Source organism: Ovis aries, chromosome 1 (genome assembly GCF_016772045.2).
Source record: "Ovis aries strain OAR_USU_Benz2616 breed Rambouillet chromosome 1, ARS-UI_Ramb_v3.0, whole genome shotgun sequence".
Lineage (NCBI taxonomy): Eukaryota > Metazoa > Chordata > Mammalia > Artiodactyla > Bovidae > Ovis > Ovis aries.
This window is the reverse complement of record NC_056054.1, coordinates 211,378,662-211,450,750: the sequence shown is the minus strand read 5'-3', so window position 1 is coordinate 211,450,750 and position 72,089 is coordinate 211,378,662.

Genomic DNA, 72,089 nt, shown 5'->3' with positions numbered 1-72,089 from the left:
GGTCATAGCAAACACCCTCTTCCAACAAAACAAGGGAAGACTACACATGGACATCACCAGATGGTCAATACCGAAATCAGATTGATTATATTCTTTGCAGCCAAAGATGGAGAAGCTCTATACAGTCAACAAAAATAAGACCAGGAGCTGACTGTGGCTCAGATCATGAACTCCTTATTTCCAAATTCAGACTGAAATTGAATAAAGTAGGGAAAACCGCTAGACCATTCAGGTATGACCTAAATCAAATCCCTTATGATTACACAGTGGAAGAGAGAAGTAGATTTAAGGGCCTAGATCAGATAGATAGAGTGCCAGATGAACTATGGAATGAGGTTCGTTTCATTGTACAGGAGACAGGGATCAAGACCATCTCCATGGAAAAGAAATACAAAAAAGCAAAATGGCTGTCTGGGGAGGCCTTACAAATAGCTGTGAAAAGAAGAGAGGTGAAAAGCAAAGGAGAAAAGGAAAGATATAAGCATCTGAATTCAGAGTTCCAAAGAATAGCAAGGAGAGATAAGAAAGCTGAAAGCTTTCTTCAGCGATCAATGCAAAGAAATAGAGGAAAAGAACAGAATGAGAAAGACTAGAGATCTCTTCAAGAAAATTAGAGATACCAAGGGAACATTTCATGCAAAGATGGGCTCGATAAAGGACAGAAATGGTATGGACCTAACAGAAGCAGAAGATATTAAGAACAGGTGGCAAGAATACATGGAAGAACTGTACAAAAAGATCTTCATGACCCCGATAATCACGACGGTGTGATCACTCATCTAGAGCCAGACATCCTGGAATGTGAAGTCAAATGGGCCTTAGAAAGCATCACTACGAACAAAGCTAGTGGAGGTGATGGAATTCCAGTTGAGCTATTTCAAATTCTGAAAGATGATGCTATGAAAATGCTGCGCTCAATATGCCAGCAAATTTGGAAAACTCAGCAGTGGCCACAGGACTGGAAAAGGTCAGTTTTCATTCTAATCCCAAAGAAAGGCAATGTCAAAGAATGCTCAAACTACCGCACAATTACATTCTTCTCACATGCTAGGAAAGTAGCGCTCAAAATTCTTGAAGCCAGGCTTCAGCAATACGTGAACCGTGAACTCCCTGATGTTCAAGCTGGTTTTAGGAAAGGCAGAGGAACCAGAGATCAAATTGCCAACATCCACTGGATCATGGATAAAGCAAGAGAGTTCCAGAAAAACATCTATTTCTGATTTATTTACTATGCCAAGGCTTTGACTGTGTGGATCAGAACAAACTGTGGAAAATTCTTAAAGAGCTGGGAATACCAGACCACCTGACCTACCTTTTGAGAAATCTGTATGGAGGTCAGGAAGCAACAGTTAGAACTAGACATGGAACAACAGACTGGTTCCAAATAGGAAAAGGAGTACATCAAGGCTGTATGTTGTCACCCTGCTTATTTAACTTCTATTCAGAGTACATCATGAGAAACGCTGGACTTGTGTTTCTTGGACTGGAAGAAACACAAGCTGGAATCAAGATTGCCAGGAGAAATATCAATAACCTCAGATATGCAGATGATAACACCCTTATGCCAGAAAGTGAAGAGGAACTCAAAAGCCTCTTGAAGAAAGTAAAAGTGGAAAGTGAAGAAGTTGGCTTAAATCTCTACATTCAGAAAACGAAGATCATGGCATCTGGGCCCATCACTTCATGGGAAATAGATGGGGAAACAGTAGAAACCGTGTCAGACTTTATTTTTTGAATGTCCAAAATCACTGCAGATGGTGATTCCAGCCATAAAATTAAAAGGTGCTTACTTCTTGGAAGAAAAGTTATGAATGACCAACCTAGATAATATATTCAGAAGCAGAGACATTACTTTGCCGACTAAGGACCATCTAGTCAAGGCTATGGTTTTTCCAGTGGTCATGTATGGATGTGAGAGTTGGACTGTGAAGAAGGCTGAGCACCGAAGAATTGATGCTTTTGAACTGTGGTGTTGGAGAAGACTCTTGAGAGTCCCTTGGACTGCAAGGAGTTCCAACCAATCCATTTTGGAGGAGATCAGCCCTGGGATTTCTTTGGAAGCAATGATGCTAAAGCTGAAACTCCAGTACTTTGGCCACCTTATGCAAAGAGTTGACTCTGATGCTGGGAGGGATGAGGGCAGGAGGAGAAGGGGATTACCGAGGATGAGATGGCTGGATGACATCACTGACTCAATGGACGTGAGTCTGAGTGAACTCCGGGAGATGGTGATGGACAGGGAGGCCTGGCGTGCTGCGATTCATGGGGTCGCAAAGAGTCGGACACGACTGAGTGACTGAACTGAACCGACTGAAGCTATGGTGGAGGTAATCAAGATAATGGTGACCTCCTTCAAAAGATCCCATGTATGCACTGCTACACTCAGTTCCCCTAACCCTGCAGCAGGCCACCACCAACCCTCACCTCTGCTGGAGACTCCTAGACATTCACCTAGAAAGTCTGGGTCAGACTCTTGTATGGCCATTGCTTCTTTCTCCTGGGTTCTGGTGTGCAAGGTCCTGTTTTTGCCCTCCAAGAGTCTATTTCCCAGTCCTGTGTAAGTTCTGGCAGCTCTCTCATGGGCATAATGGTGACCTCTACCAAGAGGGCTTATGCCATACCCAAGTCTGCTGCACCCAGAGCCCCTGTCCCTGTGGCAGTCCACTGCTGACCTGTGCCTCCTCAGGAGATGTTCAAATACAGTTCTGTCTCTGTGGGGTCCCTGGGTCCTGGTGTACACAATGTTTGTCTGAACCCTTTTAGTGGCTCTGGTAGGAATAGGGTTTGATTCTAAATGCAAATTCGCCCCTCCTACCATCTTGCTAGAGCTTCTCCTTTGCCCTTGGATGTGGGGTATCTCTTCATGGCCAGTCCAGCACCCACCATCTTACTTGGTCTTGGCAATGATTTTATGGATATGTCACCAGAAATACAGGCAACAAAAGCACTTTTAAGATAACTGCATTTTTCTGGATGAGGGTTAATTCCTGGAGCAATTAAACAGTTTCAACAAAATTTTATTAAAATAAAAATTTAAATCTAATAGAGGAGAATAAGCCATGCCAAACTGGAAAGTCCTCACTCATTTAAGGGTCAGAATTCACCTCTTTGCCTTCTAGTTCAGTTCAGTTCAGTTGCTCAGTCGTGTCCAGCTCTTGCGACTCCATGAACCACAGCATGCCAGGCCTCCCTGTCCATCACCAATTCCTGGAGTTTACCCAAACTCATGTCCATTGAGTCAGTGATGCAATTCAACCATCTCATCCTCTGTGGTCCCCTCTCCTCCTGCCCTCAATCTTTCCCAGAATCAGGGCCCTTTCAAATGAGTCAGCTTCTATGTCGTATACACATCTGACTGTCCTCTGAAGAGCTACACTAAATTAGGCTAAAGAGAAAAGCCACCGAAATTGATAAGTTGAGGATGTAAAACCTGCAAAATTCAAAGATACTGAGATCTGATTATTCTTTTTGGAAGGGATGACCTATCATAGTATAACAGAAAAATAAAAATGAAGAGCAGGAGCCTAAAGGACGAAATCACAGAAAGAAAGGGAAGAGAAAGGAATAGCAACTCAGGAAGCTGTATGGATGAGACACCAGGGGTGGGGGTGACTCTGTGAAACTTCCTTCACCAGGCTAGGCTAGGGACCTTATTCCTTATGCAGTAGGAGAGAGTAAAGCACTTCACAGCACATCAAATCTCTAGTCCCAGCTCTGTAGAGTATCAGTACTTTATAACTTCTTTTATTGGGCTGGTCAAAAGGTTTGTTCAGTTTTTTCTGTAAGATGTTAAGATAAAAAACCCAAATGAACTTCCTGGCCAACTCAATACGAAGAATGCTTAAGCATTGCCTGATGTACACTAGATAAGGTCTCATGAATAATAGAGAAAATAACATCCGGAAGAGGTATCACATTCTTCCCTCATCACTGATGGCCAACTGCTACCCTGTATGTCTACTGGAAGAAAAAGCACATACCAATCAATGACAAGCAAGATGGGGAAAAAGCAACAGTGGTGTCATTTGCCCCTTACCTAAAGGTTACATCAGATACCGTGTGTGATGACAAAGCCCTTGCTAAATGAAACTACTAGCTATATAGGAATTTAGTGTATGATAAACATGTTACTACAACCAATAAAGGAGAGTAAATTATCCATTTAACAAACTAAATCTTGTTGAAACAGGGGGAAAAAGATCTACCACACACCCAGTACATTCAAATATATTCCAAGTGCTTAAGAATTAAATATATGAAAGCCTATAAAAGAATAAAAAGTACTGCAGTTATATATACAGCTGGGGTATGGAAATTTCTTTATGAGGATGAAACTATAAGCAGATATAATAAATAAATGAGTTACATAGAGTTGGCTCGGAGAAGGAAATGGCAACCCACTCCAGTATTCTTGCCTGGAAAATCTCATGGACAGAGGAGGCTGCTGGGTTAGGGGTCAGAAGAGTCGAACATGACTTCGTGACTAAACCACCACAACAGAGTTGGCTACTTAAAATCTTAAGATGTTTCAAGTGAAATGTATCCAAGTAAGATGAAAAGGGACATGATAAAAAATGAATAGAGGACAGATCAACATCTATAATGAAAACAAGTCACAAGAATAGGGAAAATCATGAACAGGAAAATTAAATATATATATATATATATATATATATATATATTCATGCCAGTCACATATGAAAAGGGAAAAAGCAACACTGACAATAGTTACATAAATGCAAACTAAAGTAATAATGATATGTGGTTTGGCCTTTCAATTGGGCAAAATTTTCACTAAAGGCAAGAGCAAAGCAAATTGCAATAAGGTAATACTATGTGTTTTTAATGTTCTGTGCTGAAACACAACTATGAGTTGACAATGTTTGTCTATATTAGCCCTCACCACAACCCTCTGGACAAGTTAGGACAGTATTTCCAATTTTGTAAATAAGAAAATTTAAACTCAGAGACCTTGTAAGCTGTGTATCTTCAAATACCTAGGTAAGAACACAAGTTTATCATCCATAGATCCCACAGTCCCTGCTCTTTCTAAGATGCTACAGCGTATTCCTACAGGACATGAGCCATACTACTAAAGGCATTTGACTTAGGAAGTAACATGATAAAATCAATAATTAGGAACATTTTACTGAGCAGTATTATGCATAAGGGTTCATGTATATCATTTTAAAATCTGTTCATCAGTATTAAACAATTACATGACACCATTTTGCATGTTGGTTCTCACATTTGTAATCTCTGCTAAACCTGGGGCATAAAGGTAGCATTTACAGTGGTGGTGTCAATATTTATGCCTTTTTTCCTGCATGTCTGAATTTTTCAGTAGCAATGCTATCCCACAGTAACCACATCCCTTTCCATTTCACACTGCATGATGTAAACAGGAAACCTAGAATGATAGTAGCTGAGAAATTAGTATAGGCCAAATATAGTATGGATTTAAACTATCAGCCTCATGGGAGTAAAACTGTCCCTTCTCACTGTGCCCTAAGTAAGGATTTCTATTACCCATCAAAGGCTGAGACTGAGGTCAAACATGAGCAAGCAGGGAACTGGGAGAGCTTCAGAATAGCTTAACCCTAGAAACCTCTGGCTCCACATTATAAAAGGCACAACTGGTTTTATGTTTGTTTTTGCATTTGCTCTTCAATTTAAAAAAAATTTAAAAAACTCCAGATTGAGACAGCAAAGTAGTTTCTGGATAGTTTTGGAAATATACAATTGTAATACACTGTTTTCATGGTGCTACAATAATTTGGCTATGCTTGAAAATGTTAAGTATCGGGTTTGGACCCATTTATTCTTTTAATATTCAAAAAGATGGTATAGAATTTAAAATGCTGAGTAACATTAAAAACAAATCAATGTGTTATTCATGCATGGTGTGCAGGAGAATTTTTAGTAATTCTTACCTTTTCAGATCATTAATCTTAATCGTTATATTACACAGACTTTAAACCACCCTCAAAATGACTAACACAGCAGTTCTTATAGTTCTGAAAATTGGGTAGCAAACATATTCCAGAGACAAGTTTCAGAAGGCAAATGTGCCTCTAATTTAGACTTCTAGGTTCTTGACTAGTAACTCATGTGCCCCAGTGGTAAGGAATACACCTGCTAAAGCAGAAAACACAAGAGATGTGGGTTTGATGCTTAACATTTTAATAGAGCTTCAAAATTTTCCAAAAACTCATCTTATTCCTTCAGAATAAGGGGATGACAGAGGATTAGGTTGTTGGATGGCATCATTGACTCAATGGGTATGAGTCTGAGCAAATTCCAGGAGATAGCAAAGAATAGGGATGCCTGGCTTGTTTCAGTCAATGAGGTCGCAAAGAGTTGGACACAACTTAAGAACTCAACACCAGCAACAACATTCCTTCAGTAGAAGCAATTCCCAGTGAAGCTTTTATTCAGCAATAAGCTTTACATCAGGAAAAAACAAAAAGCTAATTCCCTGGATAAAAAAATACAGAACACTTTCTACAGTATGGTATAGACTTTTTTTTTTTTTTTTAGCATATCTGATTTCTCTAGGACTTCAGAGAGATCCATTTCATTGCTCCTTCTGAAGTTTACAGAATATTTTTCTGTACAAATCATACATCCATCTGGCAATATATAGTCATTTACAATTATACACTTCTTCAAGCTAACGTACTGATCACTGCTAACATTATCATAACATTTTAAGAAAAAGTTTTTAGGAAGGCAAAGAGTAATGAGAAGAGAAAGGTGGCCAGAAAGAAGGCGGTACTAGCATCTATTCTCAACATTTTCTTAGGTTTTATTGGGGTTTGTGTTTGTGTGTGTGTGTGTTTTTTTTTTTACCTCTTTCCTTTAGCATTCGCATGCCATGTACTCCACAAAAAATATTCATTTTGGCAGCTATGAGCAATTTTGGCCCACATCAATAGTTTTGGTCTTCAGAACAACTGTGTATGGGGTAGCTGAACAATGAGTGACCAATACAAACCTTTGTGGGCTTGACAATTAAAAAAAAAAGAAAGCACCTGAAATTCAAGGTCGCTCCAGCAATTGTACAAATACAACCAAAAACAACATGTGCAACTACCAATGACATGGGACCCTGTACAACCAATCTGCTTTCTCTGGCAACTCAATTAACTGTATGTCATTCTCTTAGAGTTAACTTATGGCCAACAGATTTATTCATAATGACAGTTGAAATGATATGACCATCTTTTATAAAATACAGCCTTTTTAACTACACGGATAAGACAGTGACACTTGGAGAACTCTTCATTTAAATTTATTTCCCAAATCCTCAATATGAAATAAGGAAAACAAACAAGTCCTGTCCCTATTCAAACAGCATTTCAAGAGGTATTCACAGGTGGAAGCTACTCAGTGAAGAACTATCGTTATTCAGTGAGAGTCAAGGAGAATTGTGACTAATGGAAATGTTCAAGTAATAATATACTTTCATTTTACTTTTAATTTCATTTTCTAATGCCTTTCAGAGCAGACTAGACCTCATCACAAGCTTTCCTTATGTTTTCTATTAAAGCTGCAACAATTATATCCTGGTAATCTTGGGGACAAAGGAAGGAATTAAATAGTTTTTTCACTAGTATATGCAAATGTTTTATTACACAAAGGCCAAACAACTGTGAATACCAATAAATAAATAAATGGATAGAAAAGTAAAGAAGCCATAAATGTAGATACAATAGTCATCTCTGCTGAATATTATTATGTACACAACGGTATTTTCAACAAGAGACCACAACTAATTGCTGGACATCATCCTGCTACTGAAATAGATGGGTCCTTGAAATACATTTTAAAAAATATGGTCTCAACCCAGTGTTGAGGTCTGGCTAGAGCTGGAGATCCTAGCTAATCTTGAACAACCGATTGAGTATACACTTCAATCACTTCTTTATCAAGTCTTCACACTCTAGACTACCATGTATATACGTGTTTTAAGGCACTAAAGCCAAGAATCAAACAAGTAAGGACAGTCCCTTCGCCCTAGAGCCCAGGAAATCATTCAAATTAGCCAACCTACCCTAATTCAAACTAAGAACCCAGGGAACCCAGCTAACTCCTTCTCACCTGCCATGCATAAGTTGATTCTGAAGCTACATTTGCTGTTGTGCTATCTCTGTCACAACTCCCTGTGTGGTCCTGCCTGACAACTTTCTCCTGGTTGGAGTGACAAGTAACAGAGTATTCTGCCTTTCCTTTATCCAAGTGTCAGTGCCTTTTGTCCTGTCATCAAAAACATCTTGAAATTTTATATAACAATCTGAAAGCACTAGAGTCCTAGTGACTCAGTTCAATTCAGTCTCTCAGTTATATCCAACTCTTTGCAACCCCATGGACCACAGCACGCCAGGCCTCCCTGTCTATCACCAACTCCCAAAGACTATTCAAACTCATGTCCATCGGGTTGGTGATGCCATCCACCCATCTCATCCTCTACTGTCCCCTTCTCTTCCTGCCCTCAATCTTTCCCAGCATCAGGGTCTTTACCAATGAATCCGTTCTTCACATCAGGTGGCCAAAGCATCGGAGTTTCAGCTTCAGCATCAGTCCTTCCAATAGCGACTAACTGTCCATTAATAGAGGAAATTCATTCTTAATCTGTGGAATTATTTAACTCTCATGCTTAAGCACAGATGAGCATACTTCCAGAAAAAAAAAAAAACAGTGTAGTGGATTCGCTTATTTTATTCCTCCTGCTATGCACAATTAAAAACAATATATGTAAAATAGACAATATATGTAAAATAAACACAGAAGACCCTGAAAGAGGAGTTGAAGAAAGCAGTGTGGTCAAGGACCGTGGAATCCAAGATACAAAGTTTCCATAGGTTTTGTTTTGTCTCCTACATCTCAGATTTAGAGCTGAAAAAACTGGTAACCCTAAAATGACAATAGATATAAACAGAAAAAAGCCTTATAATTAAAATTCTGCTTTCAAATAAATGCATACCAATACACATCACAGTCAAACTCTTGAAAACTAAAAATGAAAAGAGAAACTTAAAAAGAAGTGAGAGATTCTCTTTTCATTTTTAGTTTTCAAGAGTTTGACTGTGATGTGTATTAAGTGAGAGAGATGTGTAGAGCTGACTTTTGGACTCTGAGTGAGAGGGAGGGGGTGGGATGATTTGGGAGAATGGCATTGAAACATGTATACTATCATGTAAGAAACGAATCACCAGTCTATGTTTGATGCAGAGTACAGGATGCTTGGGGCTGGTGCATGGGGATGATCCGGAGGGATGATGTGGGGTGGGGGGTGGGAGGGGGTTCATGTTTGGGAGCTAATGTACACCCGTGGTGGATTCATGTCAATGTATGCCAAAAGCAATACAGTATTGTAAAGTAAAATAAAGTAAAAATAAAAATTTAAAATTAAAAAAAAAGAAGTGAGAGAGAAGTGTCGTCATATTTATAGGAGAAAACAATTCTAATTATAGCAGATTTCTCACCACAAACTACTGAGCTCAGAAGAAAGTGATATAAAATGTTTTCAGTACCAAAAGAAAAGAACTTTCAACCCAGCACCCTATATCCAATGAAAATATCCTTCAGGAATGAAGGAGAAATCAAGACAAGTTCAATTGAAGGAACATTAATAGTGTGTGTTCCCAGTATATCTATCCTAATAAATGACTAAAGCAAGTTCTATAGACAGAAAAGAAACTATAAAAGAAGAAGCCTTAAAACATAGGAGGGAAGAAAGGACATACAAAGCAAAACAGCAAGTGGATGCAATAGAGGATTCTTTTCATCTTGAGTGTTCTTAATGGTATTTGATGATCAGAGTAGCAATTGTAACATTGATGTGATTCTAGATGTAGAAAATTATGTCCTAAATAAGGAAAGTAAAAAGATATATAGGGAGATAAGATTTATATACTTTGCCCTATTTAGTAAAATTATATCAAGTAGATTTTGATAAAGTTACGCATACATATGCACTATGAAACCTATATCAACCATTGAAAAAAACTATAAATGAGCCTCAAAACACTAAAGATAAAAATGAAATCCTAAGAAATTGTTCAACTAAGCCACAGACAGATAGGATAAAGAAAACAAGTGAACAAAAAAATTGTAAGCAAACAGAAAATAAAACTAGTATGGCAAACTATAGGCTCAATATATCAATAATTACATTAAATGTAAATTGTTTAAATATACTAGATACAACACAGAAATTGTCAGAGTGGATTAATAAACATGAACTGGCCATCTGTTATCTATAGGAAACTCACTTCAAATATAACAATTTAGGTAGGTTAAAAAGATAGAAATAGATAACAACTCAAAGGTAGATGCAGTGAATATATTAATGTCTGACCATGTAAACTTCAGAACAAAGGGAAATGCTGGAGATAGCAAAGGATATTACATAACGATAAGATGGTCAGTCCACCAAGAAGACACAACAATCCTAAACGTATGTGCATCAAACAGGAAATTGGCAAAATATGAAGCATATATAGCACTGAAAGGAGAAATAGATGAATACACATTTATTACTGGAGATATTAACATTCTTCTCCTAAAATTAGTAGAACTAAACATAAAATCAGCAAGGGTATAAAACACCTTAAAAACACTATCAAGCAACAGTATCTGATTAACCCTTATAGAGCAGTCCACATGACTAGTGTAGAACACAAGTTTTATTCGTGTCCACAGAACATATACCAAAAACAAACCAAATCCTGCGCTATAAAACAAATCTCAAAAAAATTTTAAAGAATTGAAATCATAAAGTGTGTTCCTCAATCATGATGGAGTCAAATGATAAGAGAAACACAATTTAAAAAAACTTCCAAAAATTTAGAAACTAGACAATAAATTTCTAAAAATTTCAACACATAAATTTAAAGATTAATTGAACTAAGGTAATATAAAATATAGCATCATAACTTGAAAATTAACCACTTTGATTCAAAGATTAAGCACAGCTAAAGCAGTACTGAGAGAAAAAAATGATCGCACAAAACACACATTGGAAAAATAGAAAAGTCTCAAACCAATAATCTAAACTTCCACTTGCAGAATCAAGAAAACCAAAGTAAACCTAAAGCAGGTAGGAGAAAATAAACAATAGCAATTTTATTGCTATTGAAAAAAACTGAAAATCAAAATAAAAGATAATGAAAAGGAGTATATGTTGAACAAATCAATAACTGCCAAACTTCAAGCAAACTAACAGAGAAATGATGCAAGTATCAATTTCAGAAATAAAATAAGACCTCTATAAACTCCTAATAAAAAAAATGATGAAAAGAAAAAATATAACAGAATACTAACTTGATCTTAGTCAAAAGGTCGAGAAGTGATAATAGATAATTATTAACAAATCCACACAGATAAGTTTCATAATTTAGGTTAAATGGACAAATTTCTTAAAATAAAAACTACTAAAATATTTCCAGTATGAAATAATTTATATAGTCCTTTAACAAGAGGAAATTGAATTCATAATTCAAAAATTCCCAGAAAAAGTAATCTTCATGCTCAGGAGTTTTCAGTAGAGAATTCTACCAAATACTTAAAGAATTATCACTAATTCTATATAATCACTTTCAAAAAAACAGAAAGTAGAGAACTCCAATATCTCTGAGTATAAATGAAAAATTTCTTGACAAAATATTAATAAGAAGAATTCAGCAGCATATAAAAAGAATTCTACACTGTGACCAAGTGCAGTTTATTCCAAGGATGCAAAGCTAGTTCAGTATTCAAATCTAATCAGTGTAATCTGTCAAATTAATGAACTGGAGAAGAAAAATCACATAATCATATAAAACTATGAAGAAAAAGCAATGACAAATTTCATGTTATATGCATGTTATAGAGGAGAAATTCCTTAACTTAATAAAAAAAATATATATATATACCAAAAAAAAAAGCTAACATCATATCTAATACAGGAAAACTTAATGCTTTCTAAGACTAGGAACAATTCATGGATGTCTGCTCTCAACATTCTTACCCAAAATAAAACCTGAAGTTTAAGCTATCAAAATAAGCCAATAAAGCAAACAAGGACCTACACACGAGAAGGAAGGGATTAAAAATCTCCTTATTTTCTGATGCACAGTTGTCTATGTAAAATATTCTAAGGAATCCACAAGAACAATCAATCATTAACAAGTAAGTTGGGCAAGGTGGCATGTAAGATAAGGATGTAAGATGAACATTTAAAAACTCAGTTGTATTCTATATATTCCCAATGGTACGTACATAAAAAAACAAAAGCAAAAATGCAGTAAAATTTGTAATCAGTCAAAAAGAAATGAAATAGCATGTATGTCTAAGAAAACATGCACAAAATCTGTATACTGATCATTAGAAAATGCTAATGAAATTTTTTTAATTAAATAAATGGATAAATATGATGTTAACGAATCAGAAGATGCAACACAGTTAAGACATCAATTCTCACCAAATTGCTATACATGTCTAACACCTTTACTTTCAAAATCCCAGCAAGATTATTTGTAAATACAGAAAAGACTCTTCTAAAACATATGGAAATGTAAAAGAACAAAAATTGCTATAGTAATTTTGGAAAAGAATAAAGCAGTAGTAAATAGTCTACTTCATTTTGAGACATGATATAGATGTAATAATCAGGACCACTTTATACTGATATAGAGATACACTTATCAGTCAGTGTAATGTAGAAAACCTAAAAGTAGGTCCAAGGACAGAAAGAGTAAGGATCTAACTGAAGCAGCAGAGATTAAGAAGAGGTGGTAAGAATACAGAGAGGAACTGTACAAAAACAAGGTCTTAGTAACCCAGATAACCATGATGGTGTGGTCACTTATGTAGAGCCAGACATCCTGTAGTGTGAAGTCAAGTGGGTCTTAAGAAGCATCAATATGAACAAACTTAGTGGATGTGATGGAATTCTAGCTGAGCAATCTCAAATCCTAAAAGATAATGCTGGTTTAATATGCTGGCAAATTTGGAAAACTCAACAGTGGCCATAGGACTGGAAAAGGTCAGTTTTCATTACAATCCAAAAAAAGGCCATGCCATAGAATATTCAAATACTACACAATTGCACTCATTTCACATGCTAGCAAGATAATGGCTCAAAATCCTTCAAGCTATTCTTCAACAGTATGTGAACCAAGAACTTCCATACGTACAATTGGATTTAGAAAATGCAGAGGAACCAGAGATCAAATTGCCAACATCTGTTATATCAAAGAAGAAGCAAGAGAATTCCAGAAAATCATCTACTTCTGCTTCACTGACTACACTAAAGCATTTGACTGTGTGGATCACAACAAACTGTGGAAAATTCTTAAAGAGATGGAAATACCAGACCACCTTATCTGTCTACTCAGAAACCTGTATGCAGGTCAAGAAGCAACAGTTAGAACTGGACATGGAACAATGGATGGTTCAAAATGGGAAAGGAGTAAGTACGTCAAGGCTGTATATTGTCACCCTGATTATTCAACTTATATGCAGAGTATATCATGTGAAATCCCAGGCTGGATGAAGTACAAGCCTGAATAAAAGGTGTCAGGAAAAATATCAACAACCTCAGATACACAGATGACACCACCCTAATGGCAGGAAATGAAGACAAACTAAAGAGCCTCTTAATGAAGGAGAAAGCGGAGAGTGAAAAAGCTGGCTTAAAATTCAACATTCAAAAAATGAAGATCATGGCATCTGCTCCCATCACTTCATGGTAAATAGATGGGGAAAACATGGAAATTAGTGACAGATTTTATTTTCTTGAGCTCCAAAATCACTGTGGACAGTGACTGCAGCCACAAAATTAAAATACGTTTGGTTGTTGGAAGAATAGTTATGGGAAACCTAAACACTGTATTAAAAAGCAGAGATATCACTTTGCCAACAAAGCTCCATAGTGTCAAAACTGTGATTTTTCTAGTAGATGTGAGAGTCGGACCACAAGGAAGGTTGAGCGCTGAAAAACTGATGCCTTCAAACTGTGGTACTGGAGAAGACTCTTGTGATTCCCTTTGACAGCAAAAAGATCAAACCAGTCAGTTCTAAAGGACATCAACCTTGAATATTCATTGGAAGAACTGATGCTGAAGCTGAAACTCCAATACTTTGGCCACCTGATGTGAAGAGCCAACCCACTGCAAAAGACCCTGATGCTACAAATGTTTAAGGGCAAGAGAAGAAGGGGGTGACAGAGGATGAGATGGTTGGATGGCATCATTGTCTCAGTGGACATGACTTTGAGCAAACTCAGGGAGATAGTGAAGGACAGGGAAGCCTGGCCTGCTGTAGCTCTTGGGGTTGCAAAGAGTCAGACACAACTTAGTGACAGAACAACAACAATGACTCACATAAATATACCCAACAAATATTTGATTAGCATGCATGAGAAATTCAATGGAGAAAAACAGCTTTTTCAAATAATGGTACTGCTGCAATTGTACATTCATATGCCCATCCAAAGTTAAATTCAATCCAAGTCTCAAATCTATATAAAAATTAACTCAAAATGAATTGCAAACATAAATGTTGCTGCTGCTAAGTCAACTCAGTCATATCCGACTCTGTACAACCCTATAGAAAGAAGCCCATCAGGCTCCCCCATCCCTGGGATTCTCTAGGCAAGAACACTGGAGTGCGTTGCCATTTGCTTCTCCAAGGCATGAAAGTAAAAAGTAAAAGTGAAGTTTCCCAGTCGTGTCCGACTCTTAGTGACCATATAATTTTTAGGAAAAAATACATCAATAAAAGATAATCTTTGTGATCTAGGGCTAGGCAAAGAGCTCTTAGATCTGACATCAACACAATACATAAAAGGAAAAAATAATAAATCAGAATTCAGCAAAATTTTAAATTTTTCTTCTGTGAAAGACTGTTTAGAACAAGAAAAGAGAAACTTATAGTCTGGTGGAGAATATGTGCAAAGCACATAATCTTACAAAGGACTAAAATTTAGAATAATTGATAAACTCTCAAAACTCAGTAGTAAAACACACAATCCAGTTAGAAAAATTCAGTTAGAAATACATGCATATGTATTTCACCAAAGAGGATATACCAATGGTAACTTGTGTTTTGTTGCTTGTGCATAGTTACTCTGTCACGTTCGATTCTTCACAACCAATTTGACTGTAGCCCACCAGGCTCCTCTGACCATGGGATTTTTCAGATAAGAATACTGGAGTGAGTTTCCATTTTCTTCTTCAGGGGATCTTCCTGAGTCAGGGATCTAACCCACATCTCCTGTGTCTCCTGCACTCCAGGTGGGTTCTTTTCATGCTGAGCTATTGGGTAACCCCAATTAGAGAAATGCTAATTACATCCCAATGGGATATCACTACACACTTATTAAATGGCTAAAATAAAAAATACTGTCAATGCCAAATGCTGACATGGGTACATGGTGATTTGATCACATACATCTCTGTTGGGAATGTAAATTGGAAGAGTCAGTCTGGAAAACAGCAATTATTTAAAAAACTAAATATGCATCATCATACAACCATTGCATTCCTAGGCATTTATCCTAGAGAAATGGAAACTAACGGTGATACAAAAAGCCTGCACAGAAAATTTATAGAAGCTTTATTTGTAATAGTCTAAAAACTGAAAACAAGTCAGATGTCCTTCACTGGGTATTTGGTTAAACAAACTGTGGTACATTCATACTATGAAAAATTACTCAGCAATAAAAAAGGAATAAACTATTGATATAAACAATAACATGGCAAATTTCCAGGTGTTGTTGAACCCAAGTTTGTATGCCCAACTTACAATGAGGCCAAACTGAAGTGTTGCATTTTGGAACAGAGAAAAGCTTATTTCCAGGCAAGAAGAATGGATGGCTTCTCCTCAAAAAGCTCAAACTTCCTCATGGTTTGAAGGGAAGAGTTTCTGAAGACAAATTTGGAGGGCTGCAGGATGTGTGACTTTCTTCTGATTCATTGGTGGTGAGGCAACAAAGCAGTGATCCAAGAATCTTGTTCTCAGTCTGAAGTTACCATCTCCTGAATGGGTGGGGGCCTTAGTTTCTATAGAACTGAAAGATTTATTAATTACTATACCCCTTGATTATTTCTCTAGTGGAGGTGATAGAATTTCAGATGAGCTATTTCAAATCTTAAAAGATGATGTCTGTGGAAGTGCTGTACTCAACATGCCAGCAAATTTGGAAAACTCAGCAGCCCCAGAACTGGAAAAGACCAATTTTCATCTCAATCCCAGAGAAAGGCAACAAATCTTCAAACTACTGCACAATGGCACTCATTTTAATTCTCCAAGCTAGGTTTCAGCAGTATATGAACAGATAACTTCCAGATGTTTGAACTGGATTTAGAAAAGGCAGAAGAACCAGAGATCAAGTCGCCAACATTCGTTGGACCATAGAAAAAACAAGAGAATTCCAGAGAAATATCTACTTCTGCTTCACTGACTATGCAAAAGACTCTGTGTGCATCACAAAAAAACTGTGGAAAATCCTTCAAGAGATGAGAATACCAGACTACCTTACCTGACTCCTGAGAAATCTGTATGCAGGTCAAGAAGCAACAGTTAGAACCGGACATGGAACAACAGATTGGTTCCAAATTGGGAAAGGAGTACATCAAGGCTGTATATTGTCACCCGGTTTATTTAACTTATATGTGGAGTAAATCACGTGAAATGATGGGCTAGATGAAGCACAAGCTGGAATCAAGACTGCTGGGAAAAATAGCAATAACCTGATATGCAGATGAAACCACCATTATGGAAGAAAGCAAAGAAGAACTAAAGAACCTCTTGATGAAAGCGAAAGAGCAGAGTGAAAAAGTTGGCTTTAAACTCCGCATTCAAAAAATGAAGATCATGACATCTGGTCCCATCGCTTCATGGCAATAGATGGGAAAAAATGGAAAAAGTGACAGTGACAGACATTATTTTCTTGAGCTCCAAAGTCACTGCAGATGGTGACTGCAGCCATGAATAAAAGACACTGGCTCCTTGGAAGAAAAGCTATGACAAACTTAGAATATTAAAAAGCAGAAACATTACTTTACCAACAAAGGTCCATACAGTCAAAGCTATAGTTTTTCCAGTAGTCATGTATGGATGTGACAGTTGGACCATAAAGAGGGGTGAGCACTGAAGAATTAATGCTTTTGAACTGTGATGTTGGAAAAGACTCTTGAGAGTCCCTTGGACTGCAAGGAGATCAAAGCCAACCCTAAAGGAAATTAACCCTGAATATTCATTGGAAGAAGTCGCTCAGTCCCGTCTGACTCTTTGTGACTGGAGGGACTGTAGCCTACCAGGCTCCTCACTTCATGGAATTTTCCAGGCAAGAGTACTGGAATGGGTTGCCATTTCCTTCTCCAGGGCATCTTCCCAACCCAGGGATCGAACCCTGGTCTCCTGCATTGTAGGCAGATGCTTTACCATCTGAGCCACCAGGGAAGTGCAGGCGGAGGCAGCAGCCGGCTCACTAAGCATGGCCAAGAGCTACCCCATGTCAGAGGTCAGGGGCGATGGCCGGGAGGAGATACTCCACATCCAAGGCCAGGGTCGGCGGCCGGGAGAAGTCACCCAGCGTCCGAGCCCAGGGGTGTTGGCCGGGAGGAGCAACCCCATGTCCTAGGAGCGGTGGCTGTGGGGGCACAGGAGGGCCTAGGGGAGCCATCCCACATTGAAGGTCATGAAGGGTGGCAGGAGGAGATGCCCCTCATCCAAGGTAAGGAGCAGCGGCTGTGGTTTGCTGGAGCAGCCCTGAAGAGATACCCCACGCCCAAGGTAAGAGAAACCCAAGTAAGATGGTAGGTGTTGCAAGAGGGTATCAGAGGACAGACACACTGAAACCATACTCACAGAAATCTAGTCAATCTAATCACACTAGGACCACAGCCTTGTCTAACTCAATGAAACTAAGTCATGCCCGCAGGGCAACCCAGGACAGGGGGGTCATGGTGGAGAGGTCTGACAGAATGTGGTCCACTGGAGAAGGGAATGGCAAACCACTTCAGTATTCTTGCCTTGAGAACCCCATGAATAGTATGAAAATGCAAAATGATAGGATACTGAAAGAGCAACTCCCCAGGTCAGTAGGTACCCAATATGCTACTGGAGATCAGTAGAGAAATAACTCCGGAAAGAATGAAGGGATGGAGCCAAAGCAAAAACAATACCCAGCTGTGGATGTGACTGGTGATAGAAGCAAGGTCTGATGCTATAAAGAGCAATATTGCATAGGAACCTGGAATGTCAGGTCCATGAATCAAGGCAAATTGGAAGTGGTCAAACAGGAGACAGCAAGAGTGAACGTCGACGTTTTAGGAATCAGTGAACTAAAAATGGACTGGAATGGGTGAATTTAACTCAGATGACCATTATATCTACTACTGCAGGCAGGAATCCCTCAGAAGAAATGGAGTAGCCATCATGGTCAACAAAAGAGTCCGAAATGCAGTACTTGGATGCAATCTCAAAAACAAGAGAATGATCTCTGTTCATTTCCAAGGCAAACCATTCAATATCATAGTAATCCAAGTCTATGCCCGAACAAGTAACGCTGAAGAAGCTGAAATTGAACGGTTCTATGAAGACTTACAAGACCTTTTAGAACTAACACACAAAAAAGATGTCCTTTTCATTATAGGGGACTGGAATGCAAAAGTACGAAGTCAAGAAACACCTGGAGTAACAGGCAAATTTGGCCTTGGAATGTGGAATGAAGCAGGGCAAAGACTAATAAAGTTTTGCCAAGAAAATGCACTGGTCATAGCAAACACGCTCTTCCAACAACACAAGAGAAGACTCTACACATGGACATCACCAGATGGTCAACACCGAAATCAGATTAATTATATTATCTGCAGCAAAAGATGGAGAAGCTCTATACAGTCAACAAAACAAGACCAGGAGCTGACTGTGGCTCAGATCATGAACTCCTTATTGCCAAATTCAGACTGAAATTGAAGAAAGTAGGGAAAACCGCTAGACCATTCAGGTATGACCTAAATCAAATCCCTTATGATCATACAGTGGAAGTGAGAAATAGATTTAAGGGCCTAGATCAGATAGATAGAGTGCCGGATGAACTATGGAATGAGGTTTGTGACATTGTACAGGAGACAGGGATCAAGACCATCCCCATGGAAAAGAAATGCAAAAAAGCAAAATGGTTGTCTGGGGAAGCCTTACAAATAGCTGTGAAAAGAAGAGAAGCAAAAAGCCAAGGAGAGAAGGAAAGATACAAGCATTTGAATGCAGAGTTCCAAAGAATAGCAAGAAGAGATAAGAAAGCCTTCCTCAGAGATCAATGCAAAGAAATAGAGAAAAACAACAGAATGGGAAAGACTAGAGATCTCTTCAAGAAAATTAGAGATACCAAGGGAACATTTCATGCAAAGATGGGCTTGATAAAGGACAGAAATGGTATGGACCTAACAGAAGCAGAAGATATTAAGAAGAGGTGGCAAGAATACACAGAAGAACGAACAAAAAGGATCTTCATGACCTGGATAATCACAGTGGTGTGATCACTCATCTAGAGCCAGACATCCTGGAATGTGAAGTCAAGTGGACCTTAGAAAACATCACTACGAACAAAGCTAGTGAAGGTGATGGAATTCCAGTTGAGCTATTTCAAATCCTGAAAGATGATGCACTCAAAATGCCAGGAAATTTGGAAAACCCAGCAGTGGCCACAGGACTGTAAAAGGTCAGTTCTCATTCCAATTCCAAAGAAAGGCAATGTAAAAGAATGCTCAAACTACTGCACAATTGCACTCATCTCACATGCTAGTAAAGTACTATGCTCAAAATTCTCCAAGCCAGGCTTCAGCAATACGTGAACTGTGAACTTCTAGATGTTCAAGCTGGTTTTAGGAAAGGCAGAGGAACCAGAGATCAAATTGCCAACATCTGCTGGATCATGGAAAAGGCAAGAGAGTTCCAGAAAAACATCCTATTTCTGCTTTATTGACTATGCCAAAGCCTTTGACTGTGTGGATCACAATAAACTGTGGAAAATTCTGAAAGAGATGGGAATACCAGACCACCTGACCTGCCTCTTGAGAAATCTGTATGCAGATCAGGAAGCAACAGTTAGAACTGGACATGGGAAAAGGAGTACGTCAAGGCTGTATGTTGTCACCTTGCTTATTTAACTTATATGCAGTGTACATCATGAGAAATGCTGGACTGGAAGAAACACAAGCTAGAATCAAGATTGCCAGGAGAAATATCAATAACCTCAGATATGCAGATGACATCACCCTTATGGCAGAATGTGAAGAGGAACTAAAAAGCCTCTTGATGAAAGTGAAAGAGGAGAGTGAAGAAGTTGTCTTAAAGCTCAACATTCAGAAAATGAAGATCATGGCATCTGGTCCTATCACTTCATGGGAAATAAATGGAGAAACAGTGGAAACAGTGTCAGACTTTATTTTGGGGGGCTCCAAAATCACTGCAGATGGTGATTGCAGCCATGAAATTAAAAGACGCTTACTCCTTGGAAGAAAAGTTATGACCAACCTAGATAGCATATTCAAAAGCAGGGACATTACTTTGCCAACAAAGGTCCGTCTACTCAAGGCTATGGTTTTTCCAGTAGTCATGTATGGTTGTGAGAGTTGGACTGTGAAGAAGGCTGAGCAACGAAGAATTGATGCTTTTGAACTGTGGCATTGGAGAAGACTCTTGAGAGTCCCTTGGACTGCAAGGAGATCCAACCAGTCCATTCTGAAGGAGATCAACCCTGGGATTTCTTTGGAGGGAATGAGGCTAACTCTGAAGCTCCAGTACTTTGGCCACCTCATGCGAAGAGTTGACTCATTGGAAAAGACTCTGATGCTGGGAGGGATTGAGGGCAGGAGGAGAAGGGGACGACAGAGGATAAGATGGCTGGATGTCATCACTGACTCGATGGACGTGAGTCTGAGTGAACTCCGGGAGTTGGTGATGGACAGGGAGGCCTGGCATGCTGCGATTAATGGGGTCACAATGAGTTGGACATGACTGAGTGACTGAAATGAACTGAACTGAACTGAACTGATTCATTGGAAGAACTGGTGCTAAAACGGAAGCTCCAGTACATTGGCCACCTGATGCAAAGAGCTGATTCATTGGGAAAGACCCTGAAACTGGTAAAGACTTAATGCAGGAGGAGAAGGTTGGAGGGCATCAACGTCCATTGACACCAACTCAATGGACATGAGTTTGAACAAGCTCCAGGAGATGGTGAAGGAAGAGAATCCTGGTATGCTGCAGTCCATGGGATCACAAAGAGTCAGGCAGAGACTGAACAACAACAAAATATCCCTTGAGAAGGAACCAGAAAAATGCCTTATTGCTCCACTATTGTTTCTTGATTGCTCTTTATCTCTGCATTCTCTCCCTAATCAGCAACTGTTTAAATCTTCCCTTTAGAACTCATGGTAAGGCTGAAGGCTGAAGTCTATTTTTCTATTTTTATTTTTTTAAACTGGACATGCCGTATGACATGTGCATTTTAGTTCCCTGACTATGGATTGAACCCACGCTCCTTGTATTGAAAGTGCAGTCTTAACCACTGGACCAGCAGGGAAGTCCCAGAAACCTATTTTTCTACAAACAAGAAATGGAGGATATGGAAAGGCTTTTGTATCTGGGAGGGTCCCACAAGGTCCTGCTCAGTTTCACGGGTATCATAAGTTAAAAGTATATATATAGCAGGTTATATCCTATATGATTGCATTAATAAAACACTCTTTGAAAGGATGCATTTTTCTGTGGAGAAATAGAAATGGATAATAGATTAGTAGTTTCCAGGGGATCAAAAACAGGGTGATTGTGAGTGAAATGGGTATGGTGCTAAAAGGTAATATGAAAGATCTTCGTGGTGATGGAAATGTTCTGTGTCTTGACTATATTGATGCCAATATCCTGGTTGTGATTATACACTATAGTTTCACAAGATTTTGCCATAGGAAACAGCTAGGAAAAGAATACATAGGAATTCTATCATTTTTATAGCTTCATGTGAATATACATTTTAAATAAATTTTAATTAAAAATAAAGGTTTAATTAAAATAAAGCAATAATCTGATGTAATATTTAGTTGACATTTCAAATGTGAAAACAGATGCTGGTCATGTGTTTGAAAGCTAATGTGCAGTTTTGAATTACACAAGTAAGATTCTTAAAGAAAGGGTAAACATTATAATGTACTTAGGAAATCAAATATGTTATAAGTTGGCTGCACTGAAAATTGTTTTCTTCAAAGAGAAATAGGTTTAAGGACTTCCATTACAATAAGACTGTTTAAATTTTTTTTCAATAGTTGTAAATGGAATACTTATTATGCACCAGGAACTATTTGAGGTAGAGAAAAATTGATGAGCAAAATGCCATGCCTAATAGAATGTGATCATTAGAGGCAATATTACAACTAGTAGAATAAAGAAACTTGCATTTGCTAGAATCTGAAGTCTCTGACTATGCTATCATTATTTTTTTTGTATTTTCTGATGGAGGTTTTTTTTTTTTTTTTAGTTTTTATTTTTTAAATTTTAAAATCTTTAATTCTTACATGCATTCCCAAACATGAACCCCCCTCCACCTCCCTCCCCATAACATCTTTCTGGGTCATCCCCATGAACCAGCCCCAAGCATGCTGCATCCTGCGTCAGACATAGACTGGCAATTCAATTCAAATGATAGTATACATGTTAGAATGGAGTTTTATTTTTTAAAGCAGGTTTGTAACTATTCATCTATACATACATTCATCTATACAGCATTTTTCTTTCAAAAGTAATAACAGCAAGACTTTATATGATACATGTGTTCTATTTGCACCAAAAACACAATACAAGCTAATGACTTTCAAAAAGAGAAGATATTTAAAGTTAATTTACATATGAGGCAGAGATAGGTTTAGGTTACTTCTGTGAAATAAAATATACATTTAATGGCAAGACAAGAAAAACAATTAAACATAAAATTTTGTCTCGTCTCTTTGTCCTCCTCTGTCCCCTCTACTGCGTACTGTGTATCTGCATTACACGTTGACCAAACCTCCCCCCTTAGCAGAAACTCCTGCTCAACCTTAAAGAACAACATTCTCCTAGCACCAACAAGACAGCTCTTTAAAGGCAGCATTTCTTCTTGATCTTGTAAGGGGGTCACAATGACCCATCACTTTATACATTCAAATCTGGATAATATAAACTGTTAATAATACATCTAATGTATAGCCCTCTGTCTCAAAAAGCATATATGACTCTGCTTTGACTATGCAGAACTATTCTTAGAGCTTTCTGAGGGGCTATTCCTGGGTTATGATTCTTAATTTTGCTTGAAGAAAATTTTCCATTTCTTTTTAGATCAACTGATTAATTTTTCACTGACATTTTTTTAAATTGTGAAACCAATTTTGTTGATTTCTGGTTTTTAAATAAAAGAAATCCAACAAATACCAGAATAGATTCTATATATTTATTTTCATTTAGCAAACAGGAGCACCCACAGTCACTTAGAGGAGAACATGTTTCAGAGAAAATTGCTAAATACTTTTTTCATTCTATCAATATTAGTACATTTCAATGAAATACCCATCTGACTTAATTCCTTCATTCTTCACAAAGTGTAAAATGAAAGAGTAAACATTTGCGTAAAGAAACAAAACATAATATGCAGCTCTAGCCGCAAGAAAGCTCATAAAATAAAAGGCAAACAGGAAACACAATAGCTATCTCATGGATAGCTGAGATTTGTGCAACTCTTATGCAGAAAAAAATTCCCAGAGAAAAATTCTGTCTGTTCCCAGGTCACACAATAATCTGTCCTTGAATGGCAGAATATCATATTTTCATATAATTTGTTTGAATGAATTTAATTTAAAGTCCAGTAAAGCACAGGTTTTTATTTCTCATTTAATATTTGGTAGCATACATATATTCTTACTTTGTCTAGTTGTTCAAGTGCTCCCTATTATTTTATAGATAACTCCTGTGACTATTAAAGGTAACATCTATTTTCCAAAGGATAACCTTTTTTTGGATGACATAATAAACACAAATTACTTTACAATGTGAAATTTTTCCTCCTATTCTTTGAGCGTCACTACTGAAAAATTATTTGCTTCTTTTCTAGAACTGAAAGGATTCTATAACAACATAATAGCTACAGTGAGAAATAGAGATTTAAACCTCTGTTACTCCATTATTGAACTCTGCCTAGAACAAACCAATGCAAGATTTGGAGAAAAGACATCAAGGTCATATTAAAAAAAAAAAAAAAAAAAAAAGAAAAAAAAAGCTTTAAAAATGACTTCTTTTTAAAAAAGAAATCTAACCATTCATGCCATCTCCACTATCCAGTCAGAGACAAATCCTCAAGAGATGTCGATATCAGTTCAGTGGCTCAGTCCTGTCCAGCAATTTGTGACCCCATGGATCTGCAGCACACCAGGCTCCCCTAACCATCAACAGCCCCCGGAATTACTCAAACTCACGTCCATCAAGTCGGTGATGCCATCCAACCAGCTCATCTTCTGTCATCCACTTCTCCTTCCACATTCAATCTTTCCCAGCATCAAGGTCTTTTCAAATGAGTCAGTTCTTCACAGCAGGTGGCCAAAGTATTGGAATTTCAGCTTCAGTATCAGTCCTTCCAATGAATATTCAGGACTGATTTCCTTTAGGATGGGACTGGTTTGGATCTCCTTGCAGTCCAAGGGACTCTCAAAAGTCTTCTCCAACATCACAGTTCAAAAGCATCAGTTCATTTGTGCTCAACTTTCTTTAGAGTATAACTCTCACATCCATACATGACTACTGGGAAAACCATAGCTTTGACTAGATAGACCTTTGTTGGCAAAGTAATGTCTCTTCTTTCTAATATGCTGTCTTCCAAGGAGCAAGCGTGTTTTAATTTCATGGCTACAGTCACCATCTGCAGTAATTTTGGAGCCCCTCCAAAATGGAGTCTGTCACTGTTTCCATTGTTTCCCCTTCTATTTGTCATGATGTGATGGGACTGGATGCCATGATGTTAGTTTTCTGAATGTTGCATTGTAGGCCAGCCTTTTTCACTCTCCTAATTCACTTTCATCAAGAGGCTCTTTAGTTCCTCTCCACTTTCTGCCTTTAGGGTGGTTTCATCTGCATATCTGAGGTTATTCACATTTCTCCCCGCAGTCTTGATTCTAGTTTGTGCTTCATCCAACCTGGCATTCCACATGATGTACTCTGCATATAAGTTAAATAAGCAGGGTGACAATATACAGCTTTGAAGTACTCCTTTTACTATTTGGAACCAGTCTGTTGTTCCATGTCCAGTTGCTTCTTGACCTGCATACAGATTTCTCAGGAGGCTGGTAAGGTGGTCTGGTATTCCCATCTCTTGAAGAATTTTCCAGTTTGATGTGATCTACACAGTCAAAGGCTTTGACATAATCAATAAAGCAGAAACAGATGTTTTTCTGGAACTCTCTCTCTTTTTTTTTAATGATCCAACAGATGTTGACAATTTGATCTCTGGTTCCTCTGCCTTTTCTAAATCCAGCTTGAACATCTGGAAGTTCATGGTTCATGTACTGTTGAAGCCTGGCTTGGAAATTTTTGAGCATTACTTTGCTAGGTGTGAAATGAGTGCAATAGTGTGATAGTTTCAACATTCTTTGGCATGGCCTTTCTTTGGATTTGGAATGAAAACTGACCTTTTCCAGTCCTGTGGCCACTGCTGAGTTTTCCAAACTTGCTGGCATGTTGAGTGTAGCACTTTCACAGCATCATCTTCTAGGATTTGAAATAGCTCAACTGGAATTCCATCACCTACACTAGCTTTGTTCGTAGTGATGCTTCCTAAGGCCCACTTGACTTCACATTCCAAGATGTCTGGCTCTAGATGAGTGATCACACCATCATGATTTTCTGGGTCATGAAGATCTTTTTGTTCCATTCTGCTGTGTATTCTTGCCACCTCTTCTTAACATCTTCTGCCTCTGTTAGGTCCATACCATTTCTGTCCTCTACCGTGCACATTTTTGCATGAAATGTTCCCTTAGTATCTCTAATTTTCTTGAAGAGATCTCTAGTCTTTCCCATTCTGTTGCTTTCCTCTTTCTCTTTGCATAGCTCACTGAGGAAGGCTTTCTTATATCTCCTTAATATTTGTTGTAACTTTGCATTCAAATGGGTATATCTTTCCTTTTTCCCTTTTCTTGTCAGTCTCTCTTCTCTTCCCAGGTATTTGTAAGGCCTCTTCAGACAACCATTTTGCCTTTTTACATTTCTTTTCTTGGGGATAGTCTTGATCACTGCCTACTGTATGATGTCACAAACCTTTGTCCATAGTTCTTCAGGAACTCTATCAGTTGTAATCCCTTGTATCTATTGGTCATTTCCACTGTATAATTGTAAGTGATTTTATTTAGGTCATACCTGAATAGTCTAGCGGTGTTCCCTACTTTCCTCAATTAAGCCTTAATCTGGCAATGAGGAGTTCATGATCCAAGCCACAGTCAGTTCCTGGTCTTATTTTTGCTGACTATATAGAGATTCTCCATCTTTTGCTGCAAAGAATACAATCAATCTGATTTTGGTGTTGACCACCTGGTGATGTCCATGTGTAGAGTCTTCTCTTGAGTTGTTGAAGCAGGGTGTTTGCTATGACGAGTGTGTTCTCTTGGCAAAACTCTATTAGAGTTTTACCTACTTCACTTTGTACTCCAAGGCCAATTTTGCCTGTTACTCCAGGTATCTCTTGACTTCCTACTTTTGCATTCCAGTCCCCTATCATGAAATGGACATCTTTTTTGCATGTTAGTTCTAAAAGGTCTTGTATGTCTTCATAGAACCATTCAATTTCAACTTCTTCCGCATTGCTGGTTGGTGAATGGACTTGGATTACTGTGATATTGAGTGGTTTTCTTTGGAAACAAACAGAGATCATTCTGTCGTTTTGAGACTGCATCCAAGTACTTCATTTTGGTTCTTCTGTTGACTATGAGGGCTATTCCATTTCACCTAAGGAAATCTTACCACAGTAGTAGATATAATGATCATCTGAGTTAAATTCACCCATTCCAATCGGTTTTAGTTCAGTTCGGTTCAGTTCAGTTGCTCAGTCATGTCCAACTCTTTGTGACCCTATGGACTGCAGCACGCCAGGCCTCCCTGTCCATCATCAACTCCTGGAGTTATTCAAACTCCTGTCCATTGAGTCAGTTATGCCATTCAACCATTTTAGTTCACTGATCCCTAAAATGTCAATATTCATTCTTGCCATCTCCTGTTTGACCACTTCCAATTTACCTTGATTCATGGACCTAACATTCCAAGTTCCTATGCAATATTGTTCTTTACAGCATCAGACTTTACTTTCGTCATCAGTCACATCCACAAATGGGTGCTGTTTTTGCTTTGGCTCATCTCTTCATTCTTTCTGGAGTTGGTTCTCCACTGATCTCCAGTAGCATATTGGGGACCTAATGACCTGGGTAGTTCATCTTTCAGTATCTGATCTTTTTTTCTTTTCATAATGTTCATGGGTTCTCAAGGCAAGAATACTGAAGTGGTTTGTCATTCACTTCTCCAGTGGACCATGTTTTGTCAGAACTCTCCACCATGGCCCGTCCATCTTGGGTGGCCCTACACAGCATGGCTCATAGTTTCTTTGAGTTAGACAAAGCTGAGGTCCATGTGATCAGATTAGTTAGTTTTCTGTGATTGTGGTTTTCAGTCTGTTGGCCCTCTGATGGATAATGATGAGAAGCTTATGGAAGCTTCCTGATGGGAGAGACTGACTGAAGGAGAAACTGGGTCTTATTCTGATGGGTGGGGCCATGCTCAGTAAATCTTTACTGCAATTTTGTTAATGGGTTGGGCTGTGTTCCCTCCCTGTTATTTGATCTGAGGCCAAACTATGGTGGAGGTAATGAAGATTATGGTGACCTTTTCAAAAGGTCCCATGCATCTATTGTTGCACTCAGTGACCCAGACCCTGCAGCAAGCCACTGCCAACCCAGGCCTCTGCAAGAGACTCCTGGACACTCATGGTCAAGTCTGGGTCAGTCTCTTGTGTAGTCACTGCTCCCTTCTCCCGGGTCCTGGTGCACACAAGGTTTTTATTTGTGCCTTCCAGAAGTCTGTTTCCCCAGCCCTGTGCAAGTTCTGGTGGCTCTATGGTGGAGTTAATGGTTACCCCAAGAGATAAGCATTTCTAATTGTTCTGAGTTATTTTGCCCATTTGTTGACACAACACAGAGAAAGTTAAAGGCATAAATAATTTATAATCTATTACTATCTTTGGGCCCAGAGATTTATTTCTCCCTTTTATACCATAGGATTTACAAAAGCAAATTAAAGGAGCCATAATAACATAGTATTTGTTAGTTTAAATATTAATTTCAAATCCACTACATCTAATTTTTCATAATACACCTTGATTGTTTCAACCCTTGATTTTGGGAAAAATGAGAATCGAGATATAAAGAGACTACACCACACAATTGCACAGAATTCTTGAGTTAGACAACATAGTTTATAAATGTGAAAATAATTTATGGGTCTTTTGTTTGTTTCTTTTCTGTATCTAACACTGAAGAGAACTTATTTTTAATGCACAGTTCCTCATACACACATTTCATGTATTCATTTTCATATTATCAGTGATTTGGTACAAAATATTAAAATGGACAAATAAAATTATGAAACATTCATTTTTGCCTTTAGGAATTCATGACACTAAATATAGCTAATAAAAATAATGATTTATATCATAAATTGATAATAGTGTATATGCCAGGTACACACATTTACATGTGTTGATTCATTTAATCTCAAAGTATTACTATGAGAAAGATATTGCTATTATTCACATTTTTCAAATGGGAAAAGAGGACAGAGAACTTAAAAGCCCAAACATTTAGTAACATTTTCAAAGAAAAGTAATAGGTAAATATAAATTCCAAACTGCAGTTAGCATTTTTTTTTTCCTTTTTCTTGAAATCAAGATACAGGTTTCAAAATCTTACTGCAAAATCCTGTACAGATTATTTTGCAAAATCATCACTATGACTATTGCCTGTAAATAACTGCCTTAAAATTCAAACAGAAGCATTAACATCTTAGCAATTTCCTGTTTCCATTCTGTCTTTCTGATCTCAAGGAGAGAGCAGTAAGCAATGACTTGAAACAAGCTCTTAGTTCCCTCTCCAGGAATTGAACCAATCAGAAGAACGTCATGAGAAAACGGCAAGGATGGTGACTTCACGTCTAAGAAAACTAAGAATCCAAGGATCAAAAGAAGCCACAAAAATGTCAAGTTAAACATCATGACCTTTAAATTGATTGGTTAGAAATGACATACGTTAAAAGTAAGAACCAATCAAGTGTGTATAAATCAATACTAGCAATGATAAAAACTGCTGTTAAGTCTCACCTTTTCAGGGCACTTTACACCCTCTTTATGCTGAGAGCTTTGTACTTTCTCTCTGAAATAAATCCTGTTTGCTTGCTACCATGAGTATGTGCATGTTTGCAAAGCTCATTCTTCAGCTTCACGAACAAGAACTCGGATTTCCGTTTCATCATGACCACTTCTATTAAAAACTCTACTGGGTGACCTAATCTGTTCAGTAAGCCAAAAGGCAAAATAAGTCACAGAATTGCTACAGAAAATGTGGTTTAAAAGGTACAAAGTGATGGAAATAAACAAATTTATCAAAGTAGTTGTATATAAAGACAATATATAAAAGTACTAACTTTACATACCAGTAACAAAAATTATAAATTAAAAAATATTTTTTATAATAGTATTTTTAAAGCAAATATTGAACTCTAATACTTTGGCCACCTGATGTGAAAAGCCGATTCACTGGAAAAGACTCCAATGCTGGGAAAGATTGAGGGCAGGAAGAGAAGGGGGTGACAGATGATGAGATGGTTGGATGGCGTCACTGACTCAGTGGACAAGAGTATGAGCAAACTCTGGGAAATGATGAAGGACAGAGAAGCCTGGTGTGTTGCAGTCCATGGGGCTGCACACAGCTTAGTAACTCAACAACAACAACAACGATAGAAAAATAGCTGCCAAATACGAGAAACTGAAACAAGATTAAAAATTCAAATAAACAAGAAACTAAACTAGGGTCTCACTTCGTAAAACCAAATAGTTAAAGATATCCATTTATTTAACTGATCTGTATATACAGTGCAATTTAATTTTTTTAAATTTCATTGCTGCTTTTATGCAGAAATTTACTAGCTGATTTTAAAATTTATAAGCATATACAAAGGTCAAGAATGGTTGAAAGATATTTAAAAAAAGAATGAAGCAAAAAGAATATCTGAAATTAAGATCTATTGTAAAGCTGAAGTAATTAAGACTGTGCTATTTGTGTGTGAATAGATGAACTCTCCAGGGAAGAGAACAGCTTCCAGGAATCCAAGGAGAAAGTGAAATACAAAGGAAGAAAACATGGTGTTTTGAATAAAAGGCAATGGGTCATTTGAACTAGAGTACAGATAAAATGAAAAGGAAAAAAAAATTCCAAAATTCTGTTAGAAAGCTTTGGAACAACCACAATTCTCCTATGATACTGACAGGATGTATCAGTTGGTAGAATAATTTGGTACAACAAAACAATTTAGAGAATTGTTTGGAGCTACCTCCAAACATAGGAATAAGCTATGACCCAACCACTCTACGTACAGGTATATAACTGGCAGAATTGCATACACATGTTTTCTTAAAGACAAATACTAAAATGTTTATAGCAACACAAATTAAACTAGCCCTGAACTTGAAACTACTCAAATGCCAATCAGTAATAGAAGGGATAAAATAGATTGTATATTTTACACAAGTACATGAAGTTTGATAAAACTCTACCAGCTACAGTCTGGTATATAAACTTTTACATATATGTTATATTATAATAAAGGAATTCTAAAAAATATTTTAAAAAGAAAAGCCATCACCTGTACGGTGCTTAAAATCTCCAAATTCTGAAAGCCACAAGCTTGAGCTCATAAGTTAAAGTGATTTGAAGAAAATTAAAAATTTAAATTAAAGTATAATACTCTTATTAACATAATTTTATTTGCTACATGTTAATAGAATGGTTTTATTAAAAATCGTTTAAGGTATTTGCATATTTGTGCAGTTCTAGCAAGGAACTTGTAAATGTTTGCCACCTGGTAGGCACTGATTCTATATCAGAAAACCTGTAACAAAATCAACCAACAATTATATATAATTTCTATTCCCTCTAATCAAATATTACTACTCTAGATACGTTGTGTCTCCATGGAAAATTTAAAACTTAAATGTCTAAATTAAAGCATTTAGTTAAATGCCTCAATTTAAAAAATGCATTTTGGGTCACTGTAATATCCTTTATCACCCCATATCTTAGACAGTGTTTTTGAAGTATTTATGCCGTTCTCATGTCTCCACTCTCATTGCTGTGTCTAAGAACTAGATTGAAGTATATATGTCATTTTCCTCTGAAAGTTTTTAGTGAATTCCAGTATCTTTCCAAGGGCACATGTGACAAAATGAAATGGATCTTCAAGTCTCCCTGCCCACATTTTGCCATGGTGTCTCAATGCCCTGTCCCCACCCCTACCTCCCCACATACACACACATATTCAAGGCCACTCCAGTCGTTCCGTGTCCTCCTGGCCCATGGAGGCATCATCCTGAGCAAGCCCTCTAGGAGCCATGTCAAACTCATTCTGACCTTCCTGCCAATAAAACTTGCCAATATTTTCCATTTCACTCTCTCAGAACCAAGTGTACTTTTCAAAGGAGTAGCTAAAAGTTATCTGATCTATAATTATACACACACACACACACACACACACACACACACACACACACAAATAGCCTCTGCTTCTCTATCCAGGGAAATGCAGCTTCCACAATAGTCCTCTTGAGACTAGGTTTTCACTTTAAAGCATGATACTAATGATAGCCTCATTAGACTTCTTGGGACATTTGTGAAAGAGTTTTTGTGGGTATAAAGAGACTCTCGGTGCCCTTCTAAGAAGTCTTTTCATGCAAGTATCTAGTCTATGGCAGGTCTTGTGCAATCCATTGTCATATCATCATACTTCAGTATTTACCATAGTCTCTTAAAAAACAAATAGATCTCAAAAATTGACAAGCTTAAAATATTCAATAAAAATAAACAACTTTCAATAGCCATTGTTTAGAACTGGACAGTGAAAGGTTAGCCACTTTAATTTCCTATAGCATGAAAATTTAGGTATTTCCTTCTAATTTTATATTTTATATTAATTAATTTACATCAATGTATCTTTTGGAAGTCTGATTATTTGAAAATTTCTTTCTCTGGATTCTATTTTTCCAGGTGTATTTTTCTAATATAGTCTAGAAATGCCAAGCTTACTGGAAAGTTCTGACCTTTGAAATTAATAACTCCCTTTTAAATAATTGATCAGAGGGTTCTAATATCTCAAATAATGTTGGATATAAGTTTTATTCACAATATTTGGGATGGCAAAATACCAAGGTAATTCTTTACCCTTTTAAATTAAAAACATAATAAAACTAAAAAGAAAAAAAAGTTGCACCGAGATCTTCCTGTAGAAAGCCAAAACTGTCAAGTTAAGCAAAAAAAGAAAAAAACCTCTCCATTCTTGTTAAGTCAGCACCCAAGTGAATGCAATGCATATGAAAACGAGTTTCTTTGAAAATCTCATCTATTTTATAAAGTTACTTAAGATTTCCTGGGAATTTTCAATTGAATATAATCAAAGGGTATAGTATTTCATTTTAGCTCAGCAGTTGTTTTAGTGCAGGAATACTCTAAAGGTCTTATTTCCTTAGAAAGGCGTTCACTTTCTTATTATATACGTATAATAACAAAGAAGAAGGTACAATGTATATGCTGCAAGCACATTTTGTATTATTGAAGAAGCCATGGAAAGTCTCCTGGATGGGTAGCATGTGTACTCAGGCGCTTCAGTCATGTCTGACTCTTTGCAACCCTATGAACTGTAGTCCACTAGGCTTCTCTATCCATGGAATTTTCTAGCCAAAGACACTGGAGTGAGTTGCCATTTCCTCCTCTAGGGGGATGGGTAACATAGATAGGAAGTAAATCAAGGTCACTGGGGACTGAGGTTGGGATCTTGTACCAAGTTTGAGACAGGAGCTGTACTGGAGAGAGAAATTACAAGAATCTGTCAATGAGAGGCAAGTTCTGAGAAAAACAAAGTACCATGGCACCAATGGAAGCATGAAACAGGAAATTCCAAAAACACTATTGAATGAAAACAGCAAATTACAGGAAAATATATGAAATACTAGCATTCTAAATGAAATAATAAAAACAAAAAAACTCAAAGCATTTATTGTATGATTATATCAGCTATATTTCCCTATGTTTCCTTCTCTTTTGTCCTCTCTCATGTATCCCTATGTATATTTTTTAAGCCTTTTAAAAGTATGCATATGAGAAGTAGTAGTGTTACTATTACTTCTTTTATTCTTTTTTTTATAATTTTACAATACTATATTGGTTTTGATAAAAAAGATTAAAAGATTTTGATAGAGAGGGGTGATGAAAGGATGTTTTAGGTTTGGAGTTTATTTTTGCCTGATGAGGAGAAAAAGTAGTGTAGGAAAAAAAGTTGGAGGAAGGATTTAGTAAAAGTGCAGAGAAATTTAAAGAGGATGAAATGGTTGGATGGCATCACCAACTCTATGGACGTGAGTCTGAGCAAGCTGCGGTGGTTGGCGATGGACAGGGAAGCCTGGTGTGCTGCAGTCCACGGGGTCCAAAGAGTTGGACTGAACTGAACTACTCTGATTTGGATGTTAACAATTCTGACCTGAACCAGATCTCCCCCTCGATGAATAGAATATAGGCCTCACTGAATTCTTTGAAATTTACGTTGGCCAAAATGGAAACTGATCTCTGTTGAGTAAATACACTTTCCTTCAGATGGCACCTTTGAAATTTGCCAGAAGAAACCGCAAAACAGGAATGTAGGCAAAGACTGCACAATGTCTCCCTGTGTCCATATAAATTTTCGCCTACTTTCAATGGCTTGATGACACTTCACATGAATTCACAACTGTGAGGCCCATGCATGCTCAGTAGCTTCAGTTGAGTCCAACTCTTTGAGACCCCACAGACTGTAGCCTATCAGGCTCCTCTGTCCATGGGATTCTCCAGGGAAGAATACCGGAATGGGGTGCCATTCCCTTCTCCAGGGGATCTTCTCAACCAAGAGAGCAAACCCACAACTCATGTGTCTCCTGCATTGCAGGCAGATTCTTTACTGCTAAGCCACCAGGGAAGCCCCTGGAGATGACAAATTAGTGTGCTTCTTATAATAAATCTTCTATTATTGATTGATTTAAGATCATGTATATATGAACTGACTGGTGTCTACATTTTCATAAATTGCTTTCAAGCTAAAATTTAGCATCTTTTAGTTATGTTTCTTAATTTCCCAGATGGCTTAAATATAGGCATTGAAGCTTTTCCCCTACAGGTGAAGACTCTTTGACCCCTAGTCAATCCTGACCAAAGAAAATATTTGTAAACTAACTTGCAATAGCAGCTGAGATCAAGAATGAGCATGCAGTGGGCTTAAGGATATGCCCACTAAATTGCAAAATATAAAACTTGGCTTATGGTTCTGTTTCTAGTTTGATATTTTGTTAGAACCTGCCAAAATTTGAAATGGTTTCCCTATCTTGGCCCTCCATAATTTGATTACTTTAATTGAGACCAGATGATAATTTTACATACTTGGGGCCAGATGATGATTTTAAGTAAACAAAAGGTAGAGACTGGGCAAATAATTTCCCTATCAAATTTTCCCAATTAAATGAAAGGTCAGGCTATTATCTGAGCTGTTTCTTCTGTCTTTCTGAAATTGAGAGTCTTCAGCTGGCAAAATGGTTATCAAATTAAAGCAAAATAGCACTTAGATAAGGAAAGACCTTATCAAAAATATTATTGCAACAGAGAGAATGCCCTAATCATAAATCTTCAAGTGTTGAAATAAAATAGAAAATGGCCTGTAAGGCAGAAAAGGAAGTTTGTCTCAATATTAACATCTCCCAAATAATAACAGACTATCTCAACCAAAACATTGATATTGATAAATCAGGACATAGAACATTTTTATCAGAACAAGGATCCATTTTATAATCATACTCATTTCTCTCACACTTTCTCCAACTACTGGAACCATTGATATCTCCTCCATTGCTATAAATTTGTCACCTCAAGAATATTATATAATGGAATGATACAGTGTGTAACCTTATGAGATAGGCTTTTTTTCACCCTTCAAAACTCCCTGGGGATTCATTTAAGTTGTTGCATGTATCAATATTTCATTTATTTTTATTGTTGACTAGTACTCACTATATGACTGTAACACTGTTCTAGCATACACAGATTGAAGGGCAACTGGGTTGGATCTAATTTTTGGCTATTATGAATAAAGTTCCTACAAACTTTGTGTACATACTTGTTATGTGAGCATAATTCTTTATTTCTCTGAAATAAATACTCAGCAATGCATCACTGGGTTTTGTGGTAACTACACATTTGGTTTAAGAAAGAGAAAAAAAGTTTCCCACCATGGCCAAACTATTTCACATTCTCAACAGCAATGTATGAGTGATCAAGTTGTTGCATATCCATGTCAGCATTTGGCATTGTCAATGTTTTTGATTTTAGCTATTCTGATACATGAGTACCAAAATCTCATCGGCATTTTAATTAACATTTCCATGATAGTTTATGATGTTGAACATCTTTTCATTTGCTTACTTGCAATCTGTATGTTTTCTTCAGGGAAAAGTCTATTTATCTATATTGTCCTTGTTATAATTAAATTGTTCATTTTCTCACAGCTCCAGAGTCTGGCAGTCCAAGATCAAAGTGTCGGCAGAGCTGGCTTCTTCTGAGGTTTCTCTCTCTGTCTTGCACATAGCCATCTTCTCCCTGTATCTTTGCATAGTCTTTTCTGTGTGTGTCTGTGTCCCAGTTTCCTCTTCATACAAGAATATCAGTCCTATTAGATTAGAGCCTATCCTCATGGCTTCATTTAATTTAATTATCTCTATAACTTTGCCATTACAAAGGCCTTGAGGGGAAGAAAAACTCTGTTAGAGGGAATAAAAAGATGGTGGTTGGTCAGCCTGTCTGCAGAAGATAAGAGCAGCCTGTGAGGAGGCTGGTGAGACAGACCACCTCATGTCAAGCCTAGTCAGTGACATGAGGCAATTCCTGCTTCATCCTAAGAGCAATGGGGGTGGCAAGATGAGGAGATGCATCCATCACTCAGTTCAGTTCAGTCACTCAGTCATGTCTGCCTCTTTGCAACTCAAAGAACTGCAGCACGCCAGGCCTCCTTGTTCATCACTAACTCATGGAGTTTACCCAAACTCATGTCCATTGAGTCGGTGATGCCATCCAACCATCTCAACCTCAGTCATCCCCTCAACCTTTCCCAGCATCAGGGCCTTTTCAAATGAGTCAACTCTTCACATCAGGTGGCCAAAGTATTGGAATTTCAGCTTCAACATCTGTCCTTCCAATGAACACTCAGGACTGATCTCCTTTAGGATGGACTAGTTGGATCTCCCTGCAGTCCAAGGGACTCTCAAGAGTCTTCTCCAACACTACAGTTCAAAAGCATAAATTCTTTGGCACTCAGCTTTCTTTATAGTCCAACTCTGACATTCATACATAATTACTGGAAAAGCCATAGCCTTGAGTAGATGGACTTTTGTTGGCAAAGTAATGTCTCTGTTTTTTAATATGCTGTCTAGGTTGGTTATAACTTTTCTTTCAAGGAGCAAAGTGAAAGTGAAGTCGCTCAGATGTGTATGACTCTTTGCAACCCCATGGAGTGTAGCCTACCAGGCTTCTCCATCCATGGGATTCTCCAGGCAAGAATACTGGGGTGGGTTGCCATTTCCTTCTCCAGGGGATCTTTCCAACCCAGGGATTGAACCCTGATCTCCCACATTGGAGGCAGACGCTTTAACCTCTGAGCCACCAGGGAAGTTGCATCTTTTAATTTCATGGCTGCAGTCACCATCTGCAATGATTTTGGAGCCCCAAAATAGAAAGTCTGCCACTGTTTCCACTGTTTTCCCATCTGTTTGCCATGAAGTAATGGGACCAGATGCCATGATCTTCATTTTCTGAATGTTGGGTTTTAAGCCAACTTTTTCACCTCCTCTTTCACTTTCATCAAGAGGCCCTTTAGTTCTTCACTTTCTTCCATAAGGGTGGTGTCATCTACTTGTCTGAGGTTACTGCGTTTTTTCTCTGGCAATCTTGATTCCAGCTTGTGCTTCATCCAACCCAGCGTTTCTCATGATGCACTCTACACATAAGGTAAATAATCAGTGACAATATACAGCGTTGACATACTCTTCCTATTTGGAACCAGTCTATTGTTCCATGTCCAGTTCTAACTGCTGCTTCCTGACCTACATACAGATTTCTCAAGAAGCAGCTCAGGTGGTCAGGTATTCCCATCTCTTGAAGAATTTTCCACAGTTTTTGGTGATCCACACAGTCAAATTCTTTGTTATAGTAAATAAAGCAGAAATAGATGCTTTTCTGGAACTCTGTTCCTTTTTTGATGTTCCAACAGATGTTGGTAATTTGATTTCTGGTTCCTCTGACTTTTCTAAAACCAGCTTGAACATCTGGAAGTTCACAGTTCATGTACTGTTGAAGCCTGGCTTGGAGAATTTTGAGCATTACTTTACTAGCATGTGAGATGAGTGCAATTGTGCAGTAGTTTGAGCATTCTTTGGCATTGCCTTTCTTAGAGATCAGAATGAGAACTGACTTTTTCCAGACCCATGGCCACTACTGAGTTTTCCAAATTTGCTGGCATATTGAGTGCAGCACTTTCACAGCATCATCTTTCAGGATTTGAAATAGCTCAACTGGAATTCCATCACCTCCACTCCTTTGTTGGTAGTGATGCTTTCTAAAGCCCACTTGACTTCACATTCCAGGATGTCTGGCTCTAGATGAGTGATCACACCATCGTGATTATCTGGGTCATGAAGATTTTTTTTGTACAGTACTTCTGTGTATTCTTGCCACCTCTTCTTAATATCTTCTGCTTCTGTTAGGTCCATACCATTTCTGTCCTTTATCGAGCCCATCTTTGCATGAAATGTTCCCTTAGTATCTCTAATTTTCTTGAAGAGATCTCTAGTCTTTCCCATTCTATTGTTTTCCTCAATTCCTTTGCGTCCATTTCTAAATGTGGTCATATTTCTTCATCAAGATGAAGGAGTCCACCTCTATATTTATTGATCTGATAGTTTTTATCATGAATGAGTGCTGAATTGTGCAAATGCTTTTCTGATTATATGATATGAGTAGATATGCCTTTTCCATATATACACCGCTGCTGCTGTTGCTGCTGCTGTTAAGTCGCTTCAGTCGTGTCCGACTCTATATGACCCCATAGACGGCAGCCCACCAGACTCCCCCATCCCTGAGATTCTCCAGGCAAGAACACAGGAGTGGTTTGCCATTTCCTTCTCCAAAGCATGAAAGTGAAAAGTGAAAGTGAAGTCGCTCAGTCGTGTCCAACTCTTCGAGACCCCATGGACTGCAGCCTACCAGGCTCTTCTGTCCATGGGATTTTCCAGGCAGGAGTACTGGAGTGGGGTGCCATTGCTTTCTCCAGCATAATTTTTCATAGTATTCCCTTATTAACTTTTTTGAAATCTGTAGGTTCTATTGTATATTTCTTGCTTCATTAATATTTTTTCAGAATACTATGTTAATTTTCTCTGTTTTTTTTTGGTATGATACATCTAGTTTTACCCTTTTGCTTTTGGTAGCTCAGACGGTAAGGCGTCTGCCTGCAATGTGGGAGACCTGGGTTCGATCCCCGGGTTGGGAAGATCCCCTGGAGAAGGAACTGGCAACCCACTCCAGTACTCTAGCCTGGAAAATTCCATGGATGGAGAAGCCTGGTAGGCTACAGTCCATGGGATCGCAAAGAGTCAGACATGACTGAGCAACTTCACTGGTTCACATTGTTAATGGAAGCAAATTTCTTTTTTGTTTTTCAGAAGTGGATTTCTTATAGATAGCATATGGTTGGTTCAAATATGCCAAGTTATTTTTTATTTTGTTTTGTCACTATGCTTTTGTTTGTCTGCTTTCTTTTTCCTATCCTCTCATGGTTTATTTGAACCTATTTTTAAAATTCCGTGGTGGATTCATGTCAATGTATAGCAAAACCAATACAGTATTGTAAAGTAAAATAAAGTAAAAATTAAAATTAAAAAAAAATTTTTTTTAATTTTAAAAAAAATTCCATTTTGATTTATCTTGAGTGTTTTTGAGTATATTTCTTCACATGCCATTTTAAGTAATTAAGAATTATACTACATGTCATAATTTACCATGGACTATAAATGTTATCATTTTTAGTAGTTAGACCTAATGTTCAAAATTTATTTTCTTTTATATCCGTTTACTCTTCTCTACTTAGAATATTTTCTCTAGATACATCTAGAATCACATCATATCATCATCACTTGCTCACTCAGTCATGTCTGACTCTTTGCAAACCCATGGACTGTAGCCCACCAGGCCCTTCTGTCCATGGAATTTTCCAGACAAGAATACTGGAGTGAGTTGTCATTTCCTCCTCCAGGGGAATCTTCCCTATGCAGGGATCGAACACACATCTCCTGTATCTCCTGCATTGCTAGACAGATTCTTTACAACTGAGCCATCTGGGAAGCCCAGACACATCTGGAACCACATCAGTCAGCATTATAAATTTTCTTCAATTTTCAAACACTGCTTAAAACACTCAAGGTGAGAAGCATCGTCTACTGCAATTACCTGTATTTTGGCCTAACATAACTTCCTTCCTGGTGTTCTATTTTGTTTATAAACTTCCTTTAACCTTTATTAGAGTAAGTTCTGCTGGAGATAAATTCTGTTAGTTTTCCTTATTTGACACAGTTTTGTTTTGTTTTTAATTTCCCCTTTCATTGCTAAAGGAAATCTTCTCCATCTATAAAACTCTGTATGGCAGTTCTTTTCTTTCAGCACTTGAAACAACTGGTAACACTTCATTCTCACCTGTTTTAGGTAAGAAATTCAATGTCTTCTGAATTTCTTTTCCACTATATGTAAGGTTCTTCTTCTTCTTCTTTTTTTTTTTTTTCCCCTGGCTGCTCAGTAGATTTGTGTTTGTCTTTCATTTTCAGAAAGTTAATTATAATTTTATATTGGCGTGGATTTGCTTGAATTTATTCAGTTTGGGTTTTGCTCAGATTTAAATTTGTAACTTCTTTTGGTTTGTTTTTTGTTTTTCTCTTTTCACACATTTGGAAATCTTTCAACTGTTTTTTTTTTTTTAATTATTATTTCATTTTCAGCTCTGTACTCTTTATCCTCCTCTTTTGGGACTCTCACGACATGAATATTACTTTTTTTGTTATAGTCCATCATGTCTCTGAATTTCTTCATTTATTTTTCATCTACTCCCTCTCTGTTTTTCAGATTGAGTAGCTTTTCTTGTTCCGTCTCAGACTTTGCTAACTGTCCCTCTATTCTTCCCATTCTGTTGTTGACATCATTTACTAAGATTTTTATTTTAGTTATACTTTTCAGTTCTGATCTCTCCTTCCATTATTGTGTCTTCTATTTCTTTGCTTGGGCTTATGCAAGTGCTAGTTGCTTCAGTCGTGTCACATTCTTTGCGACCCTGTGGACTGTAGCCCGCCAGGCTCCTCTGTCCACGGGATCCTCCAGGCAAGAATACTGGAGTGGGTTGCCATGTCCTCCTCCAGGGGATCATCTCGATCTGGGTATCGAACTCACATCTGCATTGCACGCAGATTCTTTACCACTGAGCCAACTGGAAGACTTTAAGTAATTTGCAATTGTTTGCTAAAACAATTTTATCATGGCTGCTCTGGGATTCTTATTTTAAAATCCCACTAAATTTGATGAAACTGAATATTTGGATAAGGGCAGAAGACTCAAAGCTCTAGTTCCCAAGTGACTTCTCACTACATAGATTGACACACCACTCTTAATTGTGATGCTCTTAATCAGTCTCTCCCAGATTCAAGACACACCACTGCTTAATTCTCCTTTCCAGTTTGGATCATTTGCAATGACCCATTCAGAAATTACAGTAAATATGGATCAGCATGGCTTCCCAGCTCACAGTGATTCCTCAGCACGCAGGCCTAGGCAATCCTGCCTTCCCAGGTGGAACTACTTCACACATTCATCACTGGTTCTAACAGGAACTTCAATTAGTGATACTTTTTTTCAATTACCCACACTCCAGAGATGAGCACATGAAAATGTAGTATCTGTGCTCCAATCCTATGGGGCAGAAATTAGATTATAATATGTGATAGATTTCTACCCATCTATAGTTTTTCCTCTGAATTTTTCCCTGAGGGTAAAAGCCTCTTTTCCTCTGGTAACGAAGCTGTATAAAGCTGAACCTGTACTTCCGGTGATCCATCCATAATCATAAGTTGAAAACTGGTTAGTGGTAGAAGATGATTAAGGTAATATACAGAAAAGCCGGGGTGGGGGGGGAACCTCTAGTGAAATGAAGGTTCTGCTTCTAGTCATTTACATTTTCGCATCTGTAATTCTTGGTTACATAAGTAAGTATATTCCTCAGTTTATCAAAGTGAGGAATTTTTTGTTTGTTTTTGTTATAGGCAAAAGAATAGACCCAACTACCATAATCACAACTTGCTGCCTTCCTCCTCTAATACGTTAGTGTTGTATTCCTATTTATTTCTTCCTACCCTCATGCCCATTCGAATTATAAATGCATGAGATTTATCTTAGATTCTATATCCAGTTTTTAACATTCATAATCAGAAAACATTATCTAATACGCAAAAGAAAGGCATCAATGTGGTCTGATACACTATTTGTAAATTGAAAACAGTTGGCCTGTTTATGGAATTATTATGCTGGAAGGTTATTTTCTTGGTTTGTTGGGTTCCCAGTAGTATTTTAATGATGTAAATTAATATAATTTTATTTCCCTAAAGGATATCATCTATGCTATTCACTCGTTCTAAATGGAGGAAAAAGTAAGAGAAAAAGAAAAGCAATTTGTCATTGTGACTTTCTAGAATTTGCTTAGCATCTCAATTTTTCACATTAGTTTTCCTCTTCAGTTCCATTTATAGTATTCCAAAACTGCTGAGAAATTATCCCCTCAAAGAAAATAAGTTCATATTCTTAATAGCTATGCTCAGATAAGGATACTAATCTCTGCCTTACAGAATTATTCTAAAGATAAAATGAGTTGTCTTGTCTCTCCAATTACTCTGAAAAGCTCCTTGAGAATAAGAATCCTGTCTTCTGCTTCTTTTTCTCTTACACTGTGCCAGCAGAGTATTATCTCCTAAAAGGCCCACAAAATTCTCATTGATCAGTTAAAAGTATAGTATATTTTATACTATACAGAACAATTTGAAATCTTCCTATCCTGAGCATTTAAATCTTAAAGCTATTTAGTGGCTAAAGCAGGGTAACTGTCTGTAATGGGGAGAAAGAGGGGTTGCCTCCATGCTCCAGAGTAGGACGTCAGAGGCTATGCAGAATGAGGACATGTCACTGCAAAAGAGGAGCATGGCTTGGGGAGTGAGAGTCAAACAACATCAGAGTAGCATGTTGAGCAGGGTGATGGGTGACTCCACAAAACTGGGAGGGTTTATCCAGGAATGGAGATCCAGAGCCTGAGCTGGGCAAGGAGAGCATCCACAGAAGGGAGGATGAAAAGGCAGTGATGGGAGATCGAATATATACAAGATCAATGAAAATAATCAAAGCTCCTTGGAGAAACAGCTTATTCCAGGTTTGGGACAGGGAAAGTACACCTGAAACATATTTCTATTTTAGGAAAAAAGTGCTTAAAGAGCAATGGGAACATGTGAAAAAGGAGAGAATAGCTAGTTAAAATGAGTTCAAATTGATCACATCCAGAAATAATTCGAGATTCAGGATAAATATCAGTGGATTATCCCCTGCAGAAGGGAATGGCAACCCTCTCTAGTATTCTTGCCTGAAGATTTTCAAGGACAGAGGAACCTGGAGGGTTACAGTCGATGGGGTCACAAAGTCAGACACAATTGAGTGACTAAGACACATAAACACATCGTTGGATTATGACCCAGTGAACAAAAAATGGAAACTGAGAATCCACGTTATAAAAAAATAAATACAGTAAAAGTTTGAAAAGAAAGGGGTATTTTCACAGATTCAGAGTAATCTCCTAAGTGCTTAATTTCAAAAATAAACTGAAGTAGCTTTCTGACATATATGATTGTAAACAAGAGATTCAGGTGAGCATCATCGGTAATGGAACAACCTGAAACTATATGCCACAAAATAGGCTACAATGAGAGGAATACAGCATTATTTCTGTAACGCTCCTGCCTATGAGGAATAGCTTGAATTTAAATATGAAGAAACATCAGACAACTTCATATTGAGGGCTATTGCACAAGACAATTAGCCTTTAATCCTCAAAAATGTTGAAGCCATGAAATCAATGTAAGATTGAAGAACCGCTGCAGATAGTGGGAGACTGACAACTAAATGCAATGACTGATTCTGAACTGGATCCCTTTGTCATTTATAAAGTACATTATTAGGGAAACAGGCAAAATTGGAATGAGACCTGAATATTTGAGGGCAAAAATTAGCTTTCTCTATTTAATGGTTACAGTTATATAAGAGAATGTGCTTGTTTGTAAAACAATATACTGATTCGAAATGTTGTGCGTGTGTGCTAAGTCGCTTCAGTCGTGTCCAATCTATGTGACCCCATGGACAGTGGCCCGTCAGGCTCCTCCCATGTGCTACTAAATACAATTAAATACTGTCCTTCTTTGTAGAGTGAAGTATTGGAATATTATAGGGCATCAGGTTGCTAAATTAATCTCAAATAGGTCAGAAAAAAAAAGAATGCCATTTGTCCTATGCACACAACTTTTCTCGTTTGTTATAGGATTAATAAAAATACTATCTGTTAACACTACTGAAATTAAAATACCTTATAATTAAAAACCTGGAAATGGCAACCCACTCCAGTACTCTTGCCTGGAGAATCCCATGGAGGGAGGAGCCTGGTAGGCTACAGTCCATGGGGTCGCAAAGAGTTGGACACGACTGAGCGACTTCACACGTACACATTCACACAAGACAAACTATAAACAAAAACTATTTATTTCAGGTACTGTGTATCTACAAAGTGAAGCCTTATACTTCTAACAGAGATCACATTGTCTCTTTAAATGAAAAGCAAACCAACTACTGTTAAATAAAAATACAGAAACATCCTATTTGTGTCAAGAGATGGTGTTACATCGCTGTATACGTATACATGACGAATTGGTTGCACTTGACAAATTGGTTCCTGCACCCCTAGGTAAATGGCACTTGGCAATAAGAACAGAGTTATCTCCATTCACCTTCCATATCAACTGCAGATGTAGGATTTCTTGTCTGTCCACCACCTTGGGACCACCTCAAGAATAAGAATCCTTATATACTTCAGCTTCATACAGCTTCCAAATAACCATAATAACTAGAAAAAAAGGGGGGTGGTTTCTGAGACTCATAGACATAGAAAACAAATTCATGTTTACAAAAGGGGGAAAGGGATAGATAAATTTGTAACAATCTATGAGGAAAAAGAATATATATGTATACATATATATCAGTTCAGTTCAGTCGCTGAGTCGTGTCCGACTCTCAAACGCCATGAATTGCACACGCCAGGCCTCCCTGTCCATCACCAACTCCCGGAGTTCACTCAGACTCACATCCATCGAGTCAGCGATGCCACCCAGCCATCTCATCCTCTGTCGTCCCCTTTTCCTCCTGCCCCCAATCCCTCCTAGCATCAGTCTTTTCCAATGAGTCAAGTTTTCGCATGAGGTGGCCAAAGTACTGGAGTTTCAGCTTTAGCATCATTCCTTCCAAAGAAATCCCAGGGCTGATCTCTTTCAGAATGGACTGGTTGGATCTCCTTGCAGTCCAAGGGACTCTCAAGAGTCTTCTCCAACACCACAGTTCACATGCATCAATTCTTCAGCGCTCAGCTTTCTTCACAGTCCAACTATCACATCCATACATGACCACAGGAAAAACAAAAGCCTTGTCTAGACAGACCTTTGTTGGCAAAGTAATGTCTCTGCTTTTCAATATGCTATCTAGGTTGGTCATAACTTTTCTTCCAAGGAGTAAGTGTCTTTTAATTTCATGGCTGCAGTCACCATCTGCAGTGATTTTGGAGCCGAAAAAAAAATAAAGTCTGACACTGTTTCCACTGTTTCCCCATCTATTTCCCATGAAGTGATGGGACTGGATGTCATGATCTTCATTTTCTGAATGTTGAGCTTTAAGCCAACTTGTTCACTCTCCTCTTTCACTTTCATCAAGAAGCTTTTTAGTTCCTCTTTACTTTCTGCCATAAGGGTGGTGTCATCTGCATATCTGAGGTTATTGATATTTTTTCCGGCAATCTTGATTCCAGCTTGTGCTTCTTCCAGCCCAGCGTTTCTCATGATGTACTCTGCATATAAGTTAAATAAGCAGGGTGACCATATGCAGCCTTGACGTACTCCTTTTCCTATTTGGAACCAATCTGTTGTTCCATGTCCAGTTCTAACTGTTGCTTCCTGAGCTGCATACCGGTTTCTCAAAAGGCAGGTCAGGTGGTCTGGTATTCCCATCTCTTTCAGAATTTTCCATAGTTTATTGTGATCCACACAGATTGCTCCTCAATTTGTGAGAAATGTCTTTTTTCTTTCTTTTGTATTTTATTTATATCTTGCTTTTTAATTTTAAATTGATGTATATTTGATTCAGTATCATGTTAATTTCAGGTGAATAGCACAGTGATTTAGTTACATATATAGATACATTTATATATATATGAACTGAACTGAATTGAAAGTGATTTTGCCAATTCTCACTCCAACTAGAATCTAGCAGGTATAGTGTATAATGTATAAGAATATAATGCCCTTGTGAGCACTTGATATTATTAGGCTCTTTAATTTTGGCCATTATTTTGAGTCTGTATAGCTGTTGCAATGTGGTTTTTCTTTATTACTAACAAATTAAAACAGTTTTTCATTTCTGAAGTGACAATTTGAACATCTGGAATATTTACAGCTGTCTCTTCAAAGATGTCTGCTCACTTTTGGGTTTTTGTCTTTTTAAATTGAACAGTATGAAAAGGTAAAAGGATAGGACACTGAAAGATGAACTCCCCAGATAAGTAGGTGCCCAATGTGCTACTGGAGATCAGTGGAGAAATAACTCCAGAAACAATGAAGAGAAGAAGCCAAAGCAAAACCATCACCCAGTTGTGGATGTGATTGGTGATGGAAGCAAGGTCCAAAGTTGAAAAGAGCAATAATGTATAGGAACCTGGAATGTTAGGTCCATGAATCAAGGTAAATTGGAAGTGGTCAAACTTCCAATGGCAAGAGTGAACATTGATATTTTAGGAATGAGGGAACTAAAATGAACTGGAATGGGTGAATGGGCAAGAATCCCTTAGAAGAAATGGAGTAGCCATCATACTCAACAAAAGAGTCTGAAATGCAGTACTTGGATGCAGTCTCAAAAATGAGAGAATGATCTCTTCATTTCCAAGGCAAACCATTCAATATCATTGTAATCCAAGTCTATGCCCCAATCAGTAATGCTGAAGAAGCTGAAGTTGAATGGTTCTATGAAGACCTACAAGACTTTTTAGAAGTAACACCTAAAAAAGATGTCTTTTCATTGTAGGGGACTGGAATGCAAAAGTAGGAAGTCAAGAAATACCTAGAGTAACAAGCAAATTTCGCCTTGGAATGCAGAATGAAGCAGGGCAAAAGCTAATAGAGTTTTCCAAAGAGAACATACTGGTAATAGCAAACACCCTCTTCAAACAACACAAAAGAAGACTCTCCACATGGACATCACCGGATGGTCAACAACAAAATCAGATTGATTATATTCTTTGCAACCAAAGATGGAGAAGCTCTATATAGTCAGCAAAAACAACACTGGGAGCTGACCGTGGCTCGGATCATGAAGTACTTATTGCCAAATTCAGAATTAAACTGAATAAAGTAGGGGAAACAAATAAACCATTCAGGTATGACCTATATCAAATCCCTTACGATTAGACAGTAGAAGTGAGAAATAGATTTAAGGGACTAGATCTGATAGACAGAGTGCCTGATGAACTATGGACAGAGGTTCATGACATTATATAGGAAACAGGGATCAAGACCATCCTCAAGAAAAAGACATACAAAAAGCAAGAGGGTTATCTGAGGAGGCCTTACAAATAAGTGTGAAAAGAAGAGAAGTGAAAAGCAAGGAGAAAAGGAAAATATACCCATTTGAATGCAGAGTTCCAAAGAACAGCAAAGAGAGATAAGAAAACCTTCCTCAGTAATCAGTATAAAGAAATAGAGGAAAATATAGAATGGAAAATACTAGAGATATCTTAAAGAAAATTAGAGATACCAATTGAATATTTCATACAAAGACAAGCTCAATAAAGGACAGAAATGGTATGGACCTAACAGAAGCAGAAGCTATAAAAAGAGGTGACAAGAATACACAGAACAGTATGAAAAAAGATCTTCACAACACATGTAATCATGATGGTGTGATCACTCACCTAGAGTCATATACCCTGGAATGTGAAGTCAAGAGCACCTTAGGAAGCATCAGTTCAGTTCAGTTCAGTCGCTCAGTCGTGTCCGACTCTTTGCAACCCCATGAATCGCAGCACGCCAGGCCTCCCTGTCCATCACCATCTCCCGGAGTTCACTCAGGCTCATGCCCATCGAGTCAGTGATGCCATCCAGCCATCTCATCCTCGGTCGTCCCCTTCTCCTTCTGCCCCCAATCCCTCCCAGCATCAGAGTCTTTTCCAATGAGTCAACTCTTTGCATGAGGTGGTCAAAGTACTGGAGTTTCAGCTTTAGCATCATTCCTTCCAAAGAAATCCCAGGGCTGATCTCCTTCAGAATGGACTGGTTGGATCTCCTTGCAGTCCAAGGGACTCTCAAGAGTCTTCTCCAACACCACAGTTCAAAAGCATCAATCCTTTGGTGCTCAGCCTTCTTCACAGTCCAACTCTCACATCCATACATGACCACAGGAAAAACCATAGCCTTGACTAGATGGACCTTAGTCAGCAAAGTAATGTCTTTGCTTTTGAATAGACTATCTAGGTTGGTCATAACTTTTCTTCCAAGGAGTAAGTGTCTTTTAATTTCATGGCTGCAGTCACCATCTGCAGTGATTTTGGAGCCGAAAAAAATAAAGTCAAACACTGTTTCCACTGTTTCCCCATCTATTTCCCATGAAGTGATGGAACCAGATGCCATGATCTTCGTTTTCTGAATGTTGAGCTTTAAGCCAACTTTTTCACTCTCCTCTTTCATCAGGAGGCTTTTTAGTTCCTCTTCGCTTTCTGCCAGAAGGGTGGTGTCATCTGCATATCTGAGGTTATTGATATTTCTCCCGGCAATCTTGATTCCAGCTTGTGTTTCTTCCAGTCCAGCGTTTCTCATGATGTACTCTGCATAGAAGTTAAATAAGCAGGGTGACATTATACAGCCTTGAGGTACTCCTTTTCCTATATGAAACCAGTCTGTTGTTCCATGTCCAGTTCTAACTGTTGCTTCCTGACCTGCATACAGATTTCTTAAGAGGTAGGTCAAGTGGTCTGGTAATCCCATCTCTTCAAGAATTTTCCACAGTTTATTGTGATCCACACAGTCAAAGGCTTTGGCATAGTCAATAAAGCAGAAATAGATGTTTTTCTGGAACTCTCTTGCTTTTTCGTTAATCTAGGGGATGTTGGCAATTTGATCTCTGGTTCCTCTGCCTTTCCTATAACCAGCTTGAACATCAGGAAGTTCAAGTATCACTGAAGCCTAGCTTGGAGAAATTTGAGTATTACTTTACTAACGTGTGAGATGAGTGCAACTGTGTAGTACTTTGAGCATTCTTTGGCATTGCCTTTCTGAGGGATTGGAATGAAAACTGACCTTTTACAGTCCTGTGGTGACTGCTGAGTTTTCCAAACTTGCTGGCATAGTGAGTACAGCACTTTCACAGCATCATCTTTCAGGATTTGAAATAGCTCAACTGGAATTCCATCACCTCCACTAGCTTTGTTTGTAGTTATGGCACTTACGTGCAGGCGACGGCGGTGTCCGGCGCACTTAAGTGTAGGTGGCGGTATATATATATACATACACACACACACACAATTTTGGATTCTTTTATATTGATCTTGCTAATTCACTTTTTAATTCTAATAGTCATTTTGGTCTTCTATTTATATAATCATGTCATTTGTAAATAATGACAGTTTTACTTCTTGCTTTCAAAATTTTATCTCTTCCATATTCTAGTTTTATTATCACGGCTAAAATTCACAGAAAGCTTAAATGGCAAAATCATTGGATAAAACAGTCTTGTTACTAGTGTCTCCAATGGTGAAGAATCTGCCTGCAATGTGGGAGACCCAGATTCAATTCCGGGGTTGAAAAGATCCCCTGAAGAAGGGAATGGCTGCACTCTCCAGTATTCATTCTTGCCTGGAGAATCCTCATGCACAGAGGAGCCTTGTGTGCTTCAACCCATGTGGTTACAGTCAGATATGACTGACTTACTAACACTTTACTTTCTTTTCATTAAATTTCTTAGTAAACAGGCTTTGCTCATAATTAAATATAACAACCTGAAAATTAGGAGGGAGGTTTGCATTCTTTAGATTGTATATTTAGAAGTCATCAGCATATAAACTGATATTTAAAACTATTTTAAATAAAAGTAGCTACAGAAAAGGAAAAGTACAAAGAGGTAACTGTGGAACACTTCAACATTTATAAGATGGAAAGATTAAGGGATTATATAGAAAAGTGTAATGAAAATGAACTGCCACTATAGTAACAAAAAAACCATGACAGTACATTTCTCCTACTAGCCAATGAAGTCTTAGAAAGACAGAAGGAATGATCAGCTATGCCAAGTGCTGCTAATTGTTCTACTAAAGTGAGGACAGAGAATCACTGCATTTAACTAGTTGGAGATCATTATATAACGGGAATTGTAACTGGTGAATCTTCCAGAAAAAGCACTTCTCCTTAATGACAGAGACTGCCTACCACAAGTAGAGCATATAACCACATCAAGGACATCAATGACATCTGTCAACATTAATAGTCTTTTGGCTTTTGGTTTTATTGAGGTTTGGAAAAAAGCGATAAGTCCATAAGTCAGTAAAAGTTTCAAAATGGTAGCTGTATTTTCTTTTTCATCATAATTTTCAAGTTTAGGCAAAATTTGTCTCAACTCCCCAGTCTTTCTTTTCTGTATTTCTCCCAGTTTGAGTTCCTCTCCCCCAAAACACAAATACTCTAAGGAAAAAAAGGGAGTCACCTTATGCCTTACTCACTGTGAAAGGTAAACAGCTCGGTACATATTTAACATATAACATTTTTCCAAAAGCATTTACATTTTAAAACAGAATCACTGGTTGAACATAACTTCAATAAATAGGAATTTACCACTAAAGGTAGCATTTTAATAAATACCTTGGTTGATTTTATGAGCCTTTCATATCATGTCACTTGGCAACCAATGCTTGACAAGCAGGCAAACATCCATGAAGAACTGAGGCACAGACTGAAAATATTCTACTACTAGTTTATATCTTTTAGGATTAATAAGGAGAGTTCTTGTTTCAAAAAACTCTTAAGCCAAGATTTAATTATGACAATCAAGAAAAATTAGTCTTTTTATGTCTTACAATAGGATCCCATAAGTTTATTTTGACTCCCAAATTCTTATATGCTTCCCACATATATTTCCAACTCAGCTCAGTTCAGTTAGGTCAGTTGTGTCTGACTCCGCAACCACATGGACTGCAGCAGCACACCACGTCTCCCTGTCCATCACCAACTCCTGGAATTTACTCAGACTCATGTCCATTGAGTCAATGATGCCATCCAACCATCTCATCCTCTGTTGTCGCCTTCTCCTCCTGCCTTCAATCTTTCCCAGGATCAGGGTCTTTTTAAATGAGTCAGTTCTTTGCATCAGGTGGTCAAAGTACTGGAGTTTCAGCTTCTGCATCAGTCCTTCCAATGAATATTCAGGACTGATTTCCTTTAGGATGGACTGGTTGGATCTCCTTGCTTTCCAAGGGACTCTAGTCTTCTCCAACATCACAGTTCAAAAGCATCAGTTCTTTGGCACTCAGCTTTCTTTAAAGTCCAACTCTCACATCCACACATGACTAATGGAAAAACCATAGCCTTGACTGGATGGACCTTTGTTGGCAAAGTAATGTATCTTCTTTTTAATATGCTATCTAGGTTGGTCATAACTTTCCTTCCGAGGAATAAGAATCTTTTAATTTCATGGCTGCAGTCACCATCTGCAGTGATTTTGGAGCCCCCCAAAATAAAGTCTGCCACTGTTTCCACTGTTTCCCCATCTATTTGCCATGAAGTGATGGGACCAGATGCCATGATCTTACTTTTCTGAATTTTGAGTTTTAAGCCAACATTTTCACTCTCCTCTTCACTTTCATCAAGAGTCTCTTTAGTTCTTTTTCACTTTCTTCCATAAGGATGGTGTCATCTGCATATCTGAGGTTATTGACATTTCTCTCAGCAGTCTTGATTCCAGCTTTTTCTTCATCCAGCCCAGCATTTCACATGATGTGCTCTGCATATAAGTTAAATAAGCAGGTTGACAATATACAGCCTTAACATACTCCTTTCCCAACTAGGAGAATATATATACCAGTGGGATTATTATTTAGGTCACTTAGTAGAATTACTGCTTTAGATTAAGAGATGCTTGTTTTTAAATAGCCATGTATTTCTCTTTTATGAATATAACCACAAATAGTTATCATGAGAATTGCCACTAATTTTTGTTAAATATTCATATAGCATATGCACATTATCCTCAAATGTCCTCTTTTATAAAATTTGCTGATACAAAAGTGAAAGTCACTACAATTAAGCTCAATTAAGCTCACTACATTCTGCTCTTGTCGGGCTAAATCTTCCCATTTAACTCACTGCCAAAATCTGAAAAAGTTTATTTTAATACAAATAGTTAAAATAATCAAAATAACCTTTAAAGTAAAATAATCAAAACAACCTTTAAACCTAAAAAAGTGTATTTTAATATAAATAGTTAAAATAATTTAAAAAAAAAAACCTTTAAATAATCAAACAAGTAGTTTTGGATGCATGATGGAGAGAACTGAACATAAGCATTTGAAGACCAAATTTACCTGCTCAAAATAATATAAGGAATCTTATTCCCCATCTTGCAGTGGGTTAATGATTAAATATAATGCTACTATATAAAGAAACAGATGTGATTTTTTTTTCTACTATGCCACTACTGGTCTTCCCCTGTGGCTCAGCTGGTAAAGAATCCGCCTGCAAGGTGGAAGACCTCGGTTCGATCCCTGGGTTGGGAAGATCCTCTGGAGAAAGGAAATGTTACTGACTCCAGTATTCTGGCCTGGAGAATTCTATGGACCGTATAGTCCATGGGGTCACAAAGAGTCATACATGACTGAGCAACTTCCACTTTCATGCCACTACAGCTCCTGGTCAAACCTTTAGATATGAGACATTTAGAGTATCTTTCAAGAAACCTAATTTGTCTACATATTTTACAAAGACCAATATGTATCTATTAAGATCCTTGAGTATTATGCTTACTTTTAAGAAGCACAAAATTCAATAAGAAATCAAGCAAAGCAATCTTGAGAAAGAATGGAACGGGAGGAATCAACCTGCCTGACTTCAGGCTCTACTACAAAGCCACAGTCATTAAGACAGTATGGAACTGGCACAAAGACAGAAATATAGATCCATGGAACAAAATAGAAAGCCCAGAGATAAATCCACACACATATGGACACCTTATCTTTGACAAAGGAGGCAAGAATATACAATGGAGTAAAGACAATCTCTTTAACAAGTGGTGCTGGGAAAACTGGTCAACCACTTGTAAAAGAATGAAACTAGATCACTTTCTAACACTGCACACAAAAATAAACTCAAAATGGATTAAAGATCTAAAGGTAAGACCAGAAACTATAAAACTCCTAGAGGAGAACATAGGCAAAACACTCTCCGACATAAATCACAGCAGGATCCTCTATGACCCACCTCCCAGAATTCTGGAAATAAAAGCAAAAATAAACAAATGGGATCTAATTAAAATTAAAAGCTTCTGCACAACAAAGGATACTATAAGCAAGGTGAAAAGACAGCCTTCTGAATGGGAGAAAATAATAGCAAATGAAGCAACTGACAAACAACTAATCTCAAAAATACACAAGCAACTCTTGCAGCTCAATTCCAGAAAAATAAACAACCCAATCAAAAATATGGGCCAAAGAACTAAATAGACATTTCTCCAAAGAAGACATACGGATGGCTAACAGACACATGAAAAGATGCTCAACATCATTCATTATCAGGGAAATGCAAATCAAAACTACAATGAGGTACCACTTCATGCCAGTCAGAATGGCTGCAATCCAAAAGTCTACAAGCAATAAATGCTGGAGAGGGTGTGGAGAAAAGGGAACCCTCTTACATTGTTGATGGAAATGCAAACTAGTACAGCCACTATGGAGAATAGTGTGGAGATTCCTTAAAAAATTGGAAATAGAACTGCCTTATGACCCAGCAATCCCACTGCTGGGCATGCACACTGAGGAAACTAGAATTGAAAGAGACACGTGTACCCCAATGTTCATCGCAGCACTGTTTATAATAGCCAGGACATGGAAACAACCTAGATGCCCATCAGCAGATGAATGGATAAGGAAGCTGTGGTACATATACACAATGGAGTATTATTCAGCCATTAAAAAGAATACATTTGAATCAGTTCTAATGAGGTGGATGAAACTGGAGCCTATTATACAGAGTGAAGTAAGCCAGAAAGAAAAACACCAATATAGTATACTAACATATATATATGGAATTTAGAAAGATGGTAATGATAACCCTGTATGCAAGACAGCAAAATAGACACAGATGTATAGAACAGTCTTTTGGACTCTGTGGGAGAGGGAGAGGGTGGGATGATTTGGGAGAATGCCACTGAAACATGTATAATATCAAATAAGAAACAAATCGCCAGTCTAGGTTCGATGCAGGATACAGGATGCTTGGGGCTGGTGCACTGGGATGACCCAGAGAGATGGTACAGGGAGGGAGGCGGGAGTGGGGTTCAGGATGGGGAACACATGTATACCCGTGGTGGATTCATACTGATGTATGGCAAAACCAATACAATATTGTAAAGTAAAAAAAAAAAAAGAAAGAAAGAAAAAGAAAGAAAGAAAGAAAGAAAAAAGAGAAATCAAGCAAAAATTACCATATCTCAGTTAGAACAGACTTACATGAAACATTTCCAAACTTAGCTCATAAAATGCTTCTCTAATCTTTATTCAGATTCATCTGAAAGTATGATTCCATTAACCCAAACTAAGGTTACATTATGAGAAAAGATGCTCTTTAAATGGAGATATATTTAGCTTAGCTATAAACATAGGAGCTTTTGAATCTTTATCCTAAGGAAATGTATAATGCAAATAAAAAGGAAAAAAGTTTTATTAAAAGCAGAGAAAATTTATTTGGCATCTAAAATAAGTTTGTTTTAAAGTTATCAGATTCAGGAATCTTTTTTTTTTTTTTACTCTCCTGGATTATTATTAAAATAGTCTTAGAGATATTTGCAAATAGACTCAGATAAGGAGTTTTTAACTCTACATTTTTGAGAATAATTTACCTGATTTTTCCTAGAAAGAAAATGGGCACCCTTTAGTATGAAGTCAATTGTAACCCAATTTTCCCAACTTCCTTTGAGATATCAACTTCCAGGAAATTGCTGCTATAAGTCAAACTCAGAATTTCTGCTCCCAATACAGAAGTTTAAAAACTGCTTTGGAAATTGGTAAACAAACCAATATAAAACATATTGTCAAGGTATTATAATTTATATTAACTAAAATTAGGCAATTATAACTGATTATATAACTGAAAAAGGTAAAATAGAGCTTGATTACTGGTTCTAGAAGTGTGAGGTGACAAGAATTATGAACTGGAAAGGAAGAGGGAGAAATCACTCAAAATTTTTATAAAGCAATATTTAATTCTGCATTTGAAAAAGGAAAAAGGAAGACAAAACGTTGCAATGTAAGGTGGAGGGGATACATGTTCTGGTGTTTGTTGTGGGCAGAAATAAAACGTCTTTCCCATGAGTTCTTTATTATTCCTCATTTAGCTTTGGACCTTCACTCCTACTATCCAAGTAATTCAAGACACCTCAAGACAAAGATCTAACTCAGAGCACTTCCTGATTGGGCAGCAACTATACAATTAGAAGCAACATTAGAATCTCTTTGGAGAAAAATACTTTTAAACAGACCTTTTCCAACAGAGCCTTCAAATATAACAGAAAAGTTGAGCATGATTTCTTACACTGCTATCATTTCCCATAAAAAGGATAAATCCTGAGTAGCCCATTGATACAAGAAGAAGAGACACCAGGCTTGTACTCAACTTGTCTTAAAGTCAGCAATAGAGTTTACCAGCAGATTTCCCAGATAACCCACAAGTATACATGATTGTGTTTTAAGTCACTAAGCCTTGGAGTGGTTTGTTAAATAACATTATTGAGGCAAAAATGAACCAATGTATACATCGACCAGACTGTGTTGCTGCTGTAACAAAAAATCTAAAATATGAAGCGCTGGATTTTGGACCAGGTAACTGTAAACAAGGAAACAATTATAGGAGGCTAGAAAAAAATGGTGCGAAATGTGGTAAAAAACTGAAAGAGTAAAGTGACAACCTATGCTATCTACTGGGATAACATTTGGTGAAAACATTGTATGAGATTACGTAAAGGGTAGAATATAAGACAAACCTGCAGAGTTGGGGAGAGGAACTTCAGACAAGATGTAAAAAGCATGAACTCTTGGGTTTTCACTAGCTTCCTCTTATTTTTTTTACCACTTTCTTTTGAAAAGAAAATTTCAAGAAACAGATGCAATAAGGAAACTAGTAAATTTTAGCAAAATTTAGAAGACATATAAAGCCAACTAATCTTGAATTTGAAAGATAACATTATTTTCTATCAAATCAAAGATATGACCATTGCTTTAAGGCCTTGTGGAAAAACTAAATCCAGAGCTCTGCCAGTAAAATAAGGTATCAAGGTAAAAACCAAGAGTGGGACTGTGATATGCTTTAAGTTCTTCAACAAGCTCTTAAGTTTGTCAGGATTCTTAGTCTGGTGGGGTAACTCAAAACGTCATTCATGAAATCCCTGTGTCATTAGTGGCTTTGTGTTTTGGGGGTTTGATGACATATTTCAAGTTATCAAAAATCAAAATGGAGCTGGGCAGCCACTGTAGATGTAGTTTCAGACACATCCCTACATCAGTTCAGTTCAGTCACTCAGTCATGTCTGACTGTTTGCGACCCCACGGACTGCAGCATGCCAGGCCTCCCTGACCATCACCAACTCCTGGAGTTTACTCAAACTCATGTCCATTGAGTCAGTGATGCTATACAATCATCTCATCTTCTGTCGTGCCCTTCTTCTCCTGCCCTCAATCTTTTCCTGCATCAGGGTCTTTTCCAATGAGTCAGCTCTTCACATCAAGTGGCCAAAGTATTAGAGTTTCAGCATCAGTCCTTCCAATGAATTTTCTGGGTTGATTTCTTTTAAGATGGACAGGTTTGATCTCTTTGCTGTCCAGGGGACTCTCAAGAGAAAGTGGAGCAACATTTGGTGAAAACATCATATGAAATTAAGTAAAAGGTAGAATATGATAAATCTGTAGAGTTGGGGAGAAGAATTTCAGACAAGATATAAAAAGCATGAACTGTTTCTTGGGTTTTTGTCTACTTCCTCTTCCTTAATTCCCACCACAGTTCAAAAGCATGTTCTTCAGCACTCAGCATTCTTTATGGTCCAACTCTCACATCCATACGTAACTACTGGAAAACCCATAGCTTTGAATATACAGACCTTTGTCATCAAAGTGATGTATCTGCGTTTTAATATTCTGCCTAGGTTTGTCATATATTTTCTTTCAAAGAGCAAACATCTTTTCATTTCATGGCTGCAGTCACCATTCACAGTGATTTTGGAGCTGGTGGTAGCTCCTGACAATCCTTGGCATTCCTTGGCTTGTTTCAGCATCACTCAAAGGCACAGAATTGAAGAATAGCTAGGTGTGTACAAACAGCTTTTCACTCTTGGATTATAATACCCATAGGAAGTATTGATGAGAGATAATATTGGAGAATTGGGCAGTAGCCAGAGAATGAGGGACCTTGATTGACAAAGTAGCATAATGGACTTTCTCCTTTAGACAATGAGAGGTATAAATATAATTCAGATGGAACAATGTAACTCAATCTGGTCTATTTAGCAAGCAAAATATACTTGCCAATATGATGACAACCCCCATCTATCCCAAGTGGCTTATATCTCTTTCAGTTCAGTTCAGTTCAGTCACTCAGTCGTGTCCGACTCTTTGCAACCCCATGAATCTCTCTGTAAAATGATCATGCTCCTTGGACTTGATCAATCTAAATCACATTTTCCTTTTGATTAATAAATATATCAGAGGGAAAATTTTCAGAGTTCTGACCAAAATGTACTGTATTTTACTCTAACCTATATAGCCAGAAAAAAAGAATACACACACATACACACACACACACACTAATCCAAATAAGATTATTCAACCTTTATCTGTAACATTTTTCCTGGGATCAAAATCACACTCTTTATTGCACCAGCTCTTCCTTTCTTATGTGTATGTATACTAATTGCTTTATTCTTGCTTCCTTATTTTTCCACATATTCAAGGTTAAGCTTGCACATCAATGAGTCTGCATTATCAACCTAGAGAAAAGTCTCTTGATTATGCCTTTTAAACTCAAAGAACAAATTCACTGAGTTACTGGAGTCAAATCACCTTGCATTTTACAACAAAATTTGCATTAAAAAACAAGCAAAATAATCACAAATATATTGCTACACATTGCAGTGTGACAATGTCACTGCTTTATTCCTATGAAGGATGAACCACACACAAAAACAGAACTGTTAAAATATTCCTTTTCTGAATCTCCATCAGGCTCAATGCAGGTGCAATTGGTCTCTTGTTTTCTCAGAAGGAAAGAAGCAAGTGGCCAATTTAAGTAGGAATGAGCCCACTGAATGGTCAATAATTGGTGGGTATGAAGTTGCAGATATATTAAAAAAAAAAATTGGTTCTAATGTACTCTGAAAACTAAGCCATACACAGAGAAGTATACAAAAGAGGGAAATCTCCGTAGTGGTTTAGTCTCATAACCACCAAGAGAGGAAATAAAACCAGCAGATTTCTCACTTACTGAGATATTTGTGTGAATCCATTGCAACAGTTAAATTTTCTTTAATTTTGTTGGTGAATATTGTCACCTCTTCTAGCTGCATATACACTTCACTAACAAAGCACAAAGCAAAAAAAAAAAAAAAAAAAAACAAGTATATAAGATAATATTTGGTCTGCTGCTGCTGCTGCTGCTAAGTCGCTTCAGTCTTGTCTGACTCCGTGCGACCCTATTTGGTCTAACCAGCCTCAAAGAATCCATTTGACAGGGTTATAGAATTCTGAAGTGTTTTGGTCATAACTCAATATGCCTTTGACAGGATACAACTTCAGCCTTCCTTCTTTAGCAATAATACATATTCAAATACCTTTCGCATGCAGTTGGATACCTATCCTTATGAAATATTATTTGTGTGTGTATGTGTGTTTGGAAATTTGGGGTGTGGCAGATACCTGGAGAGTCATATTAACATCCATAATGAGACTGGACAAAGAAATTCTACTTCCCTGCATATTAAAACACTATCCTCATATTTGGCCACATTTGAATCAGAAAGCTATAAAAAAAAGTTTTGTTTAATGGGGCTCTAAGAGTTTCCAGTACTTTGGCCACCTCATGCGAAGAATTGACTCCTTGGAAAAGACTCTGATGCTGGGAGGTATCAGGGGCAGGAGGAAAAGGGGACGACAGAGGATGAGATGGCTGGATGGCATCACCGACTCGATGGACATGAGTTTGAGTGAACTCCAGGAGTTGGTGATGGACAGGGAAGCGTGGTGTGCTGTGATTCATGGGGTTGCAAAGAGCTGGACATGACTGAGCGACTGAACTGAACTGAACTGAAGAGTTTCCAGAAGTAAGGACCTACTAAATATAAAGAATGGGGCAAAATCTTAGCACCAGTTACAGCAATTGGAGAAAAAAACCCTGAGGTAAAACAGTTCAAGTTCATCAGTGAGCAAGTTTACATACGTACAACTACACACACACACACACACACACACACACACACACACACACACAAAATGAGTCAGGGTTCAAAAGAATTAAGCCTTTTTAGTAACTTTATTCTTGCAATTGCTGGTAGCATTCTAGCACAGAGCACACATCCTTTTCAACTCTTGCAGTATAAAAGGATCTAACTAGGAATATGAATTCTTCTTTTCTACTCCAACCCCACATTTAATTCTGTAAACTTTTTGCCAGTCACATCGCATCTTTAGGACTCAATTTTCTCATTTGTACAATTAACGGGCTGGACTCAATGATTCCAAAAGTTTTATCTGCTTGTTATGTTCAAGGATTCTACCCTTAGCATAAAGGTGCAGATGTATCTTCTTTAGTCTACACCATGCTATGGGTTTGCAGCAAATGAAGTAAAGTATCTAAGAATATCATAGGTTGTTTTTATTTAAAAAAAATCTGACTCAAATTTTAGTTAAACTTGTCATACAAATATTGACTAAAGCAATATATTATGGAGTCAAAGTAGCACACTCATTCCAACTACTCGTTCAGTACTCCATTGTCATTGTAGAGCAGCCCTCGCAAGTGAATGCAAATCCTTATACATTTGTCCACCGATCCAGTGCACAAACCCTGAAGAGGCAGCCTTCCTTCCTTAGGTAATTTGGACTCAATATTTTGCTTCTACTGAGCTGAAACTTAACTCCCTATGGCTTCTACTTATTTCTCCAAGCTCTCATCTTCTGGAGAGCAATACATAATGAGTTTAATCCCTCTTCTCCATGACAACTCTTAACACATTTGAAGATAGCAATCATATCTTCTCTAATCTATCTCAGTTCTCTCAACCACTCTTAATATGAGAGCTTCATATTCCCTCATCATTATCTCTAGCTGTGTTTATATCCCACTTAACATGTGGGTCCAAGCACAAAATGATAAATACCAAGAAAAGTTGCCATTCTTCTGCTTTTATTGTGGATAAATTCTCATAAAAGATTAATAGAAACTATATCCCACTATTTACCCACACCGGGTTTACAATGAACTAAGTTCAAATCTTCTTAAATGAATTCCTACTAAGTCAAATTTCTTCCTTCTCATATTTGGACAATGGGTAAAAAAAAAAAAGAGAGAGAAAATATTCATAAACCACAAGTTAAGTGTTTTCCAACAATGGAAATCTGTTTTCTGGTTCATTTTATGTGATCTCTGGGGAGATTTTAAAATGAAAATATTTTCCTGTCATCCTGGATGTGTGGTCTTCCATTTGGGATCCCTTTCTCTTTGTTTTAAACTGAAAAACTAAGAATTCTTCAGTGCCCACATTAAACATATACCACTTTGTTTTCCAACTCCATGCACATGTGTTATACAAAAATAAGCAGAGTGGAAACAAATGCCCAGTTTCAGCTTGATGTCACACCAGGCCTGAAGCTTTTGAGATAATGGCACATTACACACCAATACATCCAAAAGGTTTGAACGCTTCGGTCACTGAGAACAAAACACAATAACATTTTCTCTTTGAAATGCAGAAAACACATGACAGTCTTAGTAGTTAATGAAATATGAATATCTTTTTCCAGCTCAAAACTACACTCCGAAAGCCAGAGTGCTGATTATGAGAACATGGGTATAATCCCTGCGCCTTTGATGTTGTAGAGTGGATATACCTCCAAAGGATGCATTAATGCATCAGTGATTCACCACAAAATAAAAAGTGGTATCCAAATAAATAATGCTGATTAAGAGTATTGAAACAATTCTCTTGCATGGTCAGGAATTTTAAAAATCAATGTTTTGGGGGACTTCCCTGATGGCTAAGCAGTAAAGAATCCATCTGCCAATGCAGGAGGCAAAGGTTTGATCCCTGGGTCAGGAAGATCCCCCAGGAAAAGGAAATGGCAATCCACTTCAGTATTCTCAGTATTCCCATGGTGTGAGGAGCCTGGGGGGCTGTAGCCCATAGGGTCACAAAAGAGCCACAAACAACTTAGCAATTACGCAAAAGCAATGACAAGATGTGTTAGTGTTCTAAAAAAAGGGGGGGGGGGTTAAAATCAATGTGTTTTTGAACTATTTCTTTAAAAGACAGAAGTTTATCTAAAAAGAAGAAAGTGGCTTAACTCTTGAGTGACACTTAAGATACACAAGTCTAAGTTTTGAACTCAAACGGGAAGCACTTAGAATCTGGCAGATACCATAATCAGAAGGAAGCAGCCAAAGCAAAGTTTATTTCACATGATTTGCAAACTGAATTATTTTGATAGCAAGAAAGGCAAACTCAAAGCAGCTGTTTCTTTCTCATGTGTCTATACAGTGTTTTAATTCATGTGTTACCATAAATATAAGGATGATCATGGGCATAATTGGGCTTCCCAGGTGGTGCTAGTGGTAAGAACCCACCTGCCAATGCAGGAGATGGAAGAGACTGGGGTTCAACCCTTGGGTTGGGAAGATCCCCTGGAGAAGGGCATGGCAACCCACTCCAGTATCCTTGCCTGGGGAGTCCCATGGACAGAAAGGAGCCTGGTGGGCTAGAGTCCATAACATTGCAGAGTCAGACACGACTGAAGCAACTTAACACACACACACATGGGCATAACTGCCCTCCAAACACAAACTATGCTCTGGTCCTGACCTTGGTGAAACCTACTCTGAACTCTTTTTATTGATATGAGATTCCTATAACCTTGCTCAGTAAGATAGACTGTGAATGCTTGACCTTTAGACAGCTGTGAAAACCCCTTTGGGGAATTGTCTTTTTATCCTCCTCTGCTTCAGAACAAGAGAGGAATTCAGGTCAAAGTGATAAACTTCTTAAATCACTTAAGGTGAGTCAGACCATATCTCAAATCTGAACCACCTCTTATGGCACCACCTATAATAAATATTCTTCGAACTGGTCAGCTTAGAGACCAAGGTCAGTATGTTGTGACCTCATCCATTTCTCTTTAATTCTCTTCCTTCTCCATCAGTGTAATATAGAAAGCAAAACTTCCAAAACTACACTCTCTGTAAAAAACACAGTTCTCTCCTGACACAGGGAGACTGTAATTCTACATTTGCACAGATCTTTATCCTTTAAGGTTGCCAAACACTCCTGGGCACTGACTAGTCCCAATCACTTGAAGTTTACTTGAAAACAAACCCAGGACTTTTCAGTATCAGTTCAGTGGCTCAGTTGTGTCCGACTCTTTGTGACCCCATGGACTGCAGCAAGCCAGGCCTCCCTGTCCATCACCAACTCCTGGAGTTTACTCAAACTCATGTCCATTGAGTCAGTCATGCCATTCAACCATCTCATCCTTTGCCATCAACTTCTCCCCCTGCCCTCAATGTATCACAGCATCAGAGTCTTTTCAAATGAGTCAGTTCTTTGAATCAAGTGGTCAAGGTATTGGAGTTTCACCTTCATCATAAATCCTTCCAATGAATACTTAGGAATGGCAATTTGATTTCTGGTTCCTCTGACTTTTCTAAAATCAGCTTGAACATCTGGAAGTTCACAGTTCACGTGTTGCTGAAGCCTGACTTGGAGAATTTTGAGCATTACTTTACTAGCATGTGAGATGAGTGCAATTGTGCAGTACTTTGAGCATTCTTTGGCATTGCCTTTCTTTGGGATTGAAACAAAAACTGACCTTTTCCAGTCCTGAGGCCGCTGCTGAGTTTTCCAAATTTGCTGGCACATTGAGTGCAGCACTTTCACAGCATCATCTTTCAGAATTTGAAACAGCTCAACTGTAATTCCATCACCTCCGCTAGCTTTGTTCATAGTGATGCTTTCTAAGGCCCACTTGACTTCACATTCCAGGATGTCTGGCTCTAGGTGAGTGATCATACCATCGTGATTATCTGGGTCATGAAAATCTGTTTTATATAGTTCTTCTGTGTATTCTTGCCACCTTTTCTTAATATCTTCTGCTTCTTTTAGGTCCATACTATTTCTGTTCTTTTCTGAGCCCATCTTTGCATGAAATGTTCCTTTATAATGGTATTTTCAATAAACCCATCTAAGCATATACAGGACTTTTCAGTTAGCTACAAATATCATGAAAATTGATCAATCAGTTGTACAGTAGTCCTGATTACCTCTGAGTTACCAAATTGAATTCCAGGACCCACTCCCATCAACTGTTAATGGTTTTCTGGACCATCAGCCTTGTTCTTAGGTTTTGTATTGTCATTTCAAATGAGATTTAAGTTAGAAACAATTCCTTCACCATTCAAATACACACCACTGCTGCTGCTGCTGCTGCTGCTAAATCACTTCAGTCGTGTCCGACTCTGTGCGACCCCATAGATAGCAGCCCGCCATGCTCCAATATCTCTGGGATTCTCCAGGCAAGAACACTGGAGTGGGTTGCCATTTCCTTCTCCAAATACACACTATCACACCACAAAATCAATTCTATTAAGCAGAATGTGATCTCAAGCTGTTAGAAATCCTTTGATGATTAATAAGATGCTTGTTCCCACTACACAAAAAGTTCTTGAGACCCAAACTGAAGTACACCATAGTTCAATGTGTTTGCACTGGCTGGCTGTCCATAACTATTTTTTGGTGGGGGGAGGGGGTGGAAGGTTAAAGGCCATAGCGAGCATTTGTACACAAAGGAATGCAATTAAGGCCTCGAGTGTTGCATGAAAAGATTAGGGATTTGTTTGTTGTTCACATGTGGAGAGAGCGAGTATAATTAATAAATATCTTGGCAAGTGAGAAAGGCCAAATCCCTTATGGTGAAGAAAATAGACTTTAAAGAGAAAGCACACGAAGTTAAATCCCAACTGTACCTCCTTCCTAGCTGCTTGAGTTTGGACAAGTTATTTAAGATGGCTACAATTGCACCATCTATAAAATGAGGATAATACCAGTATAAGTGTAATAGCTAAAGGGATAAAATCCTCCAGCAAAGTCCTAGTTAGCCCTTGGCAAAGTGTTACCTGACAACATTTTTATGAAGAAATCAGCAGAAATATAAAGTAGCTACAAAGGAATATTGAAGTAAAATTGTAAACTGATATAGTGTTTTCTAGGTTAAATTTCAACAGAGCTACAAAAATATATTACCTTTGGAGTTGATATATCTCCAGGGCTATTAAAGTATAGGAACTTGTTAATTTCTGCAAGTCAACTTCTAACCTAAAAAAGTCATAAACCATCAGTACATTTATCAGTCATTGATTGTTCGACAAACAAAGTTACATGTTCTGCATGTATCAGATGATACTCAGATGGGTCTACTGAAAAAAATCTAGCATGAAATTTTAAAAATCAAGAAATAGTCATTTTGCCCTATCTCCAAGCTTGTAGTAAGAAGTTTTTAGCAGTTTTGCAATAAGTTTTATGTAAGTTCATATTTGTAAAGTACTTAGAGTTCAATAAAATACCCACTACTGAGGGAGTAGCAAAAGGATATTGCCTTCAGGATCTTTGTGATATTAAAACAGCTTACATCATATGCCTGTGATAATCTTTAGGGAAAACATAAGAGATGGTTTAGTTATAGATCCACTCCTTAAAAAGGTTTTTGATCCAGGTGTGACATCTTTTATCTTCTAAGGAATTTATACAGCAGTTTAGAGATATCTTTGTGCTAAAGTTCTTATTACAACTATTGTACATATGCAGCTTAATTCTAAAAGGCTACTAAAACAAAATTTCCACATTTTTCTGGAAGTAACTGTCTTCCTTAATATAGTTTCTCAGAAGGAAAAATCAAGCAGCAAAATAAAAAAGAAATATTCAAACTGACTGTAATGTCTTAATATGACAATTATTTATGGGACAAACATATTCAGTATCTGACTTTTTTATTTCCAAAATATCTAGGCACTTATAACACAAGCATATGTTTCTCATTTTTTCTATCTACTGTGTAAACTTGGAAAAATATGGATATTAATGAAGTCATACTATGTTCATAATCCATTAAAATAACATATATGTTATTAGAGAGACTTTTGCTGCCACCAAAATTCCAAAATACACTTTATTTCCAACAGTCTTAAAGATGGTATTTGTTTAATACCGGAGGATTGTGCTACAGCCACTTAATCAAATTCATGTTTAGTGTCAGTATCTATTCAATTTTGCATGTCCCCAGCTTGATGGAAAGTAACTACCTCATAGCACTAAATAAATATTCATATCATAACCCATTATTGATATCTTCCAAACATTTTACTATAGCTTGCTAATGGCAGCAACATGATATTTCTGGGTGGAGCTGAACCATGGTTTGATTTTGTTTCCATAAGAGATGCTTTACACACATAAAAACAAAAATGTCAATGCCAGCATTTAATCAACATAAAACAAAAGCAAAGTATCTAAATCTAGACTTGAAAATTAATCCAAAAATATGTACAAGGATATTTTAACATGGAAATTCCATTTCCCCATTAGGTGAAATTTTCTCTTTACTCCTTGGTATTGTGACCTCTTATTCTCAGATGATCTCACAATATCACTGTAATGCAGAAAATATTTCTAAACACCCAATTTACAAATGAAGAAACTGAGTTGTTTACAGAGGTTAAATGACCTGTGCAAAGCCACACACACTCAATCCAGGGTTTCTGCTTCTAGGGCACTTAATGTCCATAACTAAGCCTTTGCCACAAGCGTATCCTCTTTTTGCTGATATCCCTTGCCTTAAAAGTATGCCAAATACCTTGCCTATACCACATATATAAATAATACAAATTTATCCTTGTCTCCCACCTAAGATGAGGTCACCCTAACACGTACTGAATGTTTGAGTCTGTTTTAGTCTTTACTGCAATCAATTTCTGTTTTAGATTATCAGTTCACTGAACTAGAGTTATGAGCTTTGAAAAGCAGGGTAAGTAGTTTTCAGTATCAAGTGAGTAAGTAGCGGATAGAGATGCGATCAGGTCAGGAAGCAGCATGCCACAGGACATGGCAGCAGCAACATCAGCAACATAGGAACCAGACCTACAGGTGTTTCAGTCCTAAACCTGCCAGTTACTTGTGTGTGATATTCAAAAAAATTAGCCTCACCAACTACTTAGACAGTATAATAAAAGTGTTTTCCGCAACCACAGTACAGAAGAAACTTTCAGTAATTTAAATGATCAATCCCTGTACCAAAAAATAAACCAACTTATGCAGCATTTGTAACAAATAGATAAAGAGGTTATCTACTCAATAAACAGAGATTTTTGTAGTACTATTATTAAAGGTAGGTATACTCCAGGGGCGGCAGCCGGGAGCTGTGGCTGCGTGGGCGCAGGAGGGCCAAGAGGAGCTACTCCATGTTCAAGCTCAGGAGGGGCAGCTGTGAAGAGATACCCCTCATCCAAGGTAAGGAGCAGAGGCTGCGCTTTGCTGGAACAGCCATGAAGAGATACCCCAGACCAAAGTAAGAGAAACCCAAGTAAGATGGTAGGTGTTGCGAGAGGCATCAGAGAGCAGACACACTGAAACCATAATCACAGAAAACTAGTCAATCTAATCACATGGACCACAGCCCTGTCTAACTCAATGAAACTAAGCCATGCCATGGTGGGCCACCCAAGACAGGCGGGTCGAGGTGAGAGGTCTCACAGAATGTGGTCCACTGGAGAAGGGAATGGAAAAACACTTCAGTATTCTTGCCTTGAGAGAACCACATGAACAGTATGAAAAGGCAAAATGATAGGATACTGAAAGAGGAACTTCCCAGGTCGGTAGGTACCCAATATGCTACTGGAGATCAATGGAGAAGTAACTCCAGAAAGAATGAAAGGATGGAGCCAAAGCAAAAACAAGTTGTGGATGTGACTGGTGACAGAAGCAAGGTCCAATGCTGTAAAAATAAATATTTCATAGGAAGCTGGAATGTTAGGTCCATGAATCAAGGCAAATTGGAAGTGGTCAAACAGGAGAAGACAAGAGTGAATATCAACATTCTAGGAATCAGCGAACTGAGATGGACAGGAATGGGTGAATTTAACTCAGATGGCCATTATATCTAATACTGCAGGCAGGAATCCCTTAGAAGAAATGGACTAGCCATCATGAACAACAAAAGAGTCTGGAATGCAGTACTTGGATGCAATCTCCAAAATGACAGAATGATCTCTGTTCAATTCCAAGGCAAACCATTCAATATCACAGTTATCCAAGTCTATGCCCCAACCAGTAATGCTGAAGAAGCTGAAATTGAACAATTCTATGAAGACCTACAAGACCTTTTAGAACTAACACCCAAAAAAGATGTCCTTTTCATTCTAGGGGACTGGAATGCAAAAGTAGGAAGTCAAGAAACACCTGGGGTAACAGGAAAATTTGGCCTTGGAATACGGAATGGAGCAGGGCAAAGGCTAATAGAGCTTTGCCAAGAGAACGCACTGGTCATAGAAAACACCTTCTTCCAACAACACAAGAGAAGACTCTACACATGAACATCACCAGATGGTCAACACCGAAATTAGATTAATTATATTCTTTGCAGTCAAAGATGGAGAAGTTCTATACAGTCAGCAAAAACAAGACAGGGAGCTGACTGTGGCTCAGATCATGAACCCCTTACTGATAAATTCAGACTTAAATTGAAGAAATTAGGGAAAACAACTAGATCATTCAGGTATGACCTAAATCAAATTCCTTATGATTATACAGTGGAAGTGAGAAATAGATTTAAGGGGCTAGAACTGATAGATAGAGTGCCTGATGAACTATGAATGGAGGTTTGTGACATTGTACAGGAGACAGGGAGCAAGACCACCCCCCCAAAAAAAAAATGTAAAAAAAGCAAAATGGCTGTCTCAGGAGGCCTTACAAATAGCTATGAAAAGAAGGGAAGTGAAAAGCAAAGGAGAAAAGGAATGGTATAAGCATCTGAATGCAGAGTTCCAAAGAATAGCAAGGAGAGATAAGAAAGCCTTCCTCAGCAATCAGTGCAAAGAAAATAGAAGAAAACAACAGAATGGGAAAGACTAGAGATCTCTTCAAGAAAATTAGAGATACCAATGGAACATTTCATGCAAAGATGGGCTCGATAAAGCCCATTTCTGCCCTTACAGAAATGGTATGGACCTAACAGAAGCAGAAGATATTAAGAAGAGGTGGCAAGAATACACAGAAGAAATGTACAATTTTCACAATGGTGTGATCACTCACCTAGAGCCAGACATCCTGGAATGTGAAGTCAAGTGGGCCTTAGAAAGCATCACTATGAACAAAGCTAGTGAAGGTGATGGAATTCCAGTTGAATTATTTCAAATCCTAAACGATGAGGCTGTGAAAGTGCTGCATTCAATATGCCAGCAAATTTGGAAAACTCAGCAGTGGCCACAGGACTGGAAAAGGGCAGTTTTCATTCCAATCCCTAAGAAAGGCAATGCCAAAGAATGCTCAAACTACCACACAATTGCACTCATCTCACATGCTAGTAAAGTAATGCTCAAAATTCTCCAAGCTAGGCTTTAGCAATACATGAACCGTGAACTTCCAGATGTTCAAACTGGTTTTAGACAAGGCAGAGGAACCAGAGATCAAATTGCCAACATCCGCTGGATCATGGAAAAAGCAAGAGAGTTCCAGAAAAACATCTATTTCTGCTTTATTGACTATGCCAAAGCCTTTGACTGTGTGGATCACAATAAACTGTGGAAAATTCTGAAAGAGATGGGAATACCAGACCACCTGCTCTGCCTCTTGGGAAACCTATATGCAGGTCAGGAAGCAACAGATAGAACTGGACATGGAAGAACAGACTAGTTCCAAATAGGAAAAGGAGTACATCAAGGCTGTGTATTGTCACCCTGCTTATTTAACTTCTATGCAGAGTACATCATGAGAAATGCTGGGCTGGAAGAAGCACAGGTTGGAATCAAGATTGCCAGGAGAAATATCAATAACCTCAGATATGCAGATGACACCACCTTTATGGCAGAAAGTGAAGAGGAACTAAAAGCTTCTTGATGAAAGTGAAAGAGGAGAGTGAAAAAGTTGGCTTAAAGCTCAACATTCAGAAAACGAAGATCATGGCATCTGGTCCCATCACTTCATGTGGAATAGATGGGGAAACAGTGGAAACAGTGGCAGACTTTATTTTTTGAATCTCCAAAATCACTGCAGATGGTGATTACAGCCATGAAATTAAAAGATGCTTACTCCTTGGAAGGAAAGTTATGACCAACCTAGATAGCATATTCAAAAACAGAGACATTACTTTGCCAACAAAGGTCTGTCTAGTCAAGGCTATGGTTTTTCCAGTGGTCACGTATGAATGTGAAAGTTGGACTGTGAAGAAAGCTGAGCACTGAAGAATTGATGCTTTTGAACTGTGGTGTTGGAGAAGACTCTTGAGAGTCCCTTGGACTGCAAGGAGATCCAACCAGTCCATTATGAAGGAGATCAGCCCTGAGTGTTCATTGGAAGTACTGATGCTGAAGCTGAAACTCCAATACTTTGGCCATCTCATGCGAAGAGTTGACTCATTGGAAAAGACTCTGATGCTGGGAGGGATAGTGGGCAGGAGGGGAAGGGGACAACAGAGGATGAGATGGCTGGACGGCATCACCGACTGGATGGACTTGAGTTTGGTGAACTCTGGGAGTTAGTGATGGACATGGAGGCCTGGTGTGCTTCAATTAATGGGGTCGCAAAGAGTCAGACACAGCTGAGCGACTGAACCAAACTGAACCAAACTGAACTATCTCAGTATTTTAGTCACCTGATGCAAACAGCTGACTCAATGGAAAAGTCCCTGATGCTAAAAAAGATTGAAAGCAGAAGGAGAGTGTGTGTCAGAGGATGAAATGGCTGGATGGTATCACCAATGCAGTGGACATGATCTTGGGCAACTCTGGGAGATAGTAAGAGACATGGAGGCCTGGCATGCTGCAGTCCATGGGGTTGCAAAAGAGTCACATATGACTGAGCGACTAACAGTACCAGCAACCACAACATACCACCTCATACAAACGGGTAATTTAAAAGATGATCAATGATGGTAAGAGGTCCTCTTCACACATATATCGTCATTTACATAAAACACATTTACCTCCATTTCCCTATTTGATGCACTCAAGAAGCACTGCAAATTAGTTTAGATCATCCTCATCATTTCTGTACTGCAAATCATTTACAGACTGAGTTTAGAAGACACAGGTAACAGAAGACACACCCAGTAAAATGTAGATAGATCCAAGAACTCATATTCTTTCTTTCCATTAAATCAACATTTTTCTTACCTTCCTAATTTTTGAGAGTGCCATATGTGAAATCTGTCATCAATTTTAAACCAACAAGCAAACAAACATTTTTCTGATGACAGAAAATTCATCAGCCAATCTTTTTTAAAACGTCTTCAATCCCATAATACTAATTGGTTCAACTCAAACAGAATTTCAAAAGGAAGGGGAAGAAATAAATAGGAGGGAATCCACCAATATATCTTTTGCCAGCATATCACAAGAACAGTTTAATAAGTAAACGTATTAACCTATTCCTATGTCAACCTCAGTAACACATTTCAGTTATTCTTTTCAAGACTACTAAAGTGAGATAGCAGACATCTGTGTGAAAGAACAGGATAATATGATTCATAACAGCATAATTAAGATGCAAGGGTATTGAAAAGAAATGAGAACTATTCCCTTTAGCTAGTTGACAAGATGCAATGTGGAAATACAATGATGCAGAACCAGTAAACCTGTTCTACCCCATTCATCCTCCCTTAGTTCGTTTCTATTCAGTCAGACTTCCTCGCACCATTTAAAGCTTTAATGGAGTGTACAGTTATATGTGACTTCTCTACAGAGTTTCAATCTGCAGCAATCATCTGCTAACAGCTCTAAATCTTCACCAGCCTAGTTTTTGTTTTCCATGTAATATATAGCCAGTATCATGCATTAAAAAGGCCATAAAACCAATCCCATTCTTTGTTCCTGTTAGAAAAATATGGCATTTCAGACACTTTCCCCTCTCCTTTGTCTGTCTTATATGCACGACATTTTAGAAATCTTAACTACTTGCATTTATAGATAAGGAAATCAAGGCCCAGAGAGTTGATGTATCATATCGTGTGCACACCAAGTACAACTGGTGCAGGCAGAGTCAGAATTTAGACTCAGGTACCCTGATTCCAACAGCAATTTGCTTTCTGCTACCAGGTTTCCTCAGGTTAAAGGAATGAGCACTTAGAAACTTCCGCAATGGATACTATTGAATGCCATATTCATACTTGCAGAGGTTTGGTCTTGGGCATAAGGTGTCCTGCTTAAGTATTCCTGTTTAGATAGCGCTATCCTTTTTAATTCTATCTAAATCTACCAGAGATGAACAAAGACCAGAAGAGAGGTTACAACCAAAAGGGGAAGAGAAACAGGACTAAATATATATATATATATATATATATATATATATATATATATATATATGTTTACATCTTCTTCAATAATTGGCAAATAATTTAGCAGAGCAAAACAAAAAAAATAATAAAATTATGAATAGAGTGTAGGACGTCAAAAAACATTTTTATGACACTGAAATTGTCAAAAACAGTACTCAAAACAGCTGGAATGCTTTCACCATGTATGTGTGTGTGTGTGTGTGTGCATGTGCACATGTGTTTGTGTGGATGGA